Genomic DNA, 68,476 nt, shown 5'->3' with positions numbered 1-68,476 from the left:
CGCGCCGCGGGCACCGCGCGGAACTCCCGGAAGTGACGAGTTGGAGCCGCGGGATTCAAACTCCCGGAAGCGGCGCTGGGCCGGGGCCGTGCGGAGCCGCCGGCGGGCCGTGTCCCCGCACCGGGCCGTGACCCCGCACCGGGCCGTGACCCCGCACCGGGCCGTGTCCCCGCACCGGGCCGTGACCCCTCTGAGCCCCGCGGGATCCGGGAGGGCCCGCGCAGCCTGCGCTAGACCCCAGCTGTCGGAAGCCTTGTCCCGCCCGCTAGAAGGGATCGCTGTTCCGTAGAGCCTCGTTTGGTTTCTACAGGCGCCTAAAGATGAACGCCAAGACCGCCATAGATCGAATTATTGGCAAGGGGGGCCTGAAGTCGGGCAGCTCCAGAGCTGACAGTGGGCTCGAGAAGGGTAAGCAGGAGGGCGCTGCCCCGAGGAAATCCATGGAGGAAGTCGCCACAGGAAGAGGCAAAATGACGGACCCGGAGAGGAGCGGGCTCCTTCAGGTGAGCCGGGCTCTCCCTGAGCCAGCGCAGGCCGTGTCCCACGGATACGGCACTCGGCCTCGGGAGTGTCAGGAAAATCTACCAACGCCAGAGGTTTATGTCCAAAAAGGAGTCACGGGAGTCCTTCAACTTAATTCAAATAAAGGGAGAGAGGCCACTGGGGCACAGGCCCTCGGGATTTTCTCTCTCGCGGTTTCGGAGGGCGCAGCCTCCCTTTTTCCTTAAACTCCCGGCCGCGTGTTGCCCTCTTCCTTTCCCCACTGCCTGAGGTACTGGGAAGGTGCAGCCTTCCCGAACCGCCTACCCCATATCGCCCCTTGAACCTCCTGTTTTACCCCGAAGTTCAGGCTTGTGCAGACCCTTGTCTATATCAGGAACCAGACTGTCTGGGCCTGGTAACGAACCTGCTGCCCAAAGTCAGTAAAGGCATTAAGACCCATTTCAAAGACGTTAACACCCATCAAATTGCTTGTAAAGACATTGGCGCACATCTTTCCTCTCAGGAGCAAGAGCCCCACCTTTCCTCTTAAAACGTTTGATGTCACGACTGGTTTAGTAGTGTTAGACAGTTAAGACAAACTTTAAATTTGGCACTTTCATTCTCAGATATTTTTCAATGATAGCTGAGCTAATAAAATCACACGCATCTGACAAGGCTGGTAGATAAAAAGACCTGAGGCCAGAGGTGCCAATTAGTCCATTAAGACCTGTCCTCACGTGTCCAATAGAACATGTCTCAGAGAATTATTTTAAGCACTTCCTGAAAAGAACTTTATGTTCTCAAACATTTGATTAAGAACATGCCAAAAAGTGCAGAGTGTTTGTTTGAATTGAATTGTCAAGCTCCCACTCAGCTATAGGTAACTGAAACTGTCATCAGGTCGCTACATTTTTCTTCCATTGCAGCTAAAGAGCAAAAACTAAGACACTGCAAAGTATTACAGCATCATTATGTCTATATGACTATTCCACTCAAGGTAAACCTGTGGCTGCAGAGAGAGAAGTTCAAGACTTAATATGTGACCTAGTCACATGCTGTCAGGCTTCCAAGAAGGACAGGGAAATTTCAGATAGACTCTAGGAAAGGATACAACTAATGGAGACTAGGCGCACTAGTATTTCTAGGCCACTTTTTTTAACAAAAGGGCTTGTCATGTGTCTGTGCCACAACGTCAGATGAGAAGTCCTAAGCTGAGGATGAGCTATGGCTGGGCAGCTCATGCACAGTTGTGGCTAAATTCCTTAGTGTATTTGCTGAGTCTGTTGCTGTTTGCTCGGTGTTGGTTACTTAATACTGGTTTCCTATAAACTAGGAAAAACTAGGAAAAACATCGTGTTTGATACACCAGGTACTCTTTGGTGTCACTATTTTAATTTTAGTGAGCAGTGGTGTTCAACCACTCCCTAAATGAGGTTCTCTCGAATTAACTTTCTTTCAGTTTCTCTTTCTAATGACTTGATGTCAACGTGCAGGATTTCTACATCAGCCTTTCTCACACAGAATTAAATGCTATCACATCCAAAGTTCATGCAGAGCCCCATGGCATCTTAAATGCAGTACTAATTCTGTATAATGATTACCTGTGCTGGAGGCCTACTGCAAAAAGAGTGCATGTGGAAAATATCTACTTAAGCACATTTTGAAGCTACAGGGCCATATAATATGGAAAACAGGATCCTTGTCTTGAATGCTTTATAATAACTCTCTTGTAACTTACTGCCACGTAGTTTGCAAGAAGGCTTCCCAAAAGCTACCCAATATGCTAAGAAATATACTAAGAAATGTAGCACCAACCTCTTTGCTGGAAGTGTTTTGGAGTTCTTGTACTGCTTTTGTTTTAAGGCTTATATACTATAGTCATCTTTATTCATATGCAAAACTGAGTACCTGCTAAGCCTGTGAAATTTGGTTCCTTGTATTCTTTCCTCGTTTCATCTGTTTCAGACTGGTTTTACTATCACTTGAAATAGTTCAGATAATCGCTCTAGTATTGCCTGCTTTGAGTTAAAAATAATTTTCTCAGCTAATTAAAGGCCAAGAGAGAACTTTGAAAGTGAGTATCATAGAGTCATAGAATGGGTTGGGTATGAAGAGACCTTAAAGATCACCTAGTTCTAACCCCCCTGCCATGGGCAGGGACACCTTCCACCAGACCCTGCTGCTCAGATCATCTCACACTACTGTACACTTGCTAATGCATTTGATTCATAGACTTAACACTTACTCCTTTTCATTCTGTTTCATTTAGAAAATACTTTCCCTTGAAAAAGAAAAAGAAAAATACAACCATCTTCTTGGAGAGAAGGACAGAGAAATCCAAAACCTGAAAGACAAGCTGAAGTCCAAAACCAAGAAAAGTGAAGTCTCCTTACTACAAAATCAACTAGAGGAAAAAACAAAGGAAGCAGAAAGGAGAGAACAGTTACTTTGTTCTCTATCAGAAGAAATTAACCGGTTAAAATGTAATTTATCTGCAGTCATGGCAAAATGCTCTGATCTTGAGAACAAAGCCAGTAGTACTTCTCAGGCATCCCAGGTAAGCACTGAAGAAATATTGCAATTGCAAATTGGAATTTGTGCCCACTAAGCACCAATACCTGTCATAAAACAGGATGGGTTTTTAGTTTTCTTACAAGCTGTGTTGCATGCTGAAATATTATTGTATGAAGCGAGATGGTATCCAGATTGAACTCTACATGAGGAACAGTCAGAGAGCACAACTTCAGGCAACGCAGTGGGGGAGGGAATTCTCTCCTGCTGTATTGCAAGGTCCCTTATTCAAGCTCACACACAGGCAGTGTGACTTGTGATACTACATGTGATGATCCACTGTTGCTTAAGCAACAGTGCCCTTCTCTGATTTGTGTGCTCAGTGATTAGACAGAGTGAGAAGGCCGCAGTGGGGCACAAATAAAGACAAACTCAGCTCCTCACCTAATTCAGCTTCAGTCATGAAAATATCTTTCCTCTCTCTGTTCTTATGAATCCTCGTTTGTGTCTCAGTTGTTAAAACTAATTGTCTGTACTTTCTATGGCATCACACGTGGTAAATTCTTCACTGTGATATAAGATAGGAATAATGAGTGTCTCCTCTCATGTAAAGTGGTCAATAGGTATGGTGCCAATCCTTGGCAGTATTTACAAGTCTACTGAGGATTCTACAGTTATTTTTCCACCCCCAGCCCGTTCTAATGTTCTTTAGAAAATACCGTGGTATCTCTGTGAGGGGCACAGGGACCTTGTTTAGGCACAGGTGCCTAAAAATAGGTGCCTGTAAGTCTGTCTTTTCCAGCTTTTGACCTGCAGATGGTGCTGGTTCCCTGCACGCTACACGGGAGTTGAGCAATTTCTAGAAATTCTGCTATAGCCAAATACATGACAGAGTATCTTCATCTACTACTTTTGAATGATGATACATGTATATATAGTACTTCTAATAATGCAGTATACTGAGAAATACTGCTTTAAATGCAACGTATTTTAAATTTTAAGAGACTTTGAACTTCGTTAGAGGTGTTAAAATGTATGTTAAATAAATAGATTTTCATTATATTTTTGGCAATAAACCACCAAAACATGTATTACTTTAAAACCATAGTTTTCTTTTAAATTTTTAACTGATTTATCAACAGAGTACAATGATGTTTTGACTGGATATCTTGGAGAACTTGAAAACAAGTGTAGCAATGCTGCTTGAAACTGCCAGGTGGCATACGAGCTCTGAAATGGAAACAACAGTTTTATGACACAATTTTGGGAAAGTTTTCACTGAGGCAGGATTCTAATGTTCATAGAAACAAGTTCAGTGTCTCTAAATTGTATTTTTTATTAGGAAGTGTTGAAGTTTAATAATTGCATTCAAAGTTCTGTATTTTTCAGCTATAGGTTGTTGTAAATCATGTTCCAAGACCCGTAGAAAATTTGGGTAGTAATCTACATTTTTTTTTCTCATTGAAGTTCCCTCTGACTTATACCTACACAATTTCATAAACACTTTGTGTCATGCAGAGAAGAAATAGGACTGTGTAACTGCTCTCTAGTTTAAGACGGGTCTCAAAAACTCTCCTACTCATACATGAACATGAGTCATACTCACTGTCCTGTGGATCAGGTCTCAGAAAATCAGGCAGTTTGTCCTTATGCTTCCAGACAGGCTTGCACAATTTCCCAGATGTTTACAGTCTTCCTGTTATCCCAGGGAAGCATCGAGGTCCCTGGCTTTCCCCAGCAACTCCTGTATGTCTGGGTTATTGTCAAATGTATGAGGATACAAAAATAGAAGAAACATTTACCTCTCTTTGTGCACTTATATAATACCCTTAAATATCTTCGTTTTTCAAAAGCTCTTTGAGGAACACCCTTTAGGATTTCCAAGACAGCAGTTCAACAGAAAATGCATGATGGTTTCCTTAGGAAATGTTTTAATGTAATTATGAGTAGCAGACTTATGGAATAAATTCCATGTAAATCTTTCTCCCATATCTTGCAGAAGAGTCTATTTTAAATATATGAAATGGCTTTCTACATAACTTGTATACTTCAAAAACAAAAACCCAACAACCAACTATAAAGATCTTTAAACACAAAATGCACAGCTGTTTTAATTTTTAAAATATTCTTATGCTATTTATGTGAGATTAATAGTTATACAGGAGTAGCTTTGCTGTTTCAGCCATCTATTTGAAACAACACTAACAAGTTGTTCTTTGTCTGCAGGAAGCTGCAACAAACAGCACTGAAGTTGAAAGACAATTGAAAGATGTAAGTTCCCTGTACATTTCAAGTGCATACCGTCTGTATTGAGATGCAGAAGAATGCAAATTATCATCATGTACATTTTTGGGTAGTATGCGACCTCAGAGGGTATGTTTTTCTCTAAAATATAATCCCTAAAATTATTTTGTGACAAGGCAATAATTTAAATTTAAAAACCCAAAAACTTCCAAAAGAAAAAATTAAGATTTAAATCGTCTTGAAAGACCTTGCTTGGAACATCAGAACAAAGTGGTGGCTGACAAATCAGGAGCCTCTAGGAACCTGACACTGCCTGGGACAGCATGAGGTTGGACCAGAAACCTGAGGTCCCTTCCAAGCTGAATAAGTCTATGAGCCAAGCAGCTAAAAAGTACCTTGTTCTTACAAACTAAATTGCAGTGATACAGTTCTATTTTATTCCATTTTCAAGGTCTGTTATTTTATATTTGAGATTGAAAAGCTAATTCTTCATAATCTAGACATGACTCATGAAAGCCTTTATTCTTAAGTAATTTTCCCATTGCTGCAGTTTTAACTTATGCTCAGCATCCTGACTTAACTTTCCAAATGAAGATGGATTTATTTATTTATTTATTGTACAGATTACTACAATTTGCAGCAGACTTAACTAGCTTATCTTTAAACTGTGTAATATATATAACTTCCAATATTTTTAAGATGTAAGACAAATACTTTTAAAATCTGAATACTTAGCAGAGACTTTTTTGTTGTTCTTCTGTTTCTTTTCATGAAGGCTCTTGAGAAAAACCAACAGTGGCTACTGTATGACCAGCAACGGGAAGCATATGTCAGGGGATTGCTTGGAAGGATCTTTGAACTTGAACAGAAGGCAGAAATAGTTAGCCAACAAGAATCTAAATCAAATTCAGAAGGTATCAACTTTCTTTTTTCCCCACAAGTGACCCAAACCATAATTGTCTGTAGAATAAATTTTCTGAAAACTAATTATAGCACACTTAAAATCAAGACTTCGTTCTCAACACTTTGCCTGCTTAATGGTAAAACTTGGTTAAATAATATTTCTCTGCTTTCTGCTATCTAGCTATGTTACTTGACCAACAGTAGTTCCTGTTCTTATCCTCTTCAAAGATGGTTTTTAACAGCCTTGACACTCTATTAACAACCTCTCTGTTTGTGGAAAGTGTTGAGGCAAATAGATGTACGTCTCCCATCCTTCAAAGTACACTTTCAATCGACATAATGGAAGCATTAAGGATTTACTAGCTAGGTGTGGATCAGATTTTTTTTAATTTACTTTTTTCAAAATAAATATTATAAAAATGACTCAAGATTGCCACATTCTTTACTCACTTGGACAGTTGTTACAGGGCAAGAAAACCTGTGATAGGTTTTGGCATCTCTCCAAAGCAGTGTTTCACAATAAGGATCTGGCCACCTACAGCTCACTTCCTTGCTGTGCAGTTCCTCAATAAGGCACACCCTCTCAGTATTAATAAAATTTAAATCATATTGAGCAGAAGAACCAGAAGGCTTATTATCAATTATTAATTTCATGCATGCTGCAACTGACCTGCAAAGTAAATTCACTAAACAGAACTAGCATCATGTGGAGTAAGAGCATACCCACAGACTTGCCACTTAGTAATTCACGGGCAGTGGCTTGGTTTCTGTATTGCTGTTTGAATCTTTCTGGAAAACAGTAAAATATCATCATAATCTTGTTTTGGTGCTAATCTACGAACAGTATTTTTAGAGGGAGGCAGACTCAGCTCACCAGGAAATGTACCCCAGAGTTACTGCAGTCAAAGCTTTGCTGCAAGGGCAGCCAGGAGACTAGAAGTCAGGGTGTAAGAAAGTTCCTCTCTTCAAGCAGCTAGGCAGTAGCAGAAATCCAAGTTTCTAAGAACCTAGCTATACAAGTTGAAAGTATATATGACAAGTTTTTCCAAGGAAAAACTTGGCCTATCTCTGAGGGTGTCATTGCCCTATGAAGGAGTATTGCTAATGAGAAGGTAGGGCTTAGTTCATCGGAAAAGTATCAAAGTCACAAAACTTACAGTGCCAAAAATCAGCAAAGCCCATGAAATTCTGCATCCCTCATTCTGCTTCTACATATATTTTGTATTACTCCTGAATTTCTGCAGTCTGCCTCTTAATATTTTCCTACTTACTAAACTTTTCTTGGGTCAACAAACAGAAATTTTTCTAACTCTATTTTAAGTAATAGTTGCTGCCCAAGAAGCAAGCATTTTTTTAATCAAAAGAACAATCTTAGTCCTTTCTATTTGCTATTTAGAAGTAAATTATGGCATACTATTTGGAAAGATGGTCTGCAAAAGACAGTAGGAAGTCTGGCTTTGGTCAACAAGGTTGAAGTAGAATCCATCACATCCTCAAGGGTATCTCTTGGGAGGGAGTAATGCCAGCAGCTTGGCTAAGGAGCCTAAAAGTGGAAGTAGGAATCCAGTGTCTGGGTCAGATTCCCATGTGTCAGCATGAGGCCTTGTAAGAGCTGTGTTTTCCAGTAAGTATATTGGTAAGGAGACTTAATGCATTATAAATACTGAAAGCTGTTTCAACTACAGTTTAGTTCTAATCTGAGCTGTGCAATAGCCTACTACATCAATTTCTATTAATAAGCCTTAAAATGCTGTTAAAGATTTAGTGCTCTGATTTTTAAGTGGTTTTTTCTTCACATTACTAACTCAGTTATTGCTGACTCATTAAGGTCATCTACAGGAGGAAAAGCAAGAATACTGTGAGCAGCTGTTAGTAACTGCTAAGCGCGATCCTGAGACTGAAAGACGCACTATAACCCAGCTGAGATCGGAATTAAACGAACTCAGAAAGACATATGAAGAAACACAAGGGGAAATGATGAGTTTAAATGCCTTATTGCAGTCACAACAGGTTGCTGAAGTGAAGACTCAAGAAAATGAAAATAAAATGAAAGAGAAAGTGCAAAGACTAAAACAAGAAAATGAAACTATCAAAGAACAGCTCAGAGAAGAAAAAGAAAAGTCTGAAGATCTTTTATGTCAGGTAAGTGGATGGATTTGGAGGTTTGAGATCATTAGCAAAGAATCAAGAGAGATGAAAATTCATAGTTAATCAGAATGGCCCATCCCTCTCTCTGGTAACTCTTCTTCACATAGATCTAGACTCATGTCCTTGTGGTTAAAACTGAATTGTTTAAACAAGGAACTTCTTTGTTCTATCATTTCCCTGGTCTTAAGGGACACGAAAGAGAAGTGAGAAAATATTGAATTGATTCTAATATAGTTCATCCTTACGACTAATAGTAGATGAGAACAAGAAAGGTAAAAATTCATTTTATCATGCACTCCTATGGAATACCACTAATATTTGCTGTCACCTGGCAGCTACAATACAACTGATATTTAGAATAAGAGAATAAAATTTACTAGACACCAAAGTAGGCCAAAACCAGAACAGTTAAGCTCTCTAAACACAGGCTGGTTCTCACTGGTTAATAGTGATTAAAAGATGTTTATTTTTTTTTTGAAGCTGAACCAACAGCATTATCATAAAAGCTGATACATACTGAAAGCAGAGGACATTTTAATGTATGCATTTACTTAATGATTATAGTATAGTACTTTCTGACCCTTAAACTTGTTCTCTTAAATTAAAAAAAAGCGGCATTGTTTGTTTTTTATTAACATCATATCATGTTAGTGCAAACATAGGTTTTGTGAGTATATTTTTGTCAGTACCTTGGCAATCACCTAGGAGGCTTCAGTTTTTGGTTTCTTTTTTTTAACAATAACATCATCCTGCATTCCACCTTCTCAGTGCAATAACAATTTTTCACTAGGGTTTTCCTTGGGGAAGTAGAGATTTGAATTGAGTTTGGCTGTCGCATAACAGGCATACGTTTTCTGTTGGCATTGGAATGTAAGAGTTTGCTTCCATCCCATTATAAATTAATTATTTTTTATTAATTATTTTATTAACTATTGTATATGGAAGGTGTTTGTTACAAATGTTCATCTGCCTTGTAGGTGCAACTTCTTCGTAAATCATTGCTCAAACAGGAGGCAGAACACACAAGAATAGCTTTGTTGGAACAACAGGTACCAAATTATGTGCTAAAGTGCTGATATTTAATCTGTGTTAGGCACAAAGTCTTTCTAGACTAACTTCACATTTAAGAATGATTAGTATATTAAATAAAGTAATGCTAGGTGTGAATATTCAACCATGCATAATCTCTTCTAAAAATTTTGACACATCTGTCAGGAGGAAAATCTGTAACCTTGTACTGATAAGAGGGTATGATCAAACCTGATGCTATTTTCTCCACAATCACTTGTTCTACAGTTACAGCCTCAGATAAGGCACAGGAAACACCCTAAAACTAATCACCTAATTGAAGTTTTGTAATATATTTTTGATATAGTTATAGAAATAATTGCATTGCCATATTTTCTGTTTTCTTTATTTGAAACTGAAACACCCTCCAACCAAAATGTCTTTATACTGCACCTCTGCTAAGGGAGATTTTAGTAACTGGGCATGTGTGAATTTCACTGTAGTGAATTTTTAATTTTTCATTTAAAGTTTTGTTTTAATCCCATTTTAAGATGTTATTGCAGAGCAAAACTGACTTTAAATATACAAATGGGAAACATTCCTCCCAATTCATAGTAACTTTGACTTTAACTTTTCACTTTGTGGGGCTGTCAGATCCAGATATGCACCACAGACTTAGAGAATGGAAAGCTTGATCGCCAGAACTTGAAGCATCAGTTAAACCAAGTTCTCAAGGAGCTGCACAAGGCCAAGGAGAAAATAACCTACCTGGAACCTCTGGTATGTACTGAGTAACTTGCAGTTGAATTTAGTCAGGGATTTTGCATAAACATACATCTGCTTACTTTGGGATCTCATTTCAAGCATTAAGAGTTCCTCCATCCTTTATGTCTGTTTCCCCAAGGTGCAGAGCCCTGTGCCAGGCAGGCAGGCATTGCTTTTCTCTCCAGCATGCATGGAGCAGGAGTACTGCAGCAGGAGCTCCAGAGCAGTCAGGGTGCTGAGCAGGGAACACTCTGTATTTTGTAGTGACCCAGTTTTGTCTGTTGCACCATGACAAAGCTGCAATGTGCTTCCACTCAGACTTGTTGCTAGTGAACAGGGCACAGTCCTTAGTGCTGTAACACACACAAGGCTTGTGTGCCATCAGGCCTTAATATATTTTCCTACAGTACTTGATCAGTGCATGCATGCCCCAGTCTCACAGTGAAGCTCCTCCTTTTCCAGAAACTCCGGGCATCTGGACGCGTGGAACCACAAGAAGATTTGCGAGCTGTATTTGACAAGAAGCTGACCACATATGACAGAAGTCCTCCCCTGAAACATTCCAGCTGCCTTAATGAAAGTTTCCTCGAGTGTCCCAGATGTAAAGTGGCATATCCAACAAGCCAGCATAGAGAATTACTAGCACACATTGACATCTGTACAGCTTGAGCTCCAAATGGACTTACTATATTTGCTTCATATATGCTGCCAATATGCTTGGCAAAAGATCTTTTAAAGCTTTTTTCTTAAAGTCCTATAAAGGACTGCTAATTTTATAATTCAGTTCCACAAAAACAGTATTAACATTGTAATTTGACCTCAGTATTTTACCTCATGTTTTTGCAAAACAGCTACTGCATTTTCTGGTTGCAAACAGAAATATTTTTAGAATTAGGAATATTTAAAATAGTAAACTACTGACTTTTTTTTTCTTTTTGCACTATTAAATGTAAGAATAGTAAAAGCACAACTGTTGGGTCAGACTATATTTTAGTTTTGGCATACCCAGTTCTTGGTTGTAGAATCCTGATGATTGTGCTTGTACCTTAACTGACAAGAATAGCTGCAAAAGATTTTTGGCCCTTGTAGGTGCACTATATATATATTTATTTATACATGGTATATGCATAAATGTGTAGTGTGTATATACATATATGTGTTATATATCAAATACATGTGGAATATATCAACATCTTGATACACAGAAACTCAGGAGGACCATGTTGGATCTTTGCTGCTTAAGATTAATGTTGAAAACATCAATCTTAAATAGCTGACTATCCTGAGCCACAGTTAGGGGTGACTAAAATGCTGACCAAGGTTTAATCTAAGAAAAGCCAACTTCCTAGCAAACACAAACTTCCTTGGTGCCAAAGAAAGTTTATATTTCAGACAATGTCAGATGCCATTTTTGAAGTTTGGCTATAGAATTACACTGAATTAAAACTTGTTTTGCTTCTGTATTTTAGAGGTTAAAGTTGGAAATGTCGGTTATTCAACCTTAGATTTGACAAATGGCCCAAAGTGAAGTTTTTAACAAATTGCTCTAGTGGATTTGAAGTGTCCCTGTATTTTGGTATTAATACAAAACACAAGTTAGTGATGAATTCTGGCAACAAATTAGAAACTGGCAAAAAAAATCCCTAATGGATTTGCAATTGCTGTGTTATTTTTCTCTAGCACCTACTGTAAACTTGAATGTGTTGTGAGCATTTTGTTCCTTTCATGTGTGGTGAAGTCCCAACAAGAAGTTATTTCTGTGGAAATTATTAAAATGAAGAAATTTTACAAAGATACACTAGTTAAGAATAAATTTACTTATTTTACAGGTTACAGTTTGCTGAGGACACACAAATACCCAGGTATCTTTCTCTGGCCTGCTGATTCTGACAGCTAGCTGGTCTCAGCCTTTTCTGTTGTGCTTTGCTGCAAAACTGCATGCATTTACCCCATGATGTTCACCTTAATCCCTGATGGTTAAAACTTAAATATGAAGGTGCTTTCCAAGTTATTTTTAATCACTTATATTACCAAGTGATGTTATTCTCAATTAAATCCAGTGTTCATGAGACAGAAAATATTAAAAGCTATTATCTTTATACCTGAAATATCTCAGCCAGATTTACTGTATTAGCCACTATCCACTTTTCAATTCCACTGACTTTCTCAGGCTAATCTTTGTATTTGACAATTTGCTCAACTGCTAGCAACAGGTTTTCTGACCAAAGATATGATAAACTAACGAGTAAAAGAGAAATTGTGCTTCAGAATCTCAAGGTTTTGCCATGAGGGAAATAGTCTTAATTTCATATCTTTTAAAAAATATTTTAATTCAGGATAATAGCTATGCTTTTCATTGTAGCCTAATAATTTTAATCTCTAATTAAACTACTTTTGAAAGTTTAAGTTAGTTTGTCTTTTAACAACACCTTAATCAGCTAGTATTCTATTCTCAGCTGCATACTCAGCAGAGTTTCTGCAAAAGGAAATCCTGATCTTTTATGTATTATAAATGAAATAGGTTTGCCTACTACAGGTCAGCACTCTTCAGTAGTTCTGAAGCTTTCTTAAATTAGCACAAAACACTTCCACATTAGAAGCTGGTAGAGGGAGACTCGGAAAGTTGTGATAACCTTTAAAAAGTCTTGTTCATTCCACCTTTCCTGAATTTTAACAGTGGATTTAGTCCTACCTGATAAATATTACACTTAAGTACAAAAACCCTCTTGCTGATAAATTTATACAGGTCATTAATGTGGTACATGTTTAAAAATATCAAAATGACATTCTAGTGAAGTAAAACACTTACTTCGAAAGCAGACCCACAAATACTATTGTCATCACTTATATGTAATTAAAACCAACTATAAAACTCCAACTTTATAACATATGCAGATCATATCAGTGCTTTTTTTCCATTCCTCAGAAGCTAAGAAATCTCAGTTTGAGTTTTTTTATTCTGAAAGTTAACAAAGATCTGCTGCTCCTCTCTTTAGTTATATGTAGGAAAGAGAAGTTTGTGCCTAACATGCTCACCTGACTGGTAATAATTAATTAGCTGTAAGTATAGTTCTTTTTAAGGTGGGAAGCAACAGCAATGTTTTTGTTACTTCAAGCACTTTGGGTTTACAATTTCAGGAGCCTTTTTCTGTTTTGTCCCTTTCAAGTAATTGAATTTCAACCAAGCAGAAAGTCTGCATTATTTGAAGTTGTTGATCTAGGGAAACTTGGGGGCTAATACAATGGTTTACCAACACTAGTATATTCATAAATCCTAGCTTTCACACTGTTTTTTTTTTTTTTAACAGCAAATTAAATGGTTTTGATGCAATGTTGGGTGGCTGGAAAGACAGCTAAAACTCCACAAATTTTTCTTCCATAAGGAGAGCTGCTTGTGAAATAAAAACTGAAAGATGGTTCTGTTATTTTTCCTATATCAATGAATCAACTTCTAATAATTTACTTGCTTGTGCAGCTTTTAGTCTTGGTTTTGAGCCATCTTTCACACAGTTATGTTGATTTTGACTATTGTACTTCAAGAACAATTCAGACTAATAAGAATGTAGTAGAAGTCTTCCAGATTTCTGATCAAATTCATGGAAGAACCAGGCTTATCCAGTCTAGAAAAAAACATTTAAAAATGACAAAAATTCATACAGAGGAAAGAAAAAAATGTAAGCTGTAAGTATTCTTCCAATGCTCAATGAGAAGAGTAACATGTTCAAAATTGCAACAGATAAGGAAAATCTTTCTGGTGGTTGGAGTAGATGAGCAGTGAAACACATTGCTTAGGCTCTGAAATCTCCACCACTGGAGATTTATGGGGACGCTTATGTAACTACCTAAACTCTCCCTGACAGGCAAGTCTGGCTTGGGTCAGTGACATCAGCCACTGATTTTTCACAGTGCCTTGAAGCCCTGTTTTTAATGACACCTAAAGACCTGCAGGAAAAAAAGACACAATAAGATTTAAATTAAAAAGCCACAATGGTTCTTCTGCACTGACTCTTCATGTTATTTCACTACATGCTAAATTAGTAACTACTGCACCAGAAGTCATTAAAACAGTTTAATCTCATGTTTCTCAACTGGAAAATTACTGGTATTCCTATATCTGTATAAACTTCTAGTCTAAGCAGACAAAGCTGTTTCAGCACTCATGCATCACTATCCTGCTGAAAAACAGCATAAATGACACAAACACAACTTGATGTCACTTAATTCCTTATTACTGGGAAGTGCCTCATTCCCATATTGTTTTAACAAAACACAGTGTCTGGTTCTTTGGTATTTGGGGCATTTAGGCTCCCCTTCCATAAGGTGCTCCAGGAAGAAGATTCAGAAAACTGGGCAAGCCAGCCAGTGAGAAATGTGACTGCTCAAGAAAGGCTGTGCACAAAAAGGAGATGCTCTGGAGGAGTCACAGATGTAAATGCTCTTCTAACATTGTCAATGTCAAATGTGCCTCTCACAAAAAAAGCAGACTTCAAACAGGACATGTATCCATGAAGTGAGATCTCCCCTCACACCCCCATCACATATGGAACAGAGCTCCCCACCAGCACTCAGGGACATACAGGGACGACATTTTGCCGTCTCTATGACCAACCAAAATTTTCTGTATTTTATACTGAATTCATAGTTCCAAAAAGATAGAGCAAGATAAGGTGCTTCAAAATATCCTGTAAGAAAGAAGCCTGGGACCTTATCTTGGTGATACCCAGCTGCCTTCTTGATGGAAGTGCAACCAGGTTTAATTTCCCTCATCAGTTACAGACTGGTGAATGTCCACACTGTGTCAGTGAAAGTACTGGTTTTATCAATGTAACAAGCTTGGTAGGGTCAGTATAATCTCATTCAACTAGATAGAAAACTCTACAGCCTAATTAAGGCATACATGCTTTCCAGACTCAGTTTATGGGAAGCTCCAAGTCACATCAGTCATCTCAAATGGCCACTGATAATGAAAACCATAAACAGTGTGAGAAATAACATGATTAGCATTACATTAGGGAAGCCAGAAAGGTTTACAGCAAAATTTAAAGCATTATTTGAACTTCCACTGCTGTTGCAAGACTGATTTTTCTGTTTCTCCAGCTCTAGCTTAATGCTAGCTAAGGAGAAGCCTGACAATATAGACAGATGTTCTTTGCAGCAGACAGGCACTGCAGACCTTATTTCAGAAATATGTGGCTTTTAAAAGTAAAGTTGCTATCCCAGTTCTGACCTGAAGAACCCCTGTTGCTCCCAACAAGTTACTCTTCTAAGATGAGACATCAGGGAAAGAAAAGCAAGCTGATTCTCCTTAAACTTCACGAATAAGAGCATTCTCTAATCACTGGGTTCTTGACTATGAGAGGAAAAAATGATATCTGTGATCTCTGCACAGCATACATCCCAGCAGAACAATGTGTTCAGGGAATGTCTGAGTACATCTCCTGAGCATGAGAGGCTGGTGATTTAGTTTGTAAATCCTTCAAACATTCACCATAGCTTTTGTTTTGTTTTGATGTCTGTGCATCAAAGCTCATTAGCAGGAATGTAATTAACTTAATGCACACCTGAAAGTTAAGCAAAGTGCCTCTAGTGGCACTTTAACATCCAACTGCAAAAAACTCACTCAGGGTCTCAGTTCCTTGGTAAAAGTGTTCTCCCAGATCCTGCAATATCCAAACAAACCCTTCTGGTACCCGGTATTCACTGATAAACTCCCTAAATCCATGGGCTAGATGTGTCAGTGTAATACAGTTTCTAAAACTGTTCAGAAACAATCTCATTTAGTTATAACAGTTTAGCTGGAGCTGAGTCACTTGGTTAACATGCAGCAAAACAGAAAACATGACCTTCCAGGGGAATTCTGTGTTACATGGATTATGTTCTTAATTTGCACTTGGTTCTGAGAGAAATCCATCCCTTCCTTACTGCGAGCCGCAAAGAAATCATTCAATGCTGATGCTGGCAAAATTTCTGGTGGTCTTGGGGACCAAAAGCTGACCCAGCTTTTATTAGAAAGCACATCTACTGACAGTGTTATCCGCAGCTCTGCGTTTGACTGAGGCCTTGGTCAGTAGTGCTGCTGCTGCTGCTACAGCTTGAAACTACAGCGCCACTGGCACTTATGCCAGGAAGCTTGCCAGCTTCTGATGGATACTGACCCCAGCAAAATGAGACTTCCCAGAAGAAACAGTGACTTGCTCATGCCCCAGAAGAAAGAGGGATTCGTTTTTGACATGATGACGTTAAGTGAAGCATCTAGCTATTTTCAGTGGACAAAGGAATGTGTGAACTTGCTACTATGTGTGAACAAACAGATCTATTTATATTTGCACTAAAAGTTTAAAATTGTCCCTCTCACATTGGTGTAAGCACTTTGGCTCACTGATATGAAAGTATAAAATGGGTGAGCAGTTAAAAAACTTCCTAAAAAGCAAAATAAATCAAAACAGACTTGTATTTGAGACATACCTTACAATGGTGTAACTTCTTCTAAGCACAGGATTCATAGTATCTAGAAGCAGAACAGCTGCAGTGTGATATGCAAGAGCAAATATGAAAATAGAAAGGTAACCTTGGTTGAAACGTATGCTAAAAATGAGACATGAGTCATCTACAAGCTTGCAAACTCTCTTGTGAAGACAATGAGCCAACATTTCTAATGAAATGAATTTATACCACTTAGCAAACATTAAATGTGCAAGATATCTGTTACAGAGGTCAGTGCTGTTTACCCATTGTGATGCAGGTGCACCTGTAGATCCAAAGACTTAAATACCCAATCTACATGCAAGAGGATGCATAAATAAGACAAAACCCCTTACTAGATCATGTCCAAATGGAAAAAGAACTCCCATCTCCCAGAGTCACCTAGCCCAAGCGGTCCCTCTCTCTGGGAATATTTCTTAATGCTTAAGAAATAAATAAGCTGATCGATCCCCATCTGTCACAACAGTTCATGGTTGCCAGGGGAACAATCTGAAAAGCAGAGCCTGACTAATGGTATCAGGTAACACAGCCCTTTTCTGCGACAGAGAAGGCCAAAGCTTGGGCTTTCATTAGGGATGAAGAAAACACCCACAAAAAAGGAAACAAGATTTTTCCCTGCTAGGTTAGGCAAACCAGCTCCACAGAGGTCTCTGCAGCTTTAATTTAACTTAGCACAATGAAATCAGAATTGACTCCATGTTTGACTCTGAGCATTAAAGCAAACATAGGTTAAAAAAAATTATATAAGTTAAGCAATCATGTCAGGTTTCCAGGCATTCTGTTAATCACTTCCTTGTCATAAGCATGTGGTGCACATACCACACCACAGCATCCACCTATTACAGTAAAGCCAGAGTAGCTCTATTGAAGTTACGATTCCTCTCTTCCTCAGATTTCACGTTGTGATGGTTGCTATGATTAGACCTACCCAACAGCAAATACAACTTTTGTACTTCATGGGAGGGAAAAGAAAGCTACTCTTTTAGATAATGGATCCATTAGACCCATGAGTAATCAAGAGTATTTTTGCTCCTGCAAGGAGCCCCCATTGGTTTGATCAAACCTGACGGAAACGTGCATGTTTCTTCACACCTCTGCTGTCCCCAGGACTTTGTACACAGGTCAGTGCGAAGTTCACTCACTAATAGCATACCAAAAGCAGCATTTTACTTAGGTTCTCCTGAGCAAACAACAGGCTTATGCCAAGTAAGGTTGACACTCACACCTAAGGACCAAAGCTAAAGGTGATCCTTTCTAAAGAAGATCAAAGGTCTACCCAGATACTTCCACACATCATCTCATTTTCAAACCTTCTGCTCCTCTGGCAATCCTTTCCTTCCTGACTGAAAGTATCTATTTTTTCAATAATGCAGCTTTGGATGTTTCACTCCTGTCTCCTTTCCCCTATTCTGTTTCAAATATGTTTACTTTTACCCTGAATGGACAGGGCCAGTTTCTAATTTAACTTTCCACTAATGGGAAAGGGGCTAAAGATTTTATTCATAACAAAATTTGCATTTATCTGTGCTACCATTTCCAGCTGCCCCACCTCCACTCCCCCTGTCCTCTTAATGCCTCCCACATTTTCACACAGGTAAAACCACACTATTAACAATAGCTCTTTCCCAAATCCCTGCCATTATTTAGAGCTGACCACACCACTGCTACTGCCAGCTGCCCAGAATTTTGGGGCTAGTCTGTCAGCTTGTAAAAAGTCCCAGACCGGTGAGGTTGTGGCAACTGGAAGGTATTGCTATATTTCAAGACTCACTAATCATTTTAAGAATCAGTCCATAGCAGAGCCAACATAAATAGTGGTTAGATATGCCAAGCATTGATCATAAATACTAATAAAAAAATCAGCAGGTCTTTTAAATTTACTGAAATTTTTGTAATGTGGGTGCAGATTTTTTCTCCCATCAAATGATCTAGAATAAAGTATCTGTATTAAGACACTTGTCAGTCACTTGTGTTGCTTGCTGAAAAATCCCCAACCTTTGCAAGTTTTCCTATTGTCTTCATTTGAGCTCATAGCCCATCCCACTTAACAGCAATTGTGCCCACATTTCATACAGTCATCAATCAGCAGGAGTCAGCAGGAGCATTTCGTCCACCTGTTTAGGCTGCGCTGCAAACTCCCTGTTTGATGAGATGGCACGGATAGTTAGAACCACTTATAGTTCAGGAGAAAACATGCTAATTAAAATAAATGCAAATTCTGCACTGGCAAAGATGTGGGAAGCAGTCCAGGAAAGATGTCACTCTTGTCATCCCTCATTAGGAGATTGCCCCTTCAAAGGACCGAGTTTCTGGAATCCCCACTAATCTGGAATCCCCGCTAATGCTGTTGCATAAATGGTTGACGGCAGGGTCACACCCTGGGTACTGCAGAAGCACTGCCTGTCACCCACTCCCTGTGGCACATCGGTTTGGAATAATAACTCTCACCTAATCAAAAGGTGTAGGTCCACACGTCCAGCCTGTAAGTGCACCCTTGAGCACCTACACTGGCACTCAGCCAAATGAATTCACCCAGAGCTGTCTAGAGTTATAAAACTGTTTACATACTTTATGAAAACATTTTATCTTGTTTTATGAGACATCATCTGCCTGTCTGTGACAATATATGTGCTTCACTCCCAGCCCATTTCTAAGTCATCTGGAGTGAAGAGCCTAAGTGGAAAGCCCTACTTTCGTTTACAATCTGTTTCTAGGAATTGAAGTTCAGAGAAAATAAGGTATTTTCTAGATTTGTCTTACTTTAACAGGCTTCTCCAGCAAGAACTCATAACACAGGGGAGTGAGATTCTAGATCAATTTTGTTAAGATCCCCAAAATCATGTCAGTGACCCTTCTCCACAGTTAGGACAAGCAATTCACAGGTCGACTGTTTCCAAATGCCATTGTCAATACAGGTGGCGATGGGTAAATTCCTCTTTTTTTTTTTTTTTTTTTTCCACCCTAGATTAGTCTAGTCATCCCAGGCTCCTGAGCAGAGCTCTCGGAGTGGTGTGGCAGCCGTCCATGTTTTTAAGCCATGCACACCCCCACTGGACGGGAACGGACTGAGTGTCCTCCCCGGGTCACTGGCACCCCAAGGGCCTGCCTGGAGAGCCGAGCAGACCACAGCCAGGCCAGCCCTCGAGGAGCTGGCTGGGCCTGGGCTCCTGGGCACAGAGGTGCCAGCGTGCTGACCCACACCCGGCCCAGGGAGGTGTCGGGCAGCCCCTCACTGCCGCCCCGCGCACCGTGGCCTCGCCTTTGTGTGAGCTCCACCGTGTTTACTCTCCCACTTCCTTGTTCCACTCCAGTGCGAGGGCCATAAACCGCCCGGCTGGCACGGCCGAGCCCTTGGTGGCAGGGGCAGGAGGAAGAGGAGGGAGGGGGATGGCGGTCATCTCCTGGCTCTGGGCTGGGAGGGCACCCCAGGTGCCGCCGTGGTGGTTGGGAGCGCAGCCTTTCCCCTAGGGCTGGTGCCACCGTCCACGGTGGGTCTCTCACGCCCGCTGGCCACCCTCATGCCGTGGTCCAGGGGCACACCAGGAAAGAACAAGACCTATTTCCCCTTCTTCTCAGACTTCAAGGGCCACAATGTGACGGCCCTGCGCATCGGCGAGTCATCTGCCCTGGCCTCCATCTTCTTGCTGTCCTTGGCGGGAAACATCTGGGGCATCTGCCTGCTGGTGAGGCGGCACCGCCGGCTCTGCGCCGCCAACTGCCTCGTCCTCAACCTCTTCTGCGCCGACCTGCTCTTCATCACCGCCATGCCCTTCATCGCCGTCGTGCGCTGGACCGAATCCTGGGTGCTGGGCGACGTCGTCTGCCACCTCCTCTTCTATGTGGTGAGCCTTAGCGGCACCGTCGTCGTCCTCTCCCTGTCGGCCGTCAGCCTGGAGCGCGTCGTCAGCATCGCCCGGCTGCGCCACGCCGCCTTCCGCCGCCGCAAGGCGCTGGCCGCCGCCCTGCTCCTCATCTGGGGCTTCGCCGCCCTCGCCACCCTCCCGCTCTGCTGCTTCTTCACCGTGGTGCAGCTGCCCGCCGCCGGCGGCCAGGTGAGGGCGAGCGCCGGGCGCGCCGCGGCAGCCGGGCCGGGCCGGGCCGGGCCGGGCCGGGGGCGTCGGGACCGAGGGCGGTGGAGGCTCGTCCGCCTCTGCCACGGCGGGAGAGCGGTCAGCGAGGAGATGGCTTGCAGGGCGGGCCGCTCTCTGCTGTGCCCGGAGGAGCGGCCGCAGCTCCCCCCGGCGGCCCCCGACCCGCTCTCCCGGCGGACCGTCCCATTCGCTGGGAAACGCGCATCGGCTGGGATTCTCTTTGCGTTCCTCAGTGCGGCTCAGAGATCCCCTTTTCAGCTCACTTCCCCTTACCGAGGGATCAGCATCCTGGGAGAATTGCCCTGCAGCCGCAGCCCCCTCTGTACAAAATGGCCATGCATAGATTTTTCTGCCTAATATTTTGAAATGCATTCAAAAGTGCGCCCAAAGTGACACTTGAATAAATTACTAAGTTTAGGGTCTGTAAGTTTCCATTTTGCCATTAGCATTTGATATGAAATTAATGGGAGTATTCCAGTTGTGGACACATCTATTTGTAATTGTATGGAGTTTTAAAACTATCAAGTAATATACGACTTGACTGCTTTGTCTAAGTAGAAAGTTTTCAGGGTCTTGGTTTAGTCTTGGTTTAGCCATTTTTTTCCATAAGCATAGAGGGAGATAAGGATAATGTTACTGAAAATAATGGTACAACATTACTTTTCTTCTTCATTTTTTGTAAATAGGACATTCAAATTTGCACCCTGGATTGGCCCAGCACTGCAGGAGAAATAGTCTGGGATACAACCTTTGCCACTGTTTTCTTTCTAATACCAGGATTAGTCATTGTCATCAGTTACTCCAAAATCTTACAGGTAGGTTTTTCCTTTAAATTTTGTTGTAAAACAAAGGGAAGTAAACAGTAACTCACTGGGCATCAGCATATTGTCACTGAATACAAATACACGTAAAGGGAGCAAGCATCATTTGCTCAGTAAATGATAAGTACGTGATATAAAATGAAGCATTTCAACCTGCACATAACGGCCTATACATCTCAATTAAGAACCTGCTTCAACAGCACATTGCCAGAGGCCAAACACATAAATACTATATTTATAGTATTAAATACACTTCTCCATTTATGTGCTGTTCATATTTAAAGACTGTCAATCTCCTAAATGCTGAAAGAGTCTAGCATTTGAAATAACTAAAAACTAGATTTTGCTTTCCTTGAGCCTAAACTCCAGTCATAAGGGAGTAAGTAATTTTCTGTAAGAAAGCAGAGAAAGGCAGGACTAGAAAAAACCCATCCATTTTTTGATCTACTGGCTTTCTGCATGTGTCTTTAGTACACAGGTCTCATTAGATTATACTTAATCCTCCACAATTTCAAATGTTGCAAACAAAACCTGTAAATTAAACCCTCTGCTTCCGCTTTCTTTTTAAGTGGATGTTGTTTAACATATATGCTGAAATATAAGCCAACACCCAGCACCACAGAGTTTTAATCTATATTCTAGCAAGCATCATATTAGCATCTAAATTCCTTTTAAACTATCTAAAAGCAGAGTGAGAAAGATCTAAAAATCTTCAAACCAAGCACTCCAAACTAGACACTGAAATACCTAGTTTTTAGGAACTGCCCAGAAGATCCTTGATTCCTTTATTGGGCAATTAAACTTCTTATAATATGTATAAGAAAATGACAGGTTTTGGAAAGGAACCTCAAAACACATGAATTATTGAGCAAGGATGAAATGCTGAGCACCAAGGGGCTGTGGATGCAGACACCAGAGCTGCTTGTAGGTGTTTCAGTGAACCTAGGACCTAGAATCTGGTCTCCACACATCCTTGCCTATTGATCAAGCCTAAACTTGTAGTAAAAGTCATCATCCTGCAGTTCCTGTACTGTCATTTAGCTCCCTATAATCTTGAGGTAAATGCATGAGGTGAACCTCTTCTAGTGAAGTAAAGCACCTGCAACCTCATATTGCTGTAGGCAAAGAGCGTAGAGTAACGCAATGGAGAATGTGAGCCCTGTGAAAGAACTGCAAAATACTGCAGGCCAGGGAATGCCACAGTTCTTGGTCAGAGGCCAGGACAGGAATGGTGTTTGTTGTGTCCTTGCAGACTCCAGATTACTGGTAAATTCAGAAAACAAAATGGCACATAGGGAGCTAGAAACAAAAACCAGTGTTTGGAGTACTGGATTGATTACAAGACAGCCCCATGCTGCCCTGCTCCTGTTTCTTTTCTAACTTGCTAACAGAGATGCTAAAATACATTACCATTTACCCTGAAATGAAGAAGTCTTGAGGCCCACAGAAGGACATAATTGAATCTTCTCTCTCTCCAGAAAGCAACCAGAACTGAGCTGGAGAATGTCTCAATCCCTGAGCCATTCCCAAGAGAAAACTCGCTCTCACTTGGTGAGAATGCTCTATTATGCCAGTGCACACATAGCAAGATTCTCAGTATTGCTGGAAGCAGTGCCAAGCATTCATGTATTCACGTTACAACATTGATGATGATGATGATGATGATGATGAAGACTGACTACAGATATAAGACCTGAATTTTTTTAACAAATATACTGCTACTACAAATGTGTACTTCATAATTTACTCTGAAACTGAGTATTATTTATACATAACACTTCCCAGAATCCTGGCAAAAATGATAGATTAGAAGCCATGATTTGTAATTTATTTGGTTTTGCATTGTTCTGCCTCTCAGGCAAGACTTTGTCAGAGGCTAGAACTAGCGAAGATGTCTGTGTTCTCGAAGTTACATGCTTATATATACCTGATTTCTGAGTTCCTGTTTGTCTAAGTGTGGTCCAGATGCCCAGGATAGGTATCTATACTGGGCAGCCCAAAAAGGGATCCACAACATACCACTGCCACCCCATTTCTCTTGAACACTTTCTTAAGATGAAGTTGCATCTTATTTACCACAGTCTTGGTGATTCTTGCATTCTTAGTCCTAGGCTGTGCAGCTCCTGCAGGAAAGACAGAAGGTATTTATATGGGACAGATAAAAATGTATCTGATGAGGACATTCTGTAGCAGTTTTGAACACTGGAGACTGAGAAGTGTACACAACCCAGTTTTCCTACTTTTATATTAGAAGAGGATATTAGTCCTTTGCATTTTGTGAAATCTTCATTCTTACGAAGACAGGTTAGGTGCTGTCCTAGAACAACTCTCAGTTCGGGCTGTTGGGAGGAGTTAGCCTAGTTTCTGGATTCCAGATGGGTACAGCAGGAGATCATCGAGCTGGAATAGTTTTTCATGCTCAGGACATCAGAATTCTCTGCTCCTTTTAAACCAGGGAAGCAGCAAGTGATACTGTCTCCTTCTCAGCCTCAGCAGCTGCTAAGAAACCCATTTTTGGTTCACAGGTTTTGATTTATACACCTACATTCTATTGAAGTATTTAGAAGATGTCTATATTCTTGATAAGTATTTATGTCTGTGACAAATTCAGAAAACTGCAAACAGAATGACAAATTCCTTTCTCTCTCTAAACGCTTTCATCCTTGCGTGTACCAGGAAGTTATGAAGTGTTGCTAGTATTGGTGTTACCCTTCCTGTAGTTTCTGCTAAAGGGAAAAGTGGCAGGAAGAGTCTTACACCTTTTTACTTTCCTACATAGACAGCTAATTGATCAAGGCTTTTGAAAGCACTCCCTTCTTTATGCATGCAGGGGAAAAAGTAGTATCTCAGTTATTTAGCATAAATCTTTGTTTGCTAGATATTTCAAGGTTTTTTTACTTGCATCAGATGTATGAATGTAACAAACTTGATTGTACCATGCCAACTTCAGTGAAGACAGGGATGTAGAGCAGGGGATTTAGAGTTTTTTGCAAGTCACTGGGTTTAATATTCTACCTAATGACAGATGATGCACACCCATTAATACTAGGTTCCCAAGCTACCCATAGTGTGGTTTATTACATCAGAGAGTACTTTTACAAGACACAGATTTATTTTTATAGTGACAAAGGGATCTGTAAGATTTCATGTTAGTTCATAGAAAGCAATTGTGATTACTGACTGAAAAGCTGAGTGACACAAAACAATGCACAATCTCATTCACATTAAAATAGTTTAGTCACTGTAAGAAATTAATGCTGCTTCTAATACCTACATTATGATATTAGCATGGCCATAAGAGAATTGGATCGCATTCCTTCTTGAGCATCAACAGGATTGTTAACTATGTTCCAGTTTGCATTAGTGAAAAAATCAATGGGTTTTTTAAGATAGAACAAATGAGGTCATAATTTGAATTTAATGGGATTTCATGAGTAATTAAGACTGTTTTATGCTGAAAAGTATTTATCACTGGTAGAGAGCCATGAAAAGAACAACCACTTTGCCTAATATTGAGATGAGTTCACAGATGAGAGAAAAAATAATTGCTAGTGAAGTGAGAATATTTGAAATGGAACCATGTACAAAAAAGTACAAATGGAATTCTGCAATGCCTTTTTTGTAGCCACTTTTCAAAAGAAAACATAATGTGCCAAGATTTACTTTTTCACTTGTAAAAATGTGTTTCAGTGAAGGTTGCTTTTTTCTCTTTTACTGCAGATTACAAAAGCATCAAGAAGAAGTTTAAATGCTGGTTTAGCCTACTCAGAACATCATCATATTCGTGTTTCCCAGCAAGACTACAAACTATTCCGAGCCCTCTTTCTGTTGATGATCTCTTTCTTCATTATGTGGAGCCCAATAATAGTAATTATTTTTTTAATTTTAGTTCAGAACTACAAAAAGGATTTAAATATTTTGCCATCAGTTTTCTTCTGGATAACCTTATTCACTTTTGCCAGCTCTGCAGTCAATCCAATTCTGTATAACGTTGCCCATTTCAGACGTAAATGTCAGGAAATTCTTCTCTGTTGTACAGGGAACCCTGAAAGGCATGGAGCAGGTACAGAAACCACTGCAAGAAGAAGTAACCGTGAACAACCACATTTGTCTTTCATTACCAGATAATTATTTAAAGTCTGAGCTGTGCCACACTTTGGATTTTGTCTACGCTATCCCAGGTCCCATAGGTCATTATGTTATAGTATTATGTGCCAGAGGACTAGGAAAAAAAGCTAAATATGTATTTTTAATTCCTGCAGGTAAAATTCTCTTGACTTCATTGCTTTGCCTCAGTAAGATTTGGACAATTTAATCCAATGGATTGAATTCTCCTCTTACGCTGAGATAAATAGAAATATGGCAGTGAACTTGGTAAATGTAAAATAGTTGAATTAAATACTTTAAACTTTCTAGCAAAAATGTTCATCCTCAGAAAGTATCTGCTTTTTTTAAATCAAATTTTTAAAGGGAACTTGATTAAACACTTCAGTAACTGACTACCTGAACATAGGTTTGAGCAGACTAACTGAAACAAAGTGATGAACATGTGTTATCATCAAGTAAATGACCAGTTTGGTTCCATCTAAAATTAAAAACATGGACTTAATGCATGTGAATTTACAATTAAAGAATAAATAAATAAATGGGTAATTGTCATGTGTAAAATAGTTCTTTTAAAAAGATGCATATTTTTTATATCTTCACTAGTCATATAATAGAGTTAATTAGTGATATATAGGGTCACTGAAATTCCTTTCTCTTTTTTAAATGATTTCCAGTATTTTCTAGAGAAAATAAAATGTCCTATTTGAAAAGAAAATACATATATCTTGGGGTTAATGATAAATACTCTTTTAGTCAGAAATTGAAACCACTAAAAAAGGCAAGATTAAATTCTTAATTATCACCATGTGTTGCCAGTTCAAAACAGTGCACTAAGATAACAGCCTACTAATGAAACCAGTGTCTACGTATATACAGATTTGCATACAATTTTCTTCCCCTGTAATCCAAGTTTATTAAAATGTTTCATTGGTTTATTGACAAGGTGAGCTACACAGCTCAGATAAATATACTGAAAATCTAAATGAAGCCATTTAAAGTATTTTCCAGAGAACACATGATCAGTGTTAACTTTACATCCATGGTGTTGTTACATGGTTTCTTTCCCAGGGTTGGATCTCCTTAAGAGCAAAATCCTGAAACACACAAAAACCACAGTTGTGTTTGTCAAACACTCTAGACAAAATTTAAATACACAAACTTACACCAAATTTAAAGCTCATACATATCTCATTTCTTTAAAATGCTCTTGAGTCCAGCAGACTGTTACTTGTGATAGTAATGTCATTACCTTCCTTTGCAGTTTATAATTTCAAGGAATTTTCAACTCTGAACCAAACAGGAATTCATCTAATCTGTTACACCTCTCCTGAGCATTTTAATACTTTTGCAAACAAGATACTGGGCAGATCAGTGATAAAAGAGTATCTTTCAGTGATAAAAGAGTCTATACTTTAACAAGCTTCCAGTTATTTGCCTAGAAATAATTAATTTAAGAATTTCTTTCAACAAAGTAAGAATCTCCTGACCCCCAAAACTCCTAATGGCAATAGTAAATTAGCAGAAGGAATATACCACTGTTTATTTCACAATTTTTCCTTCTAGCAAATGCTAAAAGCAGATGCAGCTTTCAACTCTACTGACATGATGCTGTATTGTATTTACAAGTACTGTCACTTAATATTGACACTGACATTACACAACTTAAAGTTACTTGAGCTATTTCTCTGGGAGACTAACTGTATCTTAGCTTGAGCTGTATCTGAGAAGAAACTACCATCAGAAATTCAGTGTAAGTTAGACAAAAAACTTTCATTTCCTAGGCTTCTCTTTTGCCTTGAACAGACAGTATTTTTTAAATCAAGGTAAGTTTTGTACATCTGTTAGTTGAGGGGACACACAGACACACAGACACACACGCACACGCACACACTCTCTCTCTCTTAATTAGCTTCAAGACATAGGCACAGTATGCACAATTATCAACAGATAGCAGCCTATTCTTGCAGCCTTTACTAACATTAGTCAGAATTTTACCACAGTAACAATGGGATGCAGGTCAGTGCAGACAATTGAAGTTGGTTTGTTTTGGTAGTAACTCTGTAGCTCTTAATAGCAGAGTTAAAACTAAAGTAGTAAGGTTTCCAATCCACATATAAGGAATTAAGCAAATTTTGTAAAAGTTTCTGTTATGAAGCTTCCAAGAATTTTTTTTTTTTTTTTCAGTTTAGCTCACAATCATTCCCTCATTCTGAAATGTTCTTGCTTTGCAGGAACTTTGGCTTAATGATACCGGAGAATTCAGAATCAACTAATAATTGGGTCCTGATCACATAAAGGGGAAAACACAAATTGCTAGCTTTAAGTTTAATTTATAAGTTGGTGCTGGGCTCATAAACTCTGAAATAATCCTTAATAAAAAGGTACCCAGGCTCCTATTTTTCATTTGCAAACTCACACAGTCATATCAGCCACTGCATTCAACACCTAACATCTGAGTCTAAATTAGGATAGCAAACAAAGAGCAGTGCAACTTGGTAGATTAGATATTCAATATCTATGACAAACTAGAGGCAGCATGATCAACTTTTAAATTACCTTAGATTTAGTAAAATATCCCTAAACATCTCATTATTTGGCTTTCTCATTTTCAGAAATTTTTATTATTGCTGGACTTCACTTGAAAAACAGTGAATGCAGGATTCAAACCAGAAAAGTATCATCAATTTATGTCATGAAATCGTTTCTTTTCTATCCTACCATTTATGCAATCCTACAAATCATTCACAGAAGTCACTTCCATTTGCATTTATGGTGTCTCTTATTCTTGTCTGTTGTAAATCTCAACTGACTTATGTGGTCTCCAAATTCTCATTCAAGACAAATTTTATTTTACGTTGTTGTCAGGCACATTTTCCAGGTTACTGATCAGCAACTGTAAACACCACCTACTTTAGCAGATCTTCAAGGCACCCTGTTATCAGCATACTACTTTACAACATGGCCATATATTACTCTCTGTTTATGGATCAGATGAACAGCTGACTTTGCTCATCTGTTCTGACTTTCTTTGTAAGACACAAAAGTTCCTTCAGTCAATCCCAGTTTGTTCCAGCATGTCACTGAGAAAAGCCTTTAATCTCGATTTACAGATTTCAGTGATGAAGAACATACAACAGCTCTTGGTAAACTGTTCCAAAGGTTAATGACCTTTGGAGTTAAACAAATGGCTGTTTATTTCTGCTCTGAATGTGTCCAGTTTAAAGTTCCATCCATTTAAATTTATTATTTCTGTGTTTGCAAGTCCTTTTCTATCCAATTCCTATTGCTTGGTGTGGACAAGCACAGACTTTGCTCAGGTCGGCCTTTAACCTCTTTCTAATGAGAAAAGATCAAGATTTTTGAAGCACTCACTAGAAGATACATTTTACAAATTTCAGTCATTTTCTCTGCTCTTCTTTGAAACTTCTAATTCATCCTCAGTACTTTTTCCATTTATGGTGGACACCATAGGAATTAGACCTATGCCAAGCACAACAATCTCATGTGAGTCTTGCTTTATGCATCCAACAATCTTATTAACTTTTTTGCCCACATCACTCCATTGGGAGTTCCCATTCAGCTGATTCACCAGTCAAGTCTTTCATAGACAGCATGTCTTCCAGGATGTAAGGGGTGGGGAGGGAGTAGGGACAGGTCCTACTATTTTATTTGTTCTAAATATTCTGATTTTTCTCTTTCACTCTTTACTATTCCCCATTCAGGGTGTTATTTTTATCAGTAAGCACATTATGTTTTCTTCTAGATTATTACCATTTGGCCTTTTGTAATATACTTGAGCATAAGTGAGCTAATCTGTATCCTTCCCTGTGTTGTAAGCTCAGCCTGACTCAAGATAGGGTCATGCTTCCAGTATGAGGGCTATGTCCCTCTTCCACAGCCCTTTGTGAAATGGTTGGCATGAGGACTTTTGAGAAAAGGTCTTCTGTAAGGTATCCTTTCCAAGACTTCTATTTTCCTTAAAAGCCTTTTTGAAGCATTTCTCAAATAAGTTTTTGAACAAAGGCAAAGAGATCCAATTACAGCTGCCTAATTACTTTTCACTGTAACTATGAAGTGCATCCTTACCACATTTACTCACGCTACATTGATTTAATTGTTTTACAACTTCCTCTAGTTACTGTTTCAGCTGATCTGATATGCTGCATGGAAAGCTATGCACCTCAGCTCTGCTTCAGATAAGGGAAGTAAAAGTTGGAAATAACTTACTACAAGCTCTGGTTTTCAAAAGACAATGTTACAGGCACTAAGTAAAAGACTTTATGCATTTGATATTTAATGAGCAAGAGAATCCCAGTGCTTTAGTCATTAAACCCTGAAATAAAATTCTTCAGAAAAAAAAAGTTCTCACCATTATGAGTGATAATTCTGTATTTTCTGTCCAAACAGAGGTCTATCTGCCTTTGTCTGACGATTTTCTGTGCACCTGGAGGTAATCCCTTCGGGTCCCGGGAGAATAAAATGGAGTAGCTATCAGCACAAGTGCCATCTGCATTTAGCTGGCGGCAGGAGTAATGAAGAGCATATGTATCATAGTCTGTGTCCACTACCCAGTGATCATCATCTGGAAGAAACCATGGTAAAGAGGGAAAAGTGTTAGAGACACAAGTGAAATCTAGTAAATCAGAAAGGATTGCTGCCATAACTCTGTGGAGAAAATACTAAGATGAAGATCGTTACAAATTATAACAGATTGGCTTTTCATTTATTCCTGTGTCCAGTATTTAATTCCATGTTTATTTTCAAAAACAAAATAAAGAAGAACATGCTAGGCCTGTTCCAGATGACTCAAACCCGTAAATGTTTTCCTACTTAGACTGCATTTTTAAGGAAAAAGATTATCATGCAGTTTGCATGTGTGTTAGAAGTGTATTTGCTACAAGTTCTGCCATAAACCCTCTTCTTAAACCACAGTTACAACTTCAGAGAATTCTTAACTATTTAGCTATGTAACCTGACAAAACGTGGTCACACAAACACCCTGTTCTAAAAGAAGTGGGTCCGTTTCAGTGTCTGCAGTAAAACCTGACATATCTGCACCTTCCTCTCCTGGAGCAAAAGATTCTCCCTTGCAGTACATCTGCACTGGTGAAGGCAACTCTGTTGTCTTCCCCTTCTCTCCTGTGAGGGGACACCAGACTTTTAGAAAGGTAGAGTTTGGGGTCAGCCCGCAATCTGAAGTACACATGACTCAGCAACATGTTGTGAGGAGACCTGGCAACTATTTAAGACAAATAGGCATCCAAAACATGCTTTGTAACTTTGTCTTTAAACAGAATGGAACTCCTGTCACTTCCAAATTCTACATGCTTCTCTTGGAAACAATCTAAGGAAATGTATTGAGCTACAAAGCATCCGAATTTCTACTTGGCTCAAGGAATTAATTTTGCATAGGGTGTGGCAGATGACATAAAAATATGAATATATCTATATATACATATGAACATATTTGTCTCTTAAAACAGATAAATCTCTACATTTGCAGACACAAGACCAAACAAAATAACATTTTCTAAATCCTCTTCCCTACTTGGCCAGCTCTGACATCAGGATTCAGAGAGAACAGAAGCATCTGGTAACTGAGTTCTGAACTAAAACAAGTCTTAAAATATTTCATCTGCGTTTCATTTCTTTCCAAACAGTGGCCTTCAATTATATTGTTGGGTAACAAACAAAATAAATACAAAGATATACAAAGGCCAGGTCTCCACTTGTTTAAAGAAAGCCAACCAGCTGTCCCATATAAAAGTAGTGATTACCTCCTTCACATTAAGGCTTGCAATATGATAGCTATCATGTCTTTTAAGAGTGTTTAAGAAATTCAACAGTACTTTTTCCTTCCCCAGCACGGACATACAACATAACTAGTCTTCTAAGTAGTTCTGCATCTTCTATAGTTAAGTACTCACTTCCTTTCTGCAGAAAAGAGGCGACCCCCCAGTACTTCATCTTGAACTTGGCAGGATCCTCTGTGTCAGTGAAAGAGCCAATCATGTCAGCACAGACATCCCAGTTACTGTAGCCAGAGACAAAGAAAATATCACATTCCAATCTAACAGCACAGGTTCAGTGTGACTGTGTGACTAGCACAGGGATAGCAGGTAGGATTGGAGCAGTAGCTTAGCAAAATGGAACAAGAGGAGACTGGCAAACAGCTTACTTGAAGAGTCTGACTCTGCCCTTTGCAGTAGCAGTCATTTTTCCATTCTCATCTATGGTGAACTGCGCTACCACATTGTCCTGCAGAAATAGCCCCTCAGGATCTTTTTTTGCCATGGCATACCAGGTGCCACTGTACTGCAAGGAAATAAAAAAGGCTGCAGTTAGATCTAGAACAATGGAAACATTACAATCAGACAGTACAGAACAGGGGAGGTGACAGAGGGAAGAGCATGCAGATCTTTGACACCATGCTTCAAAGGTGTACCTAAGAAACAAATCTAGCTGTTTCAAGAGAATAAAGCCACCAATACATCCTAGTGCAGTCATAATTTGTGGAAATACTGACTTTTTTTTTTTTTTTTTTTTTTTTTTTTTTTTTTTTTTTTTTTTTTTTTTGTAATCTTATCTGTATCTGCAGCTGTCCAGTATAAGGAATACAAAATTTAGTGGGAAAAGGATAACAACTGGCAGATCTTGACAAAACTGTGTATATTGTTTTCTTTGCAATGGTGTCTGAAAACATCAGAGTATTAATTTTTCATGGAAACAACCAAGTCAATACACTCCTTTTGCTTATACCCTGCAGTTTGAGACCAGTCTGCTAAAACTCAGTTTCTGCAGTATTCCTTTATCAGATGCATCAGGATTCAGCATCTGCAGAGGTGTGGACATCACACACTTCTGCTATTTCTCAGTATTACAGTCTGTGACTTCGAAATGTGAACACTGGTGCTACTGAATGCCAAATTTTGTAGCCTGGAAAGAGGAGTTATGCAAGGCATCACAGATCCAGGAGAGAAAAGATTTACCCTGGTCTTGTTGAAGTTCTCCTTGACTTTGAAGTTGCTTACTCGGCAGTCCCGCTCCGCAGTGCTGCTGCCCAGCAAGGCCAGTGACAGCAGCAGCAACCAGGGCAGAGCTCTCTCCATGTGGGCCATCCTGTCCCTGCAGCAAACAGATAATATCATCAGAAACAGGCTCTGTCACACAAGAGGGGAGGAAGGCTGCCCCGACAGGTTGCCAGGGCATCATGCAGCTTTCCCTGATGCGTGTGCAGGCAAGGCACCTGGTTGTCCCCAGCCCACAACAGCAGGGTCCCTTACAGACAGTGCTGATCCCTGGAGCCTCTTGAGACCTCAAGGGCTGATGGTGGTGGCAGTGCCCAGACAGGGAATGCTTTATGTAGTCCTGGGAATTTCGCAACCTGCTGAGCCACAGAGCCAGCATTGGAGAGGGGAGCAGGGAGGTGGGTTGATGCATGCTGCAGGCTGTGGCCCCTTCATAACAGCCTCTTGCATAACACCCATGAGCTCAGGTGGTCTTTGACCCTGATCTGCCGCCAAGCAGGCACTAGAAACAAATGCCTCTCTTTGCTTTTCGTAACCCAAAAGCAGAGCTCACACCTGGGGGAAGGGGTGTGCACATGTGTGGGGAGAACAAATGGAATGAGAGGCATCGCACCTCTGCAGGGGGAGAGTGAACTGCCTCCACCTCCTCCGTGATTTTACACACTGCAGTCCAAAATCCATCTTACCCAACATGCTTGACCCAGTTACAAGGAGCAGGCTTGTTTCCTCCACCTCCTCCCCAAAGTCCTCTCCTCTTTTACCCTGATAAACTGTGGCAAACATAATACTTGCAAGTTTCTGCTCATATTTCTGAAAGCCTGGTCATTCCAGAACCTCTTCAGGTCCTCATGACTGGTTCCCTCTTGCTTCCAAAAGGCTCTCTTGGGTGCTAAATCATTTCCTGAGCAGCTCCCAGCAATAGGAATTGGGGCCCTGCACATCCTCAGGATGGTGAAAGAACCCTTTTATGTGGTAGCAGGACTTAAGTGTGGCCTGCAAATACCCAAATGCACGTACACACCACATCTGGCCATTTTGACATTAATTTTAAATCAGATATTCCATAATTTCTATTCTGTTTTTGGCAAACGGTTTTCAGTTGTATAAACCATTATTTTCTCCTGTCCAGGCAAATTTTGCTGCCTCTCAGTCAATATTTGTTCTCTAGTTTCAACATCTTTAGGAAGCATTAGAGAAAATCTGTTAATTATTTTCTAGGCATGTAACCAGAGCAGGATAGGAATGATTGTTACCAAGAGAACTAATTCACCTACTTTTTTCACCTCCCATTTTTTTTAAAGAATAAAGGCAGAAACCTGTTATTTGAAAGGCCTGTGTTCATTACTTTAAAAATCAAGTAAAAATATAATTTAAATATGGAGATAGCAATGCAGTATAAAAAAATAGGTCAACAGTAGCCAATGTACAGCTTTAACCAATTTATTTAGCACGGCCTTTCCCAGAAGTTTACTTATCATTCCTTTCATATATTCATAAAAATATTAGACTTTTTACTATTGCTGTCCTTTACAGTCTCTTCTCATATATAATGCAAACAGTCTGATTGATTTATCTTCCTTTTCTGCTTTCTGTTGGGGGCTTTTTGCACAGAGTATGTTTTGTTCACTTTCTCAAACATCTATTGCTCAGGGCTGTTCCATGTCTGCCTTTGATTTCCTGGATAACATCAGACACAAAAAATTCCACTATGTTTAATATTAAGCTTCTGTTTGAAGTAAAGAACATATTTAACACAGGGAACCAGAAGGGTGTATGCATATTAATTGTCCTGAAACTTTCAGTGGTAGCTTTCCAATTAGTCAAGATTTCCATTTTTAATCTGAGATTTTCAAATTTGCTAATTTCTACAGAGACTGAAGAGAAAAAGTAACCTATAGTCTTCTGGTGACTTAGAATCTTGCTTCAGTCTGTGGCAATGGTGATACCAGTGATACATATACATTTTTATAAAGCCTTTACAAAACACTCACTGGTCTTAATATATGAATTCATCATACAAACAAAATCAAAATCAACATGGATTTTCTTTGTTCAGTGTCTCACATGACTGATAAGATGAATTATAGCTTAATTAATAAGCTGTGAATCTATTACTTTATTTAATACCAAAGAAAATTATTTCTTTATTCTCTGTCAATTTGTGAACTGTTAGCATTTCTACTAAGTTTGTCCTGTTCAAGAATCTGTATACTGCTTTATATCACCAGAGAGGTTCTTGCAGGATCAAATCTATTCCTATAAAGCTTTGTCAATAGCATAATTATCTATGACCTTTTCAAAGCAGTCTACAGTCACTCATGCAGATAAGTCAAAACCTGCTGAGATCTGACCACCTCTGAAAATCTAGATCAGTGTCCCTGTTATACATACTGCTGTTGTCAGAAGATTTACAGACAGGAAATGAAACCAGGCATCAATGAAATAAAAATTTACTTCTGTTAATAAGTTTTAATAAGATCAGTTTTAAATGTGTGCAAGAGATATTACTGTCTCTTAAATTAATCTGATGTTATCAACAAATTAAATCAGAAATATGTAATTTTGTATAAGCTGTGGCACAGCATTTCTTTAATTGTGTACCTCCACTGATCTCTGCAATATTTGGCAACTCATATCTGGTGGAGGTGCCTGACAGATTTAGTAATTATAACTTTCAACTCATTCAGGTCCTCAAGTCTGGGATCTCTACAAACTCTAGACAATGCCCAAGAAAATTCTTCTTTTGACCTGTTATCATTGGGAATTTGTGGCAGTGCAGCTACGGTGAACTCACACCAGTATTTCCCAGTCAGATTTCGACAACTGCAGAAGAGAAGCTGGGCAAGTCAGTATAACACGAAGGTTACACAGGGAGTTTGGCTCTCTGCCTCCTCTGCTTTAGCTGTATCTCCAATACAGCCTACCTGACACAGTTTACATTGCTGAAGGCCTTTCAGAGTTACAGCTGAAGCACTTCCTTGGTTCAATGGGACAAGGTTTTTAGACAAAAAGGCTGCTCTTTTGTTGGTTACATCTAGATCAGGTGTAGTGGAGGAGGAATGGAAGGTTTCTAGCAGACAAGCATTGCTATGACAATTCAAGGGTGAATTCTTCCTCAGTCCTAAGAGATACAGCAGTGCCAGCAGAACTGTGTAAACTCATAAACAGTGTAAACTTTGCCTCAGTCAAATGTCATTTGGGTTGATTGGGCTCTGGGTTTGCTTGAGAAATAATGTCAGCGAGTGATCCTCATCCAGACCTAGATATCCACCTTGCAGATTTATTCTCCTGCAAACTGAAAGGAACTTGGGCAAGGATTTCAATTGAATCTGAGAGGAATATGCATAGATCAAGCCAATGGTATCCAAGGATTTCTAGGTTCTGGGAAAGCTCAGACAACTATATTTAAGAGAATTATTAAAACACTGATAACAAATTTCATACATGACTTCTGATGCCTAAGGCTGGCAGTGGATTATGAGTAGTACAGAAATTTTTTTAAAAGTCACTATGTATTTTTTGGAACTATATTTAATGAAAGGGAAAGAAGGTCTTCTACCTTTGAATTTTGCAAAGAGGACAAAAAAAGGCTAACTTCTGGCAGTGATTCTGTGACTGGATTAATTTCTACATTAATAGCATATGAAATTCTGCAGTATTTTCAATTAGGTATAGCAAGGGAAAAAATACAGAAGGAAATGGCTGGAAAAAACCATTCATTGTAGGAATTATTTTATCTTTATTTACGACTTTAAAAACGGAAGAAAAAAGAGTCAAATTACTGTTTAAAACATTTTTAACACTGCAACTTTCAAGCTTTACATATTAAAAGAACTAAAATTTTATTTTTGTTCACAAGAATAAGTTTAACTCTTGGGGAAAGTTGACTCAAAAACTGCTAGTAGGAAATGGACCATCCGTTTCCAGCCAGACTACACATAGATTGAAAGGCTTTTTGCTGTGTTCTCTTGATTGTTTATTTATAGAATGCCATTCACAAATATGGGTATCCATTGAACTCTCAGAGGCAGATTTTGCAGGCAAATGAATGACCAGTGTGTGCACAGGGCAGTGGATGCAAGTGTAGCCACTGTCATGTGAAACCGGACCCATACCAACAACAAATGGCATGACCCGAGCCAAGGAGCTCCGTGTACTTTGTAAGGGACAACTGTGTACACTGTCGCCATCACAACTGTTCCTCTTGGTGGCAGTCTGAGTACAGAGGTCAAGGACAGAATGGACTAGAAAAGATTGCCCTTTGCTCCATGCCAGCCCGTGTACTACCTGTTTTTGTGATTTAATGACATGACATTTTTGTTTTGGGAGTAAATTTACACTGAACTCTTTACAAATAGTATTTACTAACAAAACTAGTTTAAAATGGTACGTCTATTTTCTTTAGCAAGTCTTTCTGAGGACTGTGATTCTGAATTGAACTTTTTTTCTGGGCCTATTACTAAAATGGAAACAATTTGAAACAAAGATCTAAAGTTCTCCAACAGGCTGACCAGCCAGGTGAGAAGAACTCTAAATTTTAGCTGATGGAAGACACAGACATAATGAAGTGAGTCCAGCAAAGAGCCACAAAGATCACAGAGCAATGAGGGAATATGACAAAAACAGAGGTGGAGAGAGCTGGGACTGCTCAGCCTGAAAAGAAGGTTTGGGGAGATCTTAACAAGGGTATACATATCTGGCAGCAGGGCATGAAGAAGACAGTCAGACCCTTCTCAGCAGTGCTGAATAACATTCTCAGTAATAAAAACTTGTCAGGTAACCTAAGACCCCCAGGGAGTAAATGTGAGAATGGCTGAGATTAAAAAGCTGCTGCCTTTTGCCTTTGTATACTAAAATTCATGCCAAGCTATGAAGAAATCCATGCTTTTGGCCAAAGCTGCAGTGCATCTGGCAACCCAGGTTAACCCCTTCACACCAGACTGGCCATTTAGTTCAGGAAATCTCCCCTAGAGTCTATAATCTCTGTTGATTACTCATTTCATGATCCCCCAGAGCTAATAATTGGTAGTTTTAAGAGAACATCAACATTTACAACCATATGGAAAAAGCAGTTAACTTACTATCTTCAGTGTTTATGTTTTTAAGATTATTTTTGTAAGAAAAGGGATAGAGAATTATTGTAAAAGAAGTATGCAGTTAAGGATATTTATAAGGGTTCCCAGAAGATACCAAGTCAGTGACACCAAAACATTTCAGTGCCAAAACTTGGCTGTGTTAGGTCACACAGTACCTGTTGTAAGAACCTACAGAATCCATTCTCATAATCTATCCATTTAGGGGAAAAAAAAATCGGAATATTAATTTTTTGGGTTATACATATGAATCTCCAATGTCCAGACAGTGACCACAATATTATCCACATCAAAAGCCATGCAATTGAAATAAGCACATTTGATCTGTGTTTTTTCAGAAAATCTTAACTGAACAAATTGCATTAACTGCTATCAGGATGGGCAGAGACACTGAGATACAAACACTGAGCTGAACTGGGAAACCTTATAAATGCCTTTGACATCTACGTGATGCTTGAATCTATTTAAATAACCACGTCTGTCAGTTATCCTTCTTAGGAGTTTCCATGTATCACAAGGGCTCAGGAATGGTCTACTACTAAGAACTACTCCATAAATAGTTCAATTTCTGTAGGTACTATGAACGTCAAAGGCAAATGGCATCATATGTATTAAAATCACAAAGCACACATATTTCTGAGTGTTTCTGAAATTAAATTGAGTTTAAATACAAATGTGAATTAGCTTTAATAAAGATAAAATGTTCAATACTGTGGATAAAAATGAGAGTAAAGGAGATAGAACAGAAAATAAATGTCATATTCCAGCAGAGAAAACTTTAAAATTCATTACAACCTTTCAAAGAGAACTTCTGTTTGTTCTGATACTTCTTTCCATGTCATTTCACACTTTACAGGGCAAGAGTGCAATTTTAAGAGTGAATCTAAATTAAGGAAAATACAATAAGAATTGCTTTAGGATATAAGAGTGATTATGGGACAGCCCAGCTACATTTGAAATATTTTATTGCAAAGAAAGTGTATCACCTTATAGTAGGACCTAATTAAAAAATTATCTTTGTTATCTCAAAGTACAAACAGTGTACTTTATCCTTTGTAAAAACAGGTGAGCATGAGGGGAATTTGGTGAAATCATGATAAGCATTTTAGGTGATCTTGCACATAGAAAAAATTATAATAAAATGATAGTAAATTTGTTAGTTTACAAATATAAACCCCCCCAACCTCCCTGCTCCCAAAGGAAATGGCATCACTTGGTCAGGTTGCCTGTATTCACTTACTCTCCCTCCAGGCAGTGACATGTCACTCTATTTCACTGAATTAATGTGATCACAATATAGAGAACTGATGTTTGTAAAACTGATTTCTCACGTGTGAAAAAGATGAATGTGTAAGTCTTACACAGAAGTTAATTTTATAGAATGTTTTATCTGGGCATGAGACAGGTCCTCTATAGACCCCTTCTATTTCAAAGCAACTACACTGTGGAATGTTCCAAAGTCAGTAAAAAAATATGACTGAACACATAATGCAAAAAAAATGTTACTATTCCTTCACATGATTTCATTGATGCTCTTCAAAAACCTCTTCTTTTAAAGCACAGCATGAAAAGTAATGAGCTAGAAATCAGGAAGATGACGAGAAATAATTTATGGACAATTACATACAAAACTCTTTTCAAGTCTCTACTGCTTTTACAGGTATTGATCAAATCATGAAGTTACTAAAAGACTAAGATATATATGTGCCTTTCTTCTGCTGTTTTTTTGTAAACTGTGAGTGTGTACAATGGTGAGAGCACTCTGCTGTGCTGCCACAAGTTCCTTTCACCAGGTCACCTGTCAAGAAGATGCTGCAAACTCACACACCTACCAGGGAGGGGCCTGTCCCCCAGGCTGCTGGGGGCAGCAACCCCATCAGAGAAAAGGAGCCAGGCCAAAATGTGTTTGTAATGTGTTTGCTGATTTTCATATGCCTTTTAAAATCTGTAAAGCATCTGCAGTCTGGCAAAAATTAGTGTCGGACAGTGTTTCATATCGTGGTCAGAGGGAAAAGTAATGTTAGGTGTTATTGCACATCTATCAGTGACCTGTTCTTTGTGCTCGAGAGTATCTGTGTCAGTTGCCCATGTTGATCTGTTGCTAAAAACAAATGTTGACACACTGTGGCTTCTGGCAGACGGATGATGTTGTACTTTGGCAATTACTCTTTACAAATTAAGATTTGCCACAGGGTATATGTTTTTTATTCTTACACCAAGAATCTCTCATTGCTTCTGATCTATGTGGATGCCATAAACAGAAGTAAGATTAATTGTATTGCAGTCCTCCTGCTGTGCTGGAATTCAGATCTGTTTCAATGAGCACAGATAATTTATTGTCTTAGTTAATTTAGCCTTCTTAATTCTCTTAAATAACTCTTAAATTCAGCCTTCTCACTCATGTAGCCTTGGAATATTTGCTCCTCAAATTCAACACATTTTCCATCATTCCTTTTCCATTCATGTGTGTAACATTGAACTTCTATGGTAGGAAACTTTAAACATGTATAACCATGTATCTGTATCTCTATAGATACAGATATATAGTTATCTATGGTATATCTATGACCAGACGCAAGACTCCCTCTTTGCCTAATGTTTGTCAGTTATTATCCTTTTTGTGCTATTCAATAGAGCAGATATCTCCAACTTTTTCTGAAGAAAGTGTAGACCCTGACTGGATATTTATGCTTACAGAATAAAATTTTACTTTTTCCTCAACTCAGTTCGAATTTAATCAGTTTTCTGATTTTATTCTTTCTTTTGTCTCTTTCTGAAGAAAAAAGAAAAAAGAATAAGCCATATCTGGCTGTGAAATTCCATCTTCACCTAGGTAAATCACTTGAGCACTTGAGCAAGCTCCGAATTCTGTAAAGTCTTAAGGATTTCACTCATTTTATTTATATATAGCTTCATGATTATTTACTTTCAGTAATCCAATTTCTATCATCACCTGACTATTTCAAGGAAAACTAAATTGTACCATTTAAAAGATTTCTCCATAACATTCTGTTTTCCTGCCCTTAAGTACCTCTCACAAATACACATGTGCACATCTGTGCACGTGTATAATGTGGGGTAAGTATCTGGGTGGAATTCCTTATATGAAGTTCTAATAGGAAATTCTGTGTGCACAGTACAGTATATATACTGTGAATGAAGGAGATACGTACAGGTATACATACCTACACATCAGACAATTTTACAAGAATTAATTTGTTAGTTTAAAATGCTAAAATTATTCCCTGAGGATTTATGAGCTAAGAATGCTCAGGGGTTTAGTGTCCTGACATCTCTTTAATTAGCAGTCTCCAAGATCTCACACTAAGAAGATGCTAAGCCAGTGCCTTCTGCCATATCTCAAGAGTATCAGAAGGCTTGGAAGCCACAGAGGAAGATGAATGTATTATGTCTGTGAGTTATACAATATGTATAAAGTACATTTTCCTTACTAGTAACAGGTTAGGACTTCTTGCTACCGTTCCTGCTTTGATGGTGATGCAGTTCTAGAAGAAATCCTAGGAAAAATCCAGCAAAAATGGGTGAGGTAAATAAAGATGCCGTTGAAAAATACTTAGAGAACAATCCCCAGTTTGCCAAGGAGTATTTCGACCGAAAAATGAGACCAGAAGTGTTGGGAAGTATCTTTAACGTGAAGCCTGGAGATGTGAAGGGAGACGTCAGCTTCAAAGACATGTCCCGTCTGGAGGAGTGTGACATCATTTTTGAGTTGGTAACAGAAATCCAGGATGAAGCATGCGTTATGGAAAAGATTGTGCACAAGTCCTTGCAGAGGCTGGCACAGCTGCTGGCAGCTGATCGGTGTAGTATGTTCATTTGTCGTTCCCGAAATGGTACTCCAGAAGTAGCCTCCAGGATTCTTGATATCACTCCAACTTCCAGCTATGAGCAGAATTTGGTGAAACCAGAAAATGAGACTGTTTTTCCTCTGGACATCGGGATAGTGGGATGGGTGGCTCATACCAAGAAGTTTTTTAATATACCTGATGTGACAAAGGTAAGTGACTTCTCTTGGGGAATGGGGTTCTGTGCCTTTGCTTATTTAGCTTCCTGCCCAGGGCTTGAGGTAAAAAGTCATTCTTCAGAAAAATCTCAGAGACAGGAATCCAGACATATAACATGAGGAAAGCATCAGTGGAGATGGCTTAAAATCCAATAGAACCACATCATATAGCCTAGTTAGGTGTTTTCAGTGGCCTTAAAGTAGTTGTAATGTCAATGACTATAATAAGGGAGGAGAATATTAGAATAATAGAGACCATTAAATACCTGAGTTTCTGCTGAACAAGGCAGGCTTGTATTCTGTTTTCCAGTATGGGCTTGCAAGTGTTCTCTGTTATCATTCCATGCTGCCATGCATGCATCTCTGAATCATTTAATTTGCAGCTTTTGTAATGAAGAGGTATTCTTATTAGTAAGTGAATGAGAACAGATGAAGACGATGTCAACAGAAATGTCAGTGTTTGATTTAAAAGGGGTCTGATTTTGAGTACGTCTGGATCCAGGGCTTTTGTTCAGAACCATTTTCTGTAGAAGAGAATTAATGAGTCAGAGCTGTTCTGACATTATTGAAGTTCCTGTTGAATCTGCACTGAATCATCTTCTTTCTTTAAGGTGCTGATAAGAGTTTATTATACTATTTATTCACTTTATTTACATCTTTATTATTATGATTTATTATAAATGTGAATTAAATGATGAGTGACCTAACAAAAGTTAAACATGCATGTATGAGGTCTGCTTTAGAAACTGCTCTGGAATACACGGGGAAATGTAAATATGCTTTGAATGTGAAGATTACTTTAAAAATAACTAAACTTGAATCATCAAATGCTGGTATCTTAATATCTTTTTAGTCCTATGTGGAAAATCTGAACATAATTGAATGAGGCTAAGAAAATTATCAAGGTAATTGTCTGGATTCTCAGTATTTCCTATACAGTCAATTTAAAATTCCAGAATATTTTAGAGATAGAAACCACCTCAGTGTGCTAAGCTCCAAGTAAATAATGAAAATATTTATCCACTGCAATTATCAGTCTTTTCCAGGAGGTAAACAAAAAATAATATATTTATCATTATAAAAGTTATAAAGGACTATTTTTAAAGCTCAGAAACAAATGAATATTTATATATATGAAAAGAACATTCCAATATATAGTAAACTGCCTTAGATGTAAGTAGAATCAAAGGGGCAAACAGAAGACTGATTTGAGAAAAATCAGTTGATTTTCAACTGACCACTAATATCCTTTCTTCAGTGGTTGCTGTTCTGACCAGAAGTGTCTGATTTACTGCCTCTTACCACCACGTGGGGAGATTGGAGGATAATCTGTCCAAGTTCATAAGACTGATTACATGAGAAAAGATCAGAAGGATCAAGAAAGATATGCCTCCTATCAGGCACTGCACTGCTTCTTAGTATCATTATAGAGAGAGGTGCCCAGAGCAGTACTAACCAAATATTTCTGTGTTTGCGATAGGATTTGTTCAAAATTTTGTGACAAATGTTATTTGAATATGCTTAAGTAAGAGAACTTTTCTGTCCATCTGATCCTGCTAGGTGTTTTGTGCTCATAAATTAATTTATGTCAGCTGAGTATCTGTTATAATTCAATCATTCCAAGGTAATCTTTACTTAGGCACCCATTTACTCTCTTAGGATTACTGAAGTCTACACCATTAGGCACACATGTAAAAATGCAATTAAACTATGGTCCCATTAATCTAAATTTGTTAACTAAACATCATCAGAATAATGACATTTTATTAGTTAATTGCAAAACTCCCAGAGACTTCTCTGGGACCAAGGTTTGATATTTAAAAATACCCCTAAAGATCTCAAAAAATGTCAGCATTTTCATTCTATGTGTACAAAAAGGCAGTGTCCAAGTCCACACTCCTCACACAAGAAGAGCTCCCAATTACATCTCCAGAGTCTTTATCTCCATAGCAAACCCAGGACTTCAGCTTGAGTCAGTCACATTTAAGGAGCATAATTAGTCCAAGGCAGCAGAAATATGGAGATGCTGAAGTCTTTAACACTTTTTAGAAAGGGTAATTATTTTTCAGTTCACTACATGTACACTTCAGTCAAACTAGATTGTCTGCTACCCAAATTTCGAACAAAAAATGACAAGCAGAGTTAAGCCAGAGAAGAATTTTGCCCCTACTGCCTTGTCAGAATAAAATATGCACAATGATTACTTCTAGTTGGCTATAGTACTTTTAAAATGTCATGTCTAGCCACTTTCTACTGTTGACACAGTCCATATCCAAACAGCATAGTGTTTTTTAAGTCTTAAGTACATGACAACATTGACAAACCCATGGTGTGACATATTCATGCTTCAATCATCATCCCCTTTATAACAAAAGTAAATGCAATATAAGATCACAACAGGAATAAATCATTGGGGGAAAAAAATTTACTCTACTTTTATTGCCTGGCAACCAGTCCTTTAGGGATTATCTCCTTCTTCATCCTGGAAAGGTACCAATAAACGTGAGGAAGCTCCTCATCCTGACTAATGCTCCAGAAAAGAAAAGCAGAGGAAAAGATACAGACCTTCAATAATTAACTTAGTAGTCAGAACAGTCTCCTCCCCACAAGATTGTGGACCTGTTAGCTGTGAGAGCTAATAGCATTTAATCCAGGATTTAAGAGTTGTGAGAAACAGGAGGCCAGGTAGGACCATTACCCTAATAATTTGTCTCACATTATTCACAGGATCTAGCAGAGCATGTGCCTCAAGTATTACAAAGTAAAATAATAGGCTGCAAAAAATTTGATATGTCCATTAGTATTCTTTAAATAGTAATTGATAACACAGACAACACTATAAAGGAGAGTACAATTACCATACATTTTTCTCCAAGGCATTATTTCCAAATAAAACTAAGAACTAAAAAATAGCTCTACAAGGAGTATGTCTTTTTTGGGGAATCAAAATCTCACATTGTCAGCTTGTAAGAACCAATAATAAAGACTTTACATATTTGCTTTAATCCATAACCTATTTAAATTATTGAACTGTTCCTTTCAATTCAGAGGTATTTGAAGACAAGGATTTAATTAATAACTGGAAACTCAAGAAATAATATTCTTCGTTTTAGTTGAGTTTAAAATTATAAAAATTGTGAAAAAATGCTTCAAAAGAAGTGAAGGCTTTTGGATTAGATCTATAAGGGGGCTGAAATGTTTTGGTGCTGAAATAACCAGCCCACATTTTTAGAGGTTCTGCACTGGAATTCATAACCCAAGTGAAGTGAAGAAACAAGAGACTGTGGGAGATTCCAGCTCAGATTAAGCAGCCAGAAGAGTGATTGTTGTGGTACCTAATTTAACCACTGGAAACCTATGGGACAAATCAACTTAAACACATCTTCAAGTTGCAAGCATTGGTATCATCCCTTTGTAAGCTGATCCAGCTTCAGAACAGCAGCTCTACTCTTTAACCCAAGCATGGGAGAGACTTTAATTCCAGGCCTGTCTAAACTGACAGGAGTTTTGGATTAATGTGGATGTTCTAAACCCCAGACTCTGGGCTGTCTGAGGTGGCTTTTTGCATGGCAAGATGTCTGCTCCTCCATTTTATCTTACCTTGATGATAAACACCAGATTTTCAGAAACTCCTACTCAATAAATATTAACTGGAAAAATGGAAACATGTTCCAGTCTTCTATAATGGCAAAGATTTAGTCAATTCACCAGAAAATATTTTAACACTGGAACAAATTTCTATAAACTGTGCCTTCCAGAAGAAAACCTCAACCAATTCTTTCCTCAATTTACTATTCTAAGAGGAAAGCTCCCAAAACTGAAGAAAAAAATGTACATTTAAAATTAAAATTAAAAGCTCCCTTTTATCTAATTTTCTTGGTTTTTGCAAAAAAACACTTAATATATTACAAATCCAATTTCAAGAAGTTGCAAAATAGTCACTAAATATGGCAAATAACAAGCAGGCTTTTCAGTGACATTACTGAAAAGTTAAATCCCCAAGTTCTGTTAAATATATATTAATTTGTCCTTAATTAAGTTTCAGAATTCTAGTGATGTTGACAATAACAAAGTCAATTTCTTCTGTAATGCTAATAAGTTACATCCTAAAATGAGATTTACATCCCTGACCATACATAGTTTTTGGAGTGTAGCCTAAGAAAGGGCCAACTCATTTAGACAATTTGGTTTCATTTTGAATCACGTTGATGACATTTTTTAGATGATGGTGGGTACTTTTTATTTTCTATTCGTACTCAATTATATCATTATGAAACAAAAACATTTGTGAGTTGAAATTAGGCTAAGTAGGAGTAAGAGATAAAGCATTATAGCACATCAATACCACCTATCAAGTGGTTCAAATTTTGAGAAATCTGAGCCAATGCAAGACAATCAGTGGAAGAAAATATCAGGAAGAAAAGAAAACACTGTTGAGCTACCAGAAACAAAACCAGAAACATGTGGAGATAATTCGAAGAAATATGTGCAGTCTGAGCTCATCTATCCAACACAGAACCTCCTGCCCAATATGAGTAAAATAGTCATAACTGCAAGGGGTCACAGTAACGCCTTCTTCCTGCTTTACAAGGGGAAAGAGGTGGAGGAAAGCAGGCATCTGCTGTCTTGGCCCTATCACCTCACCTGGAGGATTAAGTCTTATCTCCTGTTGTGTTGGGTCACTTCAACCGCAGGCAGCACCGCAGGGAGGAGCTGCTGGAAAGCTGCCTGGGAGAAAAGGACCTGAGGGTGCTGATCAGCTGCAGCTTAACATGAGCCAGCAGTGCCCAGATGGGCAAGAAGGCCGAGGGCATCCTGGCTTGGTTCAGAAACAGTGTGGCCAGCAGGATCACAGGGCAGAGATTGTTGCCCTGTACCAAGCGCTGGTGAGGTTACACCTTGAATCCTGTGTCCACCTGTGGGCCCCTCACTACAAGAAACATATTGAGGTGCTGGAGCAACTCCAGAGCATGGTGACAAAGCTGAAGAAGGATCTGGAACACAAGTCCTAGGAGAAGTGGCTGAGGGAGCTGGGGGTGTTTTGAGCCTGGAGAAAAGCAGGCTCAGAGGGGCCTTATCAGTGTCTACAAATCCTTGAAAGGTGGGGGTCAGCCTCTTCTCCCAACTAAGAAATAATAGGATAAAAGGAGGTGGCCTCAAGCTGTGCCAGGAGAGGTTTAGATTGGATATTAGGAAACATTCCTCCATTGAGAGGGTTGTGCTAGCTGGTTGAGCTAGCTGGGTGCTGGTGCTGGCTTACTGCAAGTCCAGGATATGCTGCATCTCTTAAGGCCTATCTAAAGAACTGATCATTGTACAGCAAATGCCTTGGTATCTCAGCTTTAAATGGATAGTAGGAAATACCTGCACATGTACTACAGTTAGGGAGTTAGCAAGAGATTTTTTTCTGTAATTTCTCTTTTAAAGCCTATTTTGTGATTTAACTGAGAGATGAAAGTCCAAAACATTGCTCTAAAAAATAGCTTGATTCCTAAGATCAGGATCAAATAGACTAAGCGTCCACATTCATGAAGCTGTGGATGCACCAAGGTGTTCTTCTGGCTGTGGTACTGCAGGCCACATTTCTTGCTTATTTGTCTATGAAAATGATTTTTTAGATATTGTGAAAAGTGATTTTCTTCAGAAAAAAGAAGGAGCTTATGTCCCCAAGTGAAAATATTTTTAAAACTCTGTTGGAAATAAAGGCTTCAAAACTCCTAGCAATTATGTATAAAATAGTCAATAACGAAAAGCGTAATACTAAGCACAATTTTTTGCTTGTATATGCAAATCATGTAAGACAGGAGTCTTTGTATGTACTGTGGGAATGCTGCCAATGCATTAAAAGGTACTTTTATCTTTCTACTTTGGACTATCTAGGCACAGGATGGCTTGTGGTTACTGAACTTTCTGTTTATTAATAGAGACTTGTATTAAATTTTTTCTATCCTCTTCAAAAATTGCATGACCAAAGTGCTTCTTCTGAACACTTCTGATCACCACTGCTTGTACCTTTATTCTAGAGTTATTAAACAAAGTAAGACACAGCAGCTGAATCCTGATGATTCAGCTCATTTGGTGTCACAGATTCCTTTTAAGTATTCAGAAATCCAGGAGTGTCTGAATTTTTTATTTATTCCTCCATAGCAGAATACAGTACCCTAAAACCAGGAACCTGGGCCTTTCCAGGAGGCTAGATGCTCTTAGTGACACAGAGGGACTACAAAACAAGGTCAAGTTATCTGTCTGATTGACTGGATTTTCAGTGGCTAAAACAGCCAGAAGCCCAAAAACTGGAGCTCAAAACCACCCCCAAGTCCAGAATGGTTGTGTCAGTAAATAATACATCCCACAGAAAACTGAGTATTTCCATGTAATAACATATTTGTTTAGCAGGCTGCAGACAGTATTTGATTCTCACACAGAAGAGATGGATTGCCTGGCATTTTCTCTGGATATCTGTTAAATGAGATATTCCTATACTTTCTCTGAGAAAAACAGAAGACAACTCAGGGAGTTTGTTGGAAGTAGAGAAAGCATCCCCTTCTCTCATGGACAATATATTCAGAAGTAGCTACACTTTCCAGGGATCCAAACACAGCCTGATACATTGAATGAGATTTATGGGGATGACACAGGCTGTCCTTAAGAGAATCAATTATCTGTAAGAGAGTCCAGGGCATAAATACAATATTTAAGAGTTACTTCCAGACATTTAATTTGTTTCACTGAAATGCAGCCGTAGAAGGAAATCTAAAATGCAAACATAAAAGATGGACTGACTATAGACTATGAAAAACAAGGAAAAAACCCAAACCCTACTATTTTGATGAAAAATAATTTTGATAATAAAATCCTGTTTTTCTTGTTAGAGTTTTATATGCTATAAATTCAACACATTCTAGAAACAATTGCTAGAGGGAAGAGGGGCAAAAGGAAATTAAGAGGAAAAATCTAAATAATAGGCAAACAATTCTAGTTCTGGCATTTCCAAGCATTGTCATGCTTGATTTTATAACCCAGAAAATGCTTATTTGTTTGGGGTTTTGTTTAAGTAGATTCATGTATAATCTGTGAGAGCTGGAGTTCCATTATGTGGCACGCTGCAGCGTTCTCCAGCCTATCAGCAAGGAAGGCACCTCGGGGTGTGCCCCACAGATCTCAGCTGCCTAAGCTAATGCAGTAATTAATAGCAGCAGTGTTTGCCAGCTCTGGTGATAGACATGCAGTGTAAGTGGGTTCACAAATGCTTGCTAATTGCAGGGGACTGGTAAGGTTTGGGAATCTTGGTTCTGGGTGAATGTCCTGAAAACAGGGCTCTATTGGCCTCATTTTGGCCAGCTGCTGTTCCTATCCATGATGTTAACATGTGGTCTGACTTTCCCTGGTTACCAGGCAACTTCCTGCCTCTTGACATCCTCATTCAGCACCAACTGCTCATCACCTTGAGAAATCAGAACCAGGCCTGCTAAAGTAAATTCATGGAGACTCTGCCATTGACTGCATACCAGGACTTGAGTGCTCATCTCTATGAAGAAGCTTGAGTACTGTTAGCAGTAAAATCTGAGGGGATGAAAATGGCTCTGTGAAGACAGAGTCTAGCCATTTTAGCTGCTTAGTAGAACCAAGGCATTTCTCAGTACAAAAGGATCAACAAATTTCAAACCCCCAACTCATAACTCACCTCATTCAGATGTATTTTCTTAATAGCATAACAAAATACAACAACCCTACACAAACAGATTTCCCTGAAAATGTTTGAATCCCTTTTTTTAAAATTAAAGAGAACACTAAGGCCTTTCAAGAAAACACTAAGAATTTCTTTGATATGAGGAAATAACACAGTTTTCCATTAAGCATGAACTAGCTTCCCAGCATTTTTTAAGGATGAAAATGTAAATGTGGAATAGTTAGTTGTGGCTCATTTGTTAGCCACATGGCCTTATTCCCACAGGATCACACATTCAACAAAAGCAGCTCTGGTCCTATATCTTTCACCAAGAGAGCATGTAGAGCTGGGAGCAACAGGGATGGGAGTGTGTCAGACAGGAAGGAATAAGAAACAGCTCAGCCAGATGAATCCTTGCTGGGGATGCTTCACTGCCATAAGTAGTTTTGGCCAGGACAGGTAGTACTTTTTTGTGTGAGGGAAATGTATAATGAATTTTGTTTACAGAAATAATTAAATAATAATAAATATTAACATAGCTATGAAGTAATTCTGTAACACATAAGCCATATATGTTAGATTCACACATAGTCACAAAATCATATTATTATTTCACTTATTCTGTATTTCCCATATTTTTAATTTCTCAGCATTATAATAAAGACTTGCACTTTGACTTTGTTTCAGAAGCTATCTTCATAATCTATGCCTCGGTTAAGCTTGTACATATAACTCTGCAAGATTGAGTTAAATAATGATAGTGGGTTTTTTCCAAGTATAAACCTACTGCACTGTGAAACAGTGCTCACAGCATTGCAAACATCAGTTATCAAATGAAATGATCATTTGCTATTGGCATGGTAAGCAACTGTTGTACATTTAACTTGTCATTTTTTTCTTTCAGAACAACCATTTTTCTGACTTTATGGACAAAAAAACTGGTTATAAAACAGTTAATATGTTGGCAACTGCAGTTACACAGGGTAAAGAGGTGCTTGCTGTTGTGATGGCACTCAACAAATTAAATGCCCCTGAGTTCTCAAAAGAGGATGAAGAGGTAAAATGTCACACAATAATACAGTTTTTAGTTCAACAAGTAGTTTGAGTGACTCTATCTCTTAATTTAATACTTTTGTCTTATTTTTGATCTTTGTCATTTTTAGGTATTTAAAAAATACCTCAACTTTATATCTTTGAGCCTAAGAAATCATCATACGTCGTATCTCTACAATATTGAATCACGAAAAAGCCAGGTATAGAAGCATTTTTTAATGATAATACTTCATTTTTGTATGAAACAATTATCATTCCCAATATTTCGTATTCTTCTTGAAGTAAGGATACAATCTACTTATTCTTTTATAAATTTGATAACAGTAATGCACCTTATCATTTCATTCTGGAATGCCTAGGATTCGTATGTTTATGTTTTCTTACTGTTCTGAACATTATCCTCTTTCTCTTTTGTTGTAAATAGATGCTTTTGTGGTCTGCCAACAAAGTGTTTGAAGAGCTAACAGATATAGAACGACAGTTTCACAAAGCACTGTATACTATTCGAATGTATTTGAATTGTGAAAGGTACTCTATTGGTCTGCTGGACATGACTAAAGAGAAGGTAACAATTATTTTTCCTACTTGCTAGAAATGTACCACTCCTTACTTGAAGTCTCCAAGACACAAAGTTACCATGCTTTCTAACTCTTTGGGATAATTGATATAAAATCTAACAATATTACAAAGATTAGGTGCAAAATGTAAGTGTGGCAAAGGATACAACCACAATATCATAAAGGCCAATTCTAAAATAATTTTTCATATTCATAATTCCATGTGAGAAAGGGTAGAGGTGCAGGTCTGATTATTGCTTTAGAAATATCTACCTGCTAAAAGAAAAATTAAGCTGTACAACTATCTAGAGAAAAGATTAGCCTGCAATTTACTGGCAAACATTTCTTGTCTGGAATATAATTACTCATGTTTTCTTAAAATTGTCTGAAATGTGACCATAGTAAACTATGTAGAAATAAAAATCAAATTGTAATCCACAGATCTGTTGTTATCTATGAACACAGAACTGATTTGTTTTTTCCTTTTTCCCCCGTGCATCATTTTCTCAGGAGTTCTATGACGAGTGGCCAATCCGGCTGGGGGAGGCAGAGCCTTACAAAGGCCCCAAGACACCTGATGGACGAGTGAGGATATTAATTTTTCTTTTTATAAATCTTAAGTTTGACATTGAACTTGTACAAGTCACCTAGATGCTTTTATATTTTTATATAGGAAATCAACTTTTATAAGATTATTGACTATCTTTTACACGGACAAGAAGAAATCAAAGTCATTCCGTGAGTAGTCATTGGCAGTCATTGTGAATGTGTGGTAATTAGATATTGCTGGGATAGAATAGCATGTCTATATTGTAGAAATAAATTAATTACATTGTCTCTCAAAAGGTCACCTCCAGCAGATCACTGGTGTCTTGTCAGTGGATTGCCAACATATGTTGCTGAAAATGGTCTCGTAAGTTCATAGCAAAACTAAAAACTAGAGTTTTAAATCCTGCAGTAGTTCTGATTGAACAAAAAAACCTCCAAATCTTCCTATGACCAAAAACCTCTACAAAAATACCATGCTGCTTCCAGTGCCTTTGGTTCACAGTGAAATCACTTAAATCACTATCTTGGGTGGAGACAAGGTCTCAGCACAAGTGATGAAAACAGCAGGGTAATTTCCCTTGGACTGTGGTGATATCAGAGGAATAATGTCTATGTCTGATGTCACTTTCCAGGTGTGCTAAATGTCACCAAAAAATGTCAAAGTAAGAAAATCATCACAAGCAAGGTTTTAAATTTTTCTTTATTTCCTACATCTCCTTGCATAAACATATGTAATTCAAAGTCAGGATGTATGACAGGTATGAGTAACCCTGTGGCATGTTTAATAGAGCCCTTAGTACTCAATTATTTTTTTCTAGAAATCTCCATGCCATTTTAAACTGGAAGTGATTTTCTCAATCATTACACTTTTGCACTGTGAGACACTGAGGGACTTTGCTACAAACATTCAGAATTGTGTCTGTTAGAATAACCACATCTAATTTAAGAGGAACAATTTTAGATTCTGTAGCTAGTTATGATGCTCACTACTGTTAGCTTATAAAATAAATATTCCTTTTCAAAATATTAGACCATATATAAAACTTTGATGCACATTATATTCCATTTAAGAAATGTCTCATTTTCTTTATGCTGCAGATTTGTAACATGATGGATGCACCATCAGATGAATACTTCACATTTCAGGTAAATCCAGTAATGTTAATAAGTATAAATATTGTAGAAAAATATTCTAGTGCTTGCCACTAATTGGTTATCCAGTTGATTGTATAAATAATTTCTCATTTGATTGTGATGCACAAACAAAAGCTTCTTGTTACATTGCTTATATCCATAGCTGTATTATTACTTTCAAAGAAATACACATTTCCTGATTTTTTGCTTTGCTACAGAAAGGACCAGTGGATGAATCTGGATGGGTTGTCAAAAATGTCTTGTCATTGCCTATTGTCAACAAAAAGGAAGAAATTGTGGGAGTTGCTACGTTTTACAATAGGAAAGATGGAAAACCTTTTGACGAGTATGATGAACAGATCACTGAAGTAAGCTTAATAGGATTAGAGGGTTTGAGGAGCTATGTGATGTTAATAAAAATATTGCAGTAAAAAGTCATTTTTATATGTCAAAAATTTTTCAAATAGGCCACATCTAGACAAATGTCTATCTTCTTCACAATGCAGTTTCTTAAGAATCTGAGATTTTATCTCCCTTTATAATACTGAAAATTTGTGAGTGATCAGTTACATTCCAGTAATAAAGAAAAATTGCTTATAATTTTACTTTGAATGCTTTGACTTTTTAATGATGGTCAGCATCTCCTAAGTAGCAGTGGGTAAGCAGGTATGGTGTGCTGCTTGCCAATGGATACCAAGCCTGTCATCATGAGAGTTCACAGAGCATTCATAATCACATGCACTCAGGCAAGATAAGATGCTACACAGTGTAGCAAAGTCCACCCACCTGACTTAAGCTTCATAAGCCTCAAAGTCCTGTATATAAAATGGGAATATTAATTACTTAATTACTAGGCTGAGCCAAATGTCATTAGAAGCTGTGAGTGCTAACAGAACTGGCTGAGGGAAGATAAAGGCCTCTAACTAGTAGAGTAGCACCTTGCTTTTCAAAGGGCACTGCCAGAAATGGGACTTTAAGAAAACTAAGTCAAATTGTCAGGTTCATTCTGTTGGCAAGGTATCATCTCTGCTTTACTTGACTTTGTTGCAGACTCTCACACAGTTCCTGGGGTGGTCTGTTTTAAATACTGACACTTACGACAAAATGAACAAACTTGAAAACAGGAAAGACATTGCTCAGGAAATGCTTATGTACCAGACAAAGGCCACTCCTGCTGAAGTTGAATCTATCCTGGTGAGTTTCTGTCCACAGCCACAAAATTAAAATGGAGAATTTACTACCCAAAACTTCAATTTTCTTACTCTTTTTCATTTTTAGAAATACAAGGAGAAATTAAATGCAAAAAGTTTAGATGAATGTGATCAAAAGGATCTCATCAGGATTTTGGTAAGCCATTAAACTGAAAATTCTGGTGCTGTATTTATACCAGATAGTAATGTGTACTCATTATAGAAAAAGTTGTGTACAGTGAAATCCTCATTAATACAATCAATGTTAGCTATCAGTTCCACAGGCTAGACAGAGCTGATTTAGTAACACATCCTCAACCTTTTCTGTCCTTCTATGTGCATATCCCACTGTTACCTATGGGGAAACGTTCTGTCCCAAATGTACATCAACAGACTTGGACAGTCAGAGTTATATAGACATTTTTATATTAATTAACATTTAAAGTGTTAAATTTCTTAAAATATCCATAGGCACAATGCTGTATCTATAATTGAATTTAATTTATTTAATTTTGAAAATAAAAGAAGGGATACTGTTGTGAGGCCACCTTCATTCTCAGTAAGAGAACATAAGTAGGAGTGTCCAGTGGAAAAAACTTACTTTCAGATTATTTTTCCTGCATTTCCTTAGGCAGAGAAGTCTAAAGACAGTGATCCATGACTCCACAGTGACAAAACAGATTTGACCTAGAGTTCGCTGCTCTACTGCTCTGCTACTACTAAAACAAAAATTAGTCACTTTCTTTTCCAGACTGGGCAGTCTTCTGTCTGCCTTAGTGTTTTAATCTAGAAAGGCAGTGTCTTTTTGGAAGAAAGCTCCTATTTTTGCCCATTTAGTGCACTTCAGGAGTCCTGGAGCACAGGAACTGGCCTACTTTATCTGAAAAAACCTCAAAGATGTGCTCTGAATGAAAACACTGAATGAACTTCCACTATTAATGGATCAAAACAGAGCTAGGTTGAAGAAAAAAGGTCAAAATATACACAAATCTGTTGACTTCCAGTACCAAGAACTTCACATTTTTCCTCCTATTACACCACATTTGCTAATGTACACATAGCCATAGGGAAAAAACCTCATGAAACTCTTTTTAGTTATGTTTATGTGCATGCTGGAATGCATTGGTGTTAATGTTTTACTGGCTTCCACACAACAGATGCTCACACAGCTTGCAAGTGGTGAAATAAAAAAACACCAACAGACAGTGTGTAGCTTCACATACCATTTGAAGGAAATTTAATTTAGCTGCATGAAAGCTTAAAAAAATAATAGACCCTAAAATTTCTCTATGGGTAGAGCAAAATCTGATTATTTTGGTACAGGCTCCAAATTTAAAAACATAATACTTGTATGAATTTTTAAATCTAAAAAAAGCAATTTGTTCTTTCAACATTGTGGAGTCACAAATTCAAAGGTCTAATGTCTTCTGCACTGCCAAGGCTACATGAAAGTGCTTTATCCTATTAAAAGACCTGGAATCCCAGATAGCTAATAGGATAAAGCAGGTGTTTCTAGATCTGATGATTCACAAAGTAATAGGTCTTAAAACACCACTGGTCTAGGTTTCTTTGTCCTTGATCTCAGATCCTCATAGATACAAAGGAAAAACCCCGGGAGAAGGAAATGGATGATCAGCCTTATTGGTTGAAATATATGCATACATTCAGTTGTCTTTTTTCTTTCTCCATAAAGTGAAGACTGTTTATAGACTACTATGGAGGAAGGGAGTCATTGTGATAATATAAGCTATTTTTTGTGTTGCATCAGACTTCCTTGAGTTAATTCTTGTTTGGATTGGAGCACATCCTTTAAAATATAATACTGCTCTCCTTAGGCTTTGAGAGAGATGAAGAATGTTATAGAACAGTTCACAAATAGGACTATTACCAGTTAGGCTATTCAATGTGAATCTGTATCACAAATACAAAATAGGCAATTGAATCTGGTTGTAAAAAAGATGAATGTAGCCTTCAGATCAGACTAAAAGCAGGAGAATCGTAGGATTTTATACCAGGAAGGAGAATTTCCAAGGCCCAAGATTTCTAAACTAAGGAAATGTTGAGATGGTCGCAACATATTGTGTTGGAATTCAGACTAGGAATTGCCCAAGGCTTTTATCTATTCACTTTGAGAAGAAAGCCAGCAGTATCATGATTGTATTTCATAACTTAATACACATTAGTGTGTACTGACATCTGAGTCCTTTGAAGACATAGTAAGAATACTGTTCTTGAGCAATATTTCTCCTGAAAAAATTAAAAAAGCTTTTCCAACTTTGTTCTTGCCAGAAAAACTCTTGGTTTTGATTTTTCCTAACAGAAAGAAGAATTACCTGATCCAAAAGATTTAGAACTGTATGAATTCCGCTTCAGTGACTTCCCTGTTACAGAACATGGCCTGATAACTTGTGGAATACGACTGTTCTTTGAGATAAATGTTGTTGAAAAGTTCAAAGTCCCAGCTGAGGTCTGGTTTACTTTTTCTTGTTTATATTTATTTTTAAAAGAAAGAAATATAGCTGTTTTACATACTTTAATCTTGAAATAGGCAATACTAAAGTAATAGTGGTATGGTTAACAATCTTCCATTCTCAATGAAACATTTACATATTTGTCACAAAAACATAAAACTAATCCTGAATTGTGTGAGCTAGGCAAGGAATTAAATCCACATGCATTTATGTAAGAAAAATTTGCTGTTCCCATGTTTAATTCAATGAAAACAATTGTTTTCAAAGAACTTGCACAATTAAATAATTTCATAGTATATTCTAGTGATATAATGGAAATTCTTTTGTTTTGTTTCAATTAAGAGCTAATTTACTTTTGTTCCCAATAGGTCCTTACAAGATGGATGTACACAGTCAGGAAGGGTTATCGGGATATCACTTACCATAACTGGAGACATGGATTCAATGTGGGACAAACAATGTTTACTCTATTGATGGTAATGTTGCTAATATTAACTTCACATTCATTATTTAGTTTTCTTTCAGCTCCAGATGGAAAATTCAGGAAGACACACACTCAGAGTTACCTGTTTTCTTTTACAGACAGGCAAAATAAAGAAATACTACACTGATCTAGAAGCCTTTGCCATGGTTGCTGCTGCTTTCTGCCATGACATTGATCACAGAGGGACCAATAATTTATACCAAATGAAGTAAGTATAAGTGATCAAATACATGGAAATGTACTATTTTTAGTGGAAAACAAACAAAAAAATTTTAAACTTGCAAAAATATAAGGTATACATTCCACACTCATCTGGCATGAATAAGTAATTATGCTACAGAAGATTTCTGCCCCAGAGTACTTGAGGCAGCTGAAACACAAAGATGCAAAGGCAGAATCTTAGAAGGATCCCCTGAAGCTGCAATCCATTTTTAAGACTCTAGCTTTTTTAAAATTCTAGCAATGCTTTGATTGTAGCAGACAGAGCCTCATGAACATGAGGACACAAAGAAATTAGTAAAGTAAATTAAAATCCCTAACTGGATTACTTTTTCAAGACAGGGCATAAGCACTTTTCTGGAGAGGGATTCAAGATGTAACATAGACAAGTCTCCATTTAGAGGGAGACAGAATTTTTTCCTCTATTTTCCACTGTATAATTTGACTAGTTCAGTTGTTCCCCCCCCCTACTCAGTTTTCTGATATAAATCCTTTCCTGAGGTGTAATCTCCTCATGTTGTACAAAAGTCTGAGCTAACATGCTTGAGTTCTACCACTGGGTCCACATGCCCAGAAGTTACACATCATGAGGGTCAAGCTTTGCAATTCATGCTCTAATATGTCCTGAGAAAATATTCTCAAATATTTCTTTGTGATTTTAATCTTGTTTGTTATGAAACAATATTAATTCATTCAAATTTTACTTTGTATTACAACATAACCTACCATGGTGAGACCCACTCTTCCCCTGAAGAGTGAGCAACCTTCCATTTGGTCTCCTATGTGATCTGTGAGGGCTTGTTTCCATGTGCTAGCCAGAGAATACGTGTTTCTCAGAATGTCATGTGTACCAGAAAATTATAATTTTCTGACTAGTTTCCACCAACTGTATCTCCAGAGTGATTGATCCTACCCCTCTGACCCTGAATCCACTCCTCACATTTCAGCCTTTTTTAGCCTGCGTGCTAGAGCAGTGACGCAAAGGGATTTTCTGATTATTCCCAGGGATTCTCCAGGTGACGTAGGAAAGAGAATGACAGATGCTGATTCTTATTCAATGGACTGTCTCTCATCCAAACAAGTTTAAGGGAGGTTTAAATCTTCCCACTGTGGTCTTCCCTAGCTGAAAGCCCTCTACATGAGGTCATACTCAGTAAAGCGATTTATAAAACTTATCAGGCTTTACCATGACAGTCCTAATCACATCAGAAAATACAGGTACCATGTAGCAATCCACCTTGGGTTATCTGGGAAACAGAGCGATAAGCCAAGGGAAAGAGGAGGGAAATACTCTTCCAAACATGCAGAACTACCTGGAGCCCATGTAGGTGGGACACTTCTCCCTTCATCCCACAACCATAATCCAACGCAGAATCTCCTCTGCTTGAAGCTTAGTCCAGTGTCAGGGTAATGCTTTAAGAGCAGGTAAAACTGAGCAAACTTGAGCTATCAGGACTTGTCCTGTCCATAAAATGGCAACTTTGGGGGAGTGAAGTAGCCCAAGGGCGTTAGAGGAATTAAACTCTATTATACTGTGACTTTAGATTTAACTTACAGTTAACTAGAATCCCAGAGCACATGGCCCAGTCATTACAGACATACAAGAGTTCAAAAGCCATGCCACAGAATAAACACTAAAAGATGGATAAAGGCTACTTCTGTGTACTTAAGGTACACAGAAGGGGCATAGATTAAAAAACCAGCAAAATTGAACACTCAAGACAAAATGAAGGCATATTTTAAATACCACAGTTTTTGAGTTTTGAGGCATCTAGCAATGACTTCGACTTTAGTGGGCACTGAACACCCAATGCTCTCCAAGTTCCATCATTCTTCAGTCACAAAAATGAAGGGAAGTTAAGTTGTGTTTTTTTCTCTGCATCATACTAATAGCTAATGCATACAGATTACACTATCATACCAATTAATGTTAATTAATATTAATCAATTAATTATATTAATTAATGTTATGTATATTAATTTTTGAATTATCTACATGTTATCTACCATCTATCTACATGTAATTATCATCAAATTATTGAACATGTAGATCAGAAGCATTTTAATCCTAAAAATATGAAACCTGAATAAAAACTATTGCCTTCAAAATTGTATATACATATTATATTGTAAAGAATTGCTTATTTTTCAACAGGTCAGCAGCTCCCCTGGCAAAACTTCATGGCTCTTCCATTTTAGAAAGGCATCACCTAGAGTACAGTAAAACCCTGCTGCAAGATGAGGTACGTCACGGACCTTCTGCTCACACCAATCAACACTAAAGATCCAATTAAGTTACAATGTTCCAAATTTCACTGGGTCTCATGCACTCCTCTAGGTTCACATTAAGAAATGCTAAAATTTAGAAGTTTAAGACAAATTCTTACGCACTTTCCACTTTTAGAGAAGCATCAGTGGTTCTGCCTGGAACAGATTCACCTCAGATAGGAAAGCTTCTCCTCTGAGCCTTGCTCACATTCCTCAGGTTTTTTCTGTTTGCACAAAACAGCTGATGCTGAAACCAAAGAAGAAAATATATATACATACAAAATCTTGTCATTAAACCACTGTGCCTGGCTTATGAGGTCTGAATTCAGCTGCAGGCTCTGGCAGCTGAGGAACAAAGGGATGCAGCCGTTCATGGAGGGCCCCTTGCCCTCAGGCCAGACTCACCCCACACCATACCTTCCTAAAGAGGGCCGGGGTCTGGCAGGCTCTGCTGCAGCTCCATTACCAATGTTCCTGCATTAGGCAGCCGCCCCCAGCTGCCCTTCCCAGCAGCCGGGGGTGATGCTCCCGCCGCATCCCCAGGCTCAGCTGCCCCTCAGGGCCCTGCCCCTCCACTGGGCACCGGCCACCCTGCCCTCAGCAGCGCCAGGCTCTGGCCTGGCTACAGCAAAGGACACTATTTACACTCTTCACTACGTATTTTGCAGGGTGATTGAACAGCAAGACATGCACATATGTACCCCTTCCATCCCTTGTTTGCAGCAGCAGGGCAGGCATCTACTTCACCCTCATTTTCCACTCCTAATCCCTGTGGTGATGCTATTGCCTGACCTCATGAGGCCAAGGAATAAATCCTTACGCTAAGCAGTAGCACTATGTTAATAAAAAACCCAGAATGTTTATGATATGAAAATAAACAGACACCTTTCCCTTTATTGGTGGTGATGCATTTTTTCAAATGTGAGATGCCAGGGACTGACTCCTGCTCTTGGGCAGAGCAGTTGGCAGGACCTCGGGAGGCTCTCACCAGTGGCAAAGCTGTGCCCTGGCTCATGCAGGCCTTTTATCTCTGTTAAAGAAATAAAACCAAGACACTTAGAAAAATGCTGTGTGATGGTCTCATTCCCTTTGCTTGAGGAAAAGGACAGTGAGCTTACCAGGGTAGGTCCCATACACTGCTGCAGGCAATTGTGCCAATCCAGTGTAACACCAAAAAAAGGGGAACTGGGATGCTTTAAAAATTTAGGAAAATTAGGTTTATGGAATATGAATTTTTAATTTTTATCATTATTTTAATTTAAGGACTGTAGTTGGACAATTTTGTTACCCTGTTCTGTATATGCAAACCAAAAACAGTGTTATGAAAGGAATTGAAATCATAAACTTTCCACCTTGCAGAGTTTAAACATCTTCCAGAACCTAAATAAGCGCCAGTATGAAACTGTTCTACACTTATTTGAAGTTGCAATAATAGCAACTGACTTGGCTTTGTATTTCAAGTAAGTATTAAATTCTGTATAACTTCCTACTGAAAAAAATCGATGCTATAGATTGTATAACTGTGGTTTTTAGTCGTTTATATGCAGCATACAAAGATGTTTATATGCAGAGAAGAGAGCTCTATTTAACATGTTGAGTCTAATTCTTGCAAAAACCAAGACATTATTTATTTGATTATAAGCTTTCAAATTAGAGAATGCATGAATGTATATGATACTTAGTATACATTTAGTAGGTCGTTTCAATATACTTTTAGTTACAGCAAGCACTATATTCCAGAAGTGTGCATTCAGTAGCCTAATCATGACGTTGTGTGCAATGCTGAAAATTAAAAAACCCCAGGAAACATCCACTGATCCCAGTGTAATACACCAAAGACTCCAAATGTCAATTCTGTTCCTAAGTTAGTGAATTAATGTGCTTTAATAATGGGTATCTTCCTTAAAGATATGTGGAGACTTTTGTTTTATGACTGGGACAACTTAAAGTCAGAAGACAGGTAAAAATTCAGGAAGTTGTTCAACCGCAGTTATTAAGATTCAGAGAACAGTAATTCCATTATTTCATTAATTCTGAGCACAAACTAGAAGATTTATGGAACAACAGTAAGACATGCTTATATTTCTGAAATTTCTTTTCAGTCAGGTCTTAGTAATTCTTAGGATTTCTGATGGGAGGGAGTAGCAGAGCATTTATTAGTATTTGCTTCACTTTTCCCAATTCAGCATGTTACAGGAAGTAACAAACACATAATGCTAAAAAAAAGAATGCCACCCCAAAGAGTTTAATCTGAAGATGTAGGAAACAGGTTATTTCTTTGTCAGGAACTCTGACATATTACTTCACATGTCAGTGGTATAGAGCAAAAGCTAAATGTCTAGATGACCTGAAAAGTTTGCATTCAACTGCAGGTAAGTGTTACTTTGATACCACTGTGACTAGGATGGTTCTTGGGAAAAGCACAAATATCATAAACATGGTTTTCTATTTCATTTTTAATTCAGGAAATCACATTCAGTAATATATGCTTTACTGGCTTGTTTTAACAGGAAAAGAACTATGTTTCAAAAGATTGTGGATGCAATTGAAAAAATGGAAACAGAAGAGCAGGCAATTAAGTATATATCTATTGACCCAACAAAAAAAGAAGTCATCATGTAAGTGGCTATTCAATCAATTATCAAGAACTAGATTTTAAATTAATTTGGGCATCCAAACATGCAAATTTGGACAAAGTGTTACTGTCCAATGACAAGCATAACGATGATTTTAATTTAGAAACGGATGCCTACAATCTTCTTAACATGTGCAAAATGTTAATCCATTTGGCATTATAGGTATTTAAATTCCTTAAAATCTAGACCTTTTATTTTTTTATAATCATCCTAGCACAGGATAGTTAGGGTTGGAAGATCCTCTGGAGATCATCCTGTCCAACCCCTCTCCCAAGGCAGGGTGACCTAGAGCAGGTTACACAGGAACTGGTCCAGGCGGGTTTTAAATGTCTCCAGAGACGTCACAACGTCCCTGGGCAGCCTATTCCAGGGCTCTCCTACCCTCAACGGATGTTTGTTCTTCATCATGTTGAGGTCGAACTCCTTCTTTAGTTTATTGTCATTGCTCCTCACCCTGTTGTTGGGCACCACTGAAAAGAGTCTGGTACCATCCTCTTGACCCCTGAAATTATACTCTTGTTTTGGTTTTTGTTTTCAAAGGGCTATGATGATGACTGGATGTGACCTGTCTGCAATAACTAAGCCCTGGGAAGTGCAGAGTAAGGTAGGTACTTTTGATAGAGACAATACTGCATTTACTCTCTGTTTTACTGTCCATTTGGTACATGACCAATTTTAAAAAAAATTAACTTATTAACACTTGATACATGTTTAAGTACCTGTTACTTCCAGAAAAGAACCTCTACCTTTCTGTCACTGTGAGTGTAGGTGGTCCATGATGTCTCGACCACTCTACAGTTGTCAACCCTTCTCTACTTGTCCTTCCACTAAATTCTGGCAGCTGTTCTAGCTACCCTTAAATATCACTCAGTTCTTTGCTAGACAACTTTTGCTACTATTTTTAAGGCACAGATTTAACAACAGTATGGTTTGAATTGTGTCTGTTCTGTAGATCTTGGTGCCACTGCAAAGTAGCTTAAACACATTCTGTAATACAGTGTGGTACATAAGTACTTCAAGTATTCCAGAATTTATTGACCATCCTGCTGAAACTCAGCCTTACAAGAATATGTTTTAACAAAGCATAATCAAAATACAGCTGCAAATACTTGTTCTTCCAAGTTATACACATTACAGGTATTACAAGACTGTTATGTTGCTAATATTGCCTTGTTCCTGTTGGCAATAATCCGTTATTGACTCAGCATGCACCAAAATATTGTAAGTGATAATTTACTAGGAAAAGCCTTAAGTACAGCAGACAGTGCCTGTAGGTTTTTTCATGTTTTTTGGAAAGCCTTTAATTTATTTAAATTTACTACTTTCTGCTGACAATTTCACTGAATTATGCCTATTCAGGTTGCCCTCATGGTTGCAAATGAATTCTGGGAGCAAGGTGACCTAGAACGAACTGTGCTACAGCAACAACCTATTGTAAGTACCAAATAACGGAACTGTGTTAAGCAATTATTAAAACATTGAATAAATAATGAACCATGACGTTTATGAGATCACTATACCAAAAAGCATGATATCTACATGATCTAAATCACTGCTCTTCTGTTCTAGCCTATGATGGACAGAAACAAAGGAGATGAACTACCTAAGCTCCAAGTTGGTTTCATAGATTTTGTGTGCACATTCGTGTACAAGGTAAGATTAACTGGTTTTGTTTTCCTGCTCCAGCAGTTCTGGCACAATTAATGATAAGATATTGCAGTAAAAATTCTAGACAGCTGCAGTACTCGTGGTCTTGGGATGAACAACTATCACAACCACCATAATTTTTCAGTATTTTGTTACATCAAAGAATTGTTCCCATAGAGCAAGTTCAAGAGATGTGAAGCAGATTCATAAAAGAGGAAGATCCCAGTTAAAACTTCAGGTTGCTGAGGTTTTGTTATTGCCTTGAAAGACTGAGTTACAAAGTCCAGTGTGATTGTTCCCAGTCCCATTTAATACAAGCAAACAACACGGATGGTTAGAGAAAGCAGTTAATAGCACAGCAAAGGGAATAGGAAATATGTAGTATTTGAGGCATGTAGATATGCTGCTTCTTCTGTAAGGCACTGACATGCCAACATTCTTAATCCCTGTCTAGTTTTTATATTATCCAAAAATGTCAGGCAATAATGTGACATGATTTTTTAACATCTTCAGAAATATCCTCATCTGCTTGGAATATATTACAGGATAACAGACTTTTTAATTGTATCCTGATACTGATAATCATATGATAAAATATCATGTATCATAGTTGTATTATATGAGTCAGGCTATCATATGTAGCATTAAGGAAGATATTAAAATGTGCAGCATATAATTCCAATATTTTCCTAACAGACTATGTGCTCAATAGGGCATTATTATCCCAACATGGTATTTCCAACAATATGCCTTGGAATTAGATGCAATAGAAAAATAAAATGTTTTCTCAGCAGTATTTCCACAATTTCAGACTTAACAATTCATCAGTGCTTACAAATTTCTAATTTACTAATTTCAATTGCTTGTACAGGAATTCTCGAGGTTTCACAAGGAAATTACACCTATGTTTGATGGTCTTCAAAACAACAGGGTTGAATGGAAAACACGAGCTGATGAATACGAAGAGAAGATGAAAGCTATTGAGGAACAAAAGAAAAAGGAAGAAGAAGCAGCTGCCCAAAAAGGTTAAGTAACTTCTTAAGTTTTCATTTACATATATGTTTAAGGCAGTCAACATATTCTCTCTCTCTCTCAAATTCACACACGCAGTGCACTTGTGCAATATTAAGCTTTATAAGAATGGTATGCAAGTTCTGAATTAGCCAAATAAGCTTTAACTTTACTTGGAAAAGGAGTAACCTTTAAAGATGACAAATCCAGTACACTAACCTCATTTTCGGAACTGCAGAATTATATAAAATATGACCACCACAAAAGTGAAGGGAATGTAACATTTCTTCTCTGTAAAGAATAAAAACTGAATGTAATTAAACACTTGCTTATCTGAAACACAAGAGATGTGTCAAAATTCTGTGTGGCATCAGTCCCAAATGTATTCAGGTGCTTTGTTTTCAGTTGAAAATGAAAAGCATAAGGGAACAGAGAGTATGCATTCAGAATATAAAAAACCAGTGCCGGTCCCCACTTCTCTTCCAAGTTTAAGATAAAGCTTTTGGCTCTAGCTCCCTGCCACCAGTTTTTTGGCTGAACTACACTGTCTCATATAACAAATTCAACACTAATCTTCCGAAGACAGGCCAAGTCCTAAAACTGAAAGCATGGTTCTGCATAGCATGACCCAGAAGAGAATCTGATTTTACATAAACTGGAAACCTATCACTCACTGTAAGAGTGAAATGAGTCAGTTACTTTTATTCTTTGTATTTCATGTGGAGCAGCAGGTCTACAGCTCTGCCAATGAATTGAGATGACTGAAAAGGTTCACAGATTAAAAAAACACATGTGATTAAAGCAGTGATATATGGTCAGCTAGTTTGAAGAAGAAAAATTAGTTTACACTGTTTCATACATCTTTAAAACAGAAAACAGTACCGAATAATTTATTTGTTAATCAGTATCTCTGAGAAATAGGTGAGTATTCTTCACATTTCACACAAAAGACGCTACTAAAGGCCATCCATCAAGTTACTCTCAGTGTGTGAAGTGGAACTAGTTATTGGCTCCTACAAAATTGATACTAGGTTAAAATAAAAATAAATGTTTAAAAAAAATAAAGTTGTTGCAAAGTGGTTTAAAAAGTACTGTAACTACATGATTTAATCAAAGCAGGTTTTTGAAAGAGTTTAATAAAATGAGTCAAATATTTTGGCCTGCTCACGCTGTGATATTACTTACACGCATTTTCACAGGAATTCCACCCTCCTAGTTGCTCCCAAATTTACTTTCAATGGCACTTTATTTTTTCTGAAATAATGTAATTTTATTTAAGATTCATTTATTGCTGAGAACTAGCTGGTTGCCAGTATGAAAAAAGTACTTTTTCCTTACACTGGAACATGACCATCTGAACTTTACAGAAATACCAGCCAAACAAACTAAACCAAAACCTGGGACCTCCTTATTCAACTTCAAACCTCCTTATACATTTGCCTTCTCAGCCAAGAATGGTACCAAAAAAGGTTACCAAACGCAGATCCAATGCTCCTAAGCATAGGCTTCTTAAATAGAAATTAAATAATCAATTTAGGAAGAGTCAGGTATTTCTACTCTCACTTGGAAGTCAGGACCATCTTACATCATTGGTATTTTGGAATCACTTAAGTCATTGACTTAAGATACATTTTCCTTATAGGAAAATAGGAAACCTTACACAGGCAAGCATGGACAGACTGATTTGCAGGAGCTAAGGATATGGCCTTTGTATATCATAACTGGCAACACAAAACAAAAGGGAAATTCTGCATCTTTTTAAACACACACTGGAATGAGGCCATGGACATTTGTGAAGAACAGATCTGACACTGTCAAATCAAGGCCATGTAAATACATGAGTTTGTTAAGGCAGTTCATACAAAGATTTGATACCTGCTGAACCGTGGTGGTTTCTCTAGAACAGCCACTGACCTGGCTATTTGTCGGGGTCCCTCCCCCTGCCATGGAGCCCTGGGAGAGGGGCCCTGAGGGGGGCACGGGGTTTCCCTGGCCCTGGTCAGCCTCGTTCCCCATCGGTTGGTTTGTGTTCCCCTGCGCGGGCAAGGACCCTCGGTCCGGGGACTGTGAGAGCTCCTCGGCAGAGCCCGGCCATGCGGCTGGGGAAATAAACATCTCTGAAATATCTACCAAGAATAAGTCCATATCTATTTCTTTTCCATGGGCCTCCTGGTTTGATACATTGTGTTACAGAATCCCCGCTGTAACAGCTATTCTTAGCCATTCAGTAGACACAAAAGAAACATGTTTGCTGAACCACTACAGTGGAAAGTTCAGAACTGAAGTAAAGCAAAATACAGTATTAAACTGAGAAAATTAAATACATAGTTAGTAACATAGTGTTGATTATATCCACAAATTACAGAGGGTAGGACACTGATTATGTGACATGTTTCAATGCAGGTGGAAAGGGTCGAAAATGACCTATAACATGGTGATCCACAGCTTTCAAATGTAAGTTTTAATTCTAATATTGGTATCTTACCTTAAGTGAATCTGGAAACGCAATTTATTACATTGAAAGAACTTAACTATGACCAATGAACATCTGTGGAATCATTTGAGAGAGAGTAACAGAATCAGTAGCTATAAATAAAAACATGAAAAGTGTTTCTCTCTCTTAATTGGTAATTACAAAGGGATTCATGCAGGGTTGGAAAAAGGTTTATGCAATTAGGTCAGATTAGTTTTTGTATCATCTGCTTCAAAAATAGATTCACAGGTTATATTGCTTCAGGAGTTTCTTTCTTTTGCATGGCTTGCATACCTCTGTTTTGTATGTGTGGGACAGAGTCATATATTTAAATACTGAAACTTTCCAGTAAGAGTGGTTCAGTGTGTGTTTGGTCCCTTGAGAAATGTTGGTATCAACTCCTACGCTATATACACATAGGTATATATAACATCATTGTTTCTTATTCCAATATCCCAGACAAGCAGTGAAATTTCAGAAGACCAAACACACATAATATGCATAAAATAAAAGCAGCACATAGCAAGGAATTAGAGCAGCTAAAATTAACAGAAAATACTCATTTTACTTTCCTTCCTTGTTTTTTAACAGAAGGTGCTGCTGGAGGTGGTGGAGAGGAAGGAAAATCCAAAACATGTGTAGTTTTGTAATTCTTTGTCTCAGACACTGTTCCTGCTACAAGAAAAGACATCTAGAAAGAACTTCAATGAGCCCCAGTGGATTTCTGCTTTGCATAGAATAGTATAGATCAATCTCTTAATCCTCTTAAACACTTGCCATTTGTTGGAAATAATTTTTAATGGATTAAAGAAATGGTTACAATTAAAAACTGGAAAAAACAATGGTGCAAAATGAGTTAACTGTGTGCTCTGGGTATTTTTTCATGTCACTCAATTTATATACAGTATTTTTATTAAAATGTGTAACTTCTACACACTGTCCAGAAAAAAAATAAATAATTTTGACAGATATGAAATTACTGAATGAAATCTAACATGTACAACTCAAACTAAAAATTGCGATATTTGTAACTTGGATATTTATATTTATATATTATGTGTATTTCCTTAATCTGTAATTCTGTCATTTTCCTTCATCCTCAATATTATATAAAGTTCTGGAGTAAAACATCTCTCTCACTTTAGGAATGCACAACACAATTCCCTCACTCTTGTCTATAAAAAGCAAGCCCATGGTACACTGTATTTTTTCCAAAATTACCAATGATAAATCTGTACATTGTAGCCATTGCAGCCTTTTGATCATATGCAAATAGCCCACAGTTCCTAAACTGACCAGCTTTTATTGTAAAAATCTAAAATAGCAGATCACAAGCATCATACTTTACACGAGTAAGAGTTTACTCAGATACCTACACCAGTGTATCTACAGCAGGATCTGCATTC

At 38.2% G+C, this 68,476-nt stretch overlaps 4 protein-coding genes across 7 annotated transcripts; 3 read left to right on the top strand and 1 right to left on the bottom strand.

The window, feature by feature from the left end:
• Positions 1–233: 233 nt before the first annotated feature.
• Positions 234–12,346, top strand: CEP55 (centrosomal protein 55). Of its 2 annotated transcripts, none has more exons than XM_069020425.1 (8): positions 234–503; positions 2,753–3,040; positions 5,221–5,265; positions 6,014–6,152; positions 7,970–8,283; positions 9,267–9,338; positions 9,952–10,077; positions 11,892–12,346. In XM_069020425.1, exons 1-8 carry the CDS (start codon positions 321–323, stop codon positions 11,904–11,906), a joined length of 1,182 nt encoding a protein of 393 aa, XP_068876526.1. In that variant the 5' UTR covers positions 234–320; the 3' UTR covers positions 11,907–12,346. The 2 variants fall into 2 exon arrangements, with proteins under 2 accessions (XP_068876526.1, XP_068876525.1); XM_069020424.1 differs by having other exon boundaries at positions 10,525–12,346.
• A 7,620-nt stretch (positions 12,347–19,966) lies between these two features.
• FFAR4 (free fatty acid receptor 4) lies at positions 19,967–23,154 on the top strand. Its single transcript, XM_069019693.1, has 3 exons — positions 19,967–20,597; positions 21,323–21,451; positions 22,936–23,154. The coding sequence occupies exons 1-3, from the start codon at positions 20,064–20,066 to the stop codon at positions 23,152–23,154; spliced, it is 882 nt and encodes a 293-aa protein (XP_068875794.1). The 5' UTR covers positions 19,967–20,063.
• A 3,298-nt stretch (positions 23,155–26,452) lies between these two features.
• Positions 26,453–33,005, bottom strand: RBP4 (retinol binding protein 4). Of its 2 annotated transcripts, none has more exons than XM_069019694.1 (6): positions 32,811–33,005; positions 32,554–32,689; positions 31,743–31,879; positions 31,492–31,598; positions 29,934–30,146; positions 26,453–26,658 (listed from the first exon to the last, which is right to left on the bottom strand). In XM_069019694.1, exons 1-6 carry the CDS (start codon positions 33,002–33,004, stop codon positions 26,645–26,647), a joined length of 801 nt encoding a protein of 266 aa, XP_068875795.1. In that variant the 5' UTR covers position 33,005; the 3' UTR covers positions 26,453–26,644. The 2 variants fall into 2 exon arrangements, with proteins under 2 accessions (XP_068875795.1, XP_068875796.1); XM_069019695.1 differs by having other exon boundaries at positions 32,848–32,955.
• Positions 33,006–41,223: 8,218 nt separating this feature from the next.
• PDE6C (phosphodiesterase 6C) lies at positions 41,224–67,720 on the top strand. 2 transcript variants are annotated; one of them, XM_069020422.1, is made up of 23 exons: positions 41,224–41,703; positions 50,283–50,435; positions 50,542–50,631; positions 50,856–50,996; positions 51,499–51,573; positions 51,662–51,726; positions 51,835–51,901; positions 52,636–52,683; positions 52,890–53,039; positions 53,722–53,865; positions 53,950–54,018; positions 56,182–56,328; positions 56,701–56,808; positions 56,915–57,024; positions 59,191–59,278; positions 60,663–60,763; positions 61,814–61,921; positions 62,480–62,543; positions 63,299–63,373; positions 63,509–63,592; positions 64,458–64,611; positions 66,046–66,054; positions 67,662–67,720. In XM_069020422.1, the coding sequence occupies exons 1-23, from the start codon at positions 41,224–41,226 to the stop codon at positions 67,718–67,720; spliced, it is 2,589 nt and encodes an 862-aa protein (XP_068876523.1). The 2 variants fall into 2 exon arrangements, with proteins under 2 accessions (XP_068876523.1, XP_068876522.1); XM_069020421.1 differs by lacking the exon at positions 66,046–66,054.
• Positions 67,721–68,476: the final 756 nt, after the last annotated feature.

The sequence above is a fragment of the Aphelocoma coerulescens genome, chromosome 6, assembly GCF_041296385.1.
Source record: "Aphelocoma coerulescens isolate FSJ_1873_10779 chromosome 6, UR_Acoe_1.0, whole genome shotgun sequence".
Classification (NCBI taxonomy): Eukaryota; Metazoa; Chordata; class Aves; order Passeriformes; family Corvidae; genus Aphelocoma; species Aphelocoma coerulescens.
This window is presented reverse-complemented; position numbering and strand designations above follow the sequence as displayed.

What these genes read in the sequence shown, in the direction of transcription:
- CEP55 (XM_069020424.1), top strand. Translation starts at nt 321, where the DNA reads ATGAACGCCAAGACCGCCATAGATCGAATTATTGGCAAGGGGGGCCTG. An exon ending in ATCTAAATCAAATTCAGAAG is followed by an intron (nt 6,153 to 7,969) that starts GTATCAACTTTC and finishes TGACTCATTAAG; the next exon opens with GTCATCTACAGGAGGAAAAG. An exon ending in TAGCTTTGTTGGAACAACAG is followed by an intron (nt 9,339 to 9,951) that starts GTACCAAATTAT and finishes TGGGGCTGTCAG; the next exon opens with ATCCAGATATGCACCACAGA.
- FFAR4 (XM_069019693.1), top strand. Translation starts at nt 20,064, where the DNA reads ATGCCGTGGTCCAGGGGCACACCAGGAAAGAACAAGACCTATTTCCCC. An exon ending in TGCCCGCCGCCGGCGGCCAG is followed by an intron (nt 20,598 to 21,322) that starts GTGAGGGCGAGC and finishes TTTTGTAAATAG; the next exon opens with GACATTCAAATTTGCACCCT. An exon ending in GTTACTCCAAAATCTTACAG is followed by an intron (nt 21,452 to 22,935) that starts GTAGGTTTTTCC and finishes CTCTCTCTCCAG; the next exon opens with AAAGCAACCAGAACTGAGCT.
- RBP4 (XM_069019694.1), bottom strand. Translation starts at nt 33,004, where the DNA reads ATGCATCAACCCACCTCCCTGCTCCCCTCTCCAATGCTGGCTCTGTGG. An exon ending in TGTGGGCTGGGGACAACCAG is followed by an intron (nt 32,690 to 32,810) that starts GTGCCTTGCCTG and finishes TGTTTGCTGCAG; the next exon opens with GGACAGGATGGCCCACATGG. An exon ending in AGAACTTCAACAAGACCAGG is followed by an intron (nt 31,880 to 32,553) that starts GTAAATCTTTTC and finishes ATTTCCTTGCAG; the next exon opens with TACAGTGGCACCTGGTATGC.
- PDE6C (XM_069020422.1), top strand. Translation starts at nt 41,224, where the DNA reads ATGGGTGAGGTAAATAAAGATGCCGTTGAAAAATACTTAGAGAACAAT. An exon ending in ATGAATACTTCACATTTCAG is followed by an intron (nt 52,684 to 52,889) that starts GTAAATCCAGTA and finishes GCTTTGCTACAG; the next exon opens with AAAGGACCAGTGGATGAATC. An exon ending in AAACCCTGCTGCAAGATGAG is followed by an intron (nt 59,279 to 60,662) that starts GTACGTCACGGA and finishes TCCACCTTGCAG; the next exon opens with AGTTTAAACATCTTCCAGAA.